The following is a 72,089-nucleotide window of genomic DNA, read 5'->3' as shown; positions in this document are numbered from 1 at the left end:
CGAAGTTAAAGCAACAAATTGTACGCGAAAAAAAACCTACGTATTATACAAAAACATTTAGAAAACCTCTACAACAAAATCAAAATTGGTACGCGAGGAAATCTAAACAATTTACAAAATACTGAGAAATTTTAGATATAAAAACATGGTCAATCTTCTCTGTTGGTTCTCTGTCAACTTCAAACAGAACTTATCAAGGAAAAAGTGCCTGAAGCCCTCAACCAAGTTGATGACCCCCAAAAACAAAACAGGCACGTTTCGTCGAACAAACCCATTGAGACTGAAAACTTCTTTCCTAGTTATTAATTTTTTTCATTTATTACTAACGATGCCTCAATAGATTTGTCCGTTGTACCGATGTACGCGTACAATTTATTGCTCGAGTCGCGTTTTTTCGTGTACAATTCATTGCTTAGATTTTGTTGTTTAAACTTTGTTTTACATGTAATATCAGGAATTAGGTAGTTCAAATGTTCTTTACGGCTTTAGCTATTTTTTACCTCTAATTTTCTTATCAATCTATTTTAAAATTTACAGCTCAACGCGCAATTTTTGACCAACTAGGTCTCACATTTTTATGATTTACTACTTACTACTTTTATATATATATATATATATATATATATACACTCAAGAGCCAAAATATTATGACCAGCCCTACATTTTGTGATGAACGCGACTGGATGACGTGGGAGGCACGTGATCAGGTGGAAGTGGTATGTAACTGCTGCTGGAGAGTCTGAAGAATCATTCTTTCACTTACTTCTGTGTGTGATGGGAAAGGCTGCGGATCTAAGCGACTTTGATAGAGGGCAGATTGTAATGGCTCGAAGGCTCAGAGTAAGTATTTCCGAAACTGCGCGACTCGTGGGTTGTTAGCGATCTACAGTTGTTAGTTCGTATGAAAAGTGGATGAATGACGGTGAAACCAGCAGTAGACAACATGGTGTTGGACGTCCACACGCTATCAAAGAAAAAGGTCGTCGGAGACTCTCTCACATGGTGAAGCAAAACCGGAGTCAGACAGTGGCTCAGCTGACAGCCGAATGCAATGCAGGGCCAAGTAAAAAAGTATTGTAGCACACTGTTCAGCGGACACTGTTAGATATGGGGCTACGCAGCAAACGTACCACTCCTGTGTCTTTGCTGACCAAGCGTCATCGCCAACTGCGCCTGTTCTGGGCCCGGAAACATCGCGACTAGTCCATGGATCAGTGAGAGAGATTTGCCTGGTCAGATGAACCACGGTTTGTCATTCATCACGCCGATGGCCATGTAAGACAGACAGACAGACAGACAGACAAAGTAGACAGATGTCTTGTACGCCGTCTTCCAGGCGAACAGTTGCGGTTACAGCCGAAAACAGCGCGGCAAAAACATAGCGGACGATAACGTCGCGGAGAAAACAACGCAAGGCGAAAACGTCGTGCTACAAAACATCGTGGGAGAAATCATCGCAAAGAGAAAACATCGTGGTACAAAACATCGTCGTCGAAAATAAAGCGGTTCAGAAACTTCGCAATTTAAAAACATCGTCGTCGAAAATATCGTGGTAAAAAATAAAGTATCTACAAATCATCGCTTGACGATAACATCGCAGATATGCTTTTTTTCATACATGCTTTTCGCAAACATGCGTTAATAACTGTAAATGGATATTCCCATAATGATTTGTGAGCGCAAAATGGAAAGAAGGATAATTTTTACTTTCACATTTTTTTATTAACTAATAAATTTTTTCTGAAAAAGTAAGAAGGAAACTTAAGCATAGCAAATTAATGCAACTTATAGCAATTAATAGAATTTTAAACCGACATAGTTAACTAACAAAGGCCATTAATAAATAATTTTTTATAAAGTTTTTACTGGTAATTTTTCGTGAAAAGTATAATCTATAAGTTGCATTTAATTTTCTATGCTTAAGTTTCCTTCTTACTTTTTCAGAAAAAAATTATTAGTTAATAAAAAATGTGAAAGTAAAAATTATCCTTCTTTACATTTTGCGCTCACAAATCTTTATGGGAATATTCATTTACAGTTATTAAAGCATGTCTGCGATGTTATCGTCATGCGATGATTTGTAGATACTTTATTTTTTACTACGATATTTTCGACGACGATGTTTTTAAACTGCGAAGTTTTTGAACCGCTTTATTTTCGACGACGATGTTTTGTACCACGATGTTTTAGGACTGCGATGTTTTCTCTTTGCGATGATTTCTCCCAAGATGTTTTGTAGCACGAAGTTTTTGCCTTGCGTTGTTTTCTCCGTGACGTTTTCGTCCGCGATGTTTTTGCCGCGATGTTATCGGCGGACACCAACAGTTGCTCCCTCAATGCACAGTAGGTCGTACACAGGCCTTTGGTGGCGGTATTATGCTCTGGGGGACGTTCTCTTTGGCGTCTCTGGGACCCGTGCTTGTGGTAGAGCAGACCATGAATGCTACAGGGTATCTGAACATCATTGCGGACCAGTTACACCCTTACATGGCCTCTGTTTTTCCAGCTGGAAATGGAATGTTCCAACAGGACAACGTCCCGTGTCACAAGGCTGCAATTGTGTTGCAGTGGTTCCAGGAACATGATGGTAATTTCCAGTTAATGTCCTGACCGCCTAACTCATCGGATCTCAATCACATTTGGGATGTCATGGGACTGCAGCTCAGAGGTCAAAGAAAACCAATTCGCAATATCTCGGATTTGCGTGACCGTTGCTACAACATCTGATGCAATCTGTCTCCGGCCATCTATCAAGGACTTGTAGCATCCATGCCAAGGCGGGTTGAAGCTGTGTTGCGCGCCAAAGGTGGCCCAACTCGTTATTGACAGGTGGTCATAATGTTTTAGCTATTGAGTGTATAAGTGAATGAAGAAGAAGAGTGTCCGTTTGCTTATTTGTTTTTTATTCATGCAAGAAATTTTGCACACTTGACCTTGAAAACTAGAGAAAGGTCACTGTTCAATAAAATTTCGAAAAGCTACCCCATGGGGTTCAAACATTTTCAAATTAAATCAATAAACTCAAGGATTTAAAAGAAGTGTATTACCATTTCCGGAATTAAAATAGTTTTATCTTCCACGCGACAATGTTTTGTCATTTAGCAAAGCGTTAATAGAACATTTAATTTTTACTTCAAATTTACTCTGTTTTAATTTACAAATTAAGTGACGTAAAAGCGATAAACGCAGGTTCATGTCAATTATTATTAATTGCTTGATGGACCGGTGAAATTATGCTACATAGATTCCTTAAAATCTTCTATATATATAGACAGAGAAGAGTGTCTGCATGTTTATGTGAGTGCAATTTATACAAATCTATAGTTTATTTCGATATCAATGAAACTTTGCACTTGTGACATTGAAACCAAGAGGAAGGTCACTGTTTACATAAGATTTTGAAAACCTACTCCATGGAATCCAATAATATAGCGTTTGCATTATAATGTTGCACTCGTGATATCCATCTTAGGTTCAAGTCGCCATTGTTGAACTCCTACTACGAGCTTTACAAAAACCGTTAGAGAGCACCGTGTTCATTTGATCTGTTGCAGAACTTCCAGGAACAATGTAGGAATTTTAAAGAAGAATTTAAGCTCCGTCAGTTTTTCGCGAATATTTCGTAAAAGATGACGAAATCTGTTAAAGGGGATGATGATTTTCCAGAAGCTTGAAAGAAAGAAACGAGAAAAAGCAAGTATGAGTTCTTACTAAATCCATTACATGGAACCGCCGTATTTCTATATTCCTCTACGGTTTTATATGAGCTTGGTAAAATTTTGCATCATTCATCATGAACAAAAAATAAGAGGAAAATTTCTGTCTATCTGAGAATTTCAAAAAAACTGCACACATCCTCTTACCTGAAGCTTCTTCGTTTCTCATGCAATCAACTAGCATTGTAAGTCAGCTAGTTTAAAGCTATTTCTTCAATTCACGGTCTTCTTAAGTTAAAAATTGCGAAAGTTTGTGCCGTGGACACCGTGTTAATTGTTTTCATTTGAAGAAATTTCTGCGGCTCTGAAATTTAATAAAATCTGCGTTTGTTTTGATGCATAGTACTTCATTCCAAACATTACGAAATTTATCCAATAAATGTTTATTTTTTCTATTATCAAAAAAAAAAAAAAAAAAAAAAAAAAAAAAAAAAAAAATTCGAGTTTGTTAACATATCATCTCTAATAATAAATTTCTATTCTCCTTCTGAATAATTTAATATTTTTAATAAAAAAGAACTCTTATTTATATATTCAAGTTCGTGAAATGTTATGAAAGATTTAATGAATTAGATTAAGACTTTTATTTTTAGAACCTTTCTTGATCCAGGCAAATTGATTTAAGCCTGTGGAGAACAAGCCATTACTCTACTTCTCGGTCTAACCAATTTGGATCATCTTTATGCTTAGCAGAGGTAATAGGACAGCATATATTTACTTGTAAGTGGCGCAATAGAATCCTGCTTTCAAAATGAAAGAGGAGAACATCTCTAGTTCTAACTGACTCTAAATTAGGTTCCTAGACAGAGATTGTCAATTCAGTATGTAGCAAGATCCTGTTTAATTGAACATCCATTACCCAAAATAATAAGTAATTAATGTTGGATCAATGAATTTGAAAACAATTTGAAGACACAGTAAAGTTAAACATTTATTTTATAATAAAACTAAATGAGTCCAAACAATAAATTTTAAGCGTTGCACGAAATTTTATATATTGAAACTAAACAGATCAAAGGTTCTAAATAACTACGGAACATATGAACAAAATTCTATAAACAAAAGCTTCTATAGCAGGAAAAATATCTATATCTTAATAAGTTACATCCATCGTTTGCAGTGAGCTTTCTTTCACCAACGACAGTACAGCTCCTGAGTATTACGGGCCAAGTTATTTTTCGCCATCGTATGTAAAACTAACGTCACATAGCTTTGAATGCCTGAAATGTCCGAAAATCATTCTTCTTTTAAGACTCGTTTTAGGTTTGGGAACTGAAAGAAGTTTGCTGAAGAAAGATTGGGTAAGTAGAGATGATGATCCAGAGATGCAGCATTTCAGCAGCCCATAAAGTGTTTCATGACGAAGGTTGGATGTGGCGAGGCATTATCTAGAAAGAGCCAAGAGCCAGCAGCTGCATTTTCTAGACATGCGAGTGAGATACTTTGCACTAAATCCGTGAGATCATCCTTGTATATGTTAAAATTCATTTTTGCTTTTACTGGTTAGCATCATCTTCACTCTTTCAACGTTTTCGTCATTACGAAAAGCGTAGCTCTATCACTACCAGCAGCGTCTTCAGTGGAATCCCATCCCTTCTGAAAATGTTTAAACGTTTATTTTGAAGTTAAACAGAAAAGGAACTTTATTTTCACATAGATATTGAAATCAGTTTGTAGAGTAATCTGATGTAGGTCTCTATATTTCAAAAGGGAGGAAAATGTAAGCAGTCGAAAGAAAGAGCCAATTTTATATGAAAAGAAATGAGCGGAGCCAAACTAAAATAAATATAACGATCTGCGGAAGAAAATAACAATGAGACGTGAAAAAACTAAGATATTAGAATTTTGAAAATCTTGAAAAATTTATGTCATTAACTAAAGAAAATATTTGGTAAATACGGAACAGTTTAAAAAAAAATCAGTTTATTATCTGAAAAGCTCTACGGACGATTTATGTAGATTAAAAAGTCAAAATTCTGATTAAGAGTCCAATCGGGATTAGCTATCACAAATTTCAGCGTTTGGCCAGTAAATGTCAAACTGCATTGGCATGATAGACTAAAATTTAAAATGAAAGATGGCATCTTTAAAATCTGAACAAAGAATTTTACACATAAGTGAGAAAATTACTTCTTAATAGTTTAACTTATGGAAAGTCCTAGCAATTTCGTAATTAACAGAAAAATTAAATAGTACTATTTATGGCAGTACGATTGCGATTATGTTTAGTTGCAAAATGTGTTTTATGATGACAAGAAGTACTTCTTATTGCCAATTACGTAATTGTTTGTGCTACACATTTTTTGTTTGTTTTTTCATTGCTATTTGTGATGCATTTTGTAACATAAATATCTATTGAAACGTTTTACAAATTCTGATTTTTCTTATTGTAGGCTAAAGACTTATAACTATATATGCAGTTTAAGAATTAATATAAATATAATATTTATCAAAATTAAGCGTTTGGAACAAATAAATCCAAAATTAAATAAACACTTTTTTATTAAAATGAAACCCGATTTTAAGATAAATACTTTAATTAAGTTTGTCAAATTTATTACTGAAAAACTGAGAAAAAGTTATTAAATTTATATAACCTGTATTTTTTTACAGTAAATATATTTTCGGTTCATTATAAGGTTGGTAGTTGCAGAATGGAGTTATTTATTTTTTTAACAAATTGGTCTGTTTTAGCAGTAAAACGCAGTGGATATAGCTGCGAAGATCATACATCATTTGAAATTCTTCAGTTTTAAACATACTATATCACAGGATCTTCTAATGGAATTCATCAAGGGTAGCGCTGGACTCATATGCCATTTAAAACTTTCATAATTTAAAAACCTATTTACAAAACACCATAGGAATATTACATTTCTTCGTCATATAGGCATGATTTGATCTCACAAACACGGTAGCCATATGTCAGACAGTTTCATTTTCAGGTATGAAATTTGTTAATTCGACTTTTCTTATATTTATCACAATTCTTTGTCTAGAACCACAATTGCTTAACGTAAATCTTTTCAATTTCTTTATCTGTCTATGTAAAATCATGTCACTCTGCCAATATCCCACTCCCAAAGTTTGCTTTCGGAATACTTGTTTTGTGAGAAACGAATTAGTTTTCGAAATGAGTTTTCACTGAGGGAGGATTTTCTGCCGCGGATGAAGGCTTTCAAAAATATTTCTCTTGACTACATAAAAGACCTTCTGTTATCAAAAATAATCTTAACTACTTTACCGTGGCAGCATTTCATCTCTCTCTCTGAGTGACAAAATTTGCTCGGACTCTCCTCCAATTCAGTTTTCTTCTTCAGCTATTGACATTAATTTATCTAGATTTCAAATTTCTAATATCTTACTTTTTTTCATGTTTCATTATTATTTCTGCGGACAGATCATGCTACATCTGTTTTCGCTTTGCGCAACTCAAATCTTTTCATATCGCTCATTTCGCTCTTCCGACCGCTGAAATTTTCTTACCCGCTTCTGAAATCGAGAGACCTATGTCTGAGTATTTTCGAAATGGATTTCAGAATAGATGTCAAAATAAGGTTGCTTTTCAGCCAAAGTTTAAAATCTATAGCATCTTCAGCATTAGATAAAGACGAAAATGTGATACTTATCCATAAACCTCCTATAGTATCTCATGATTTTTTAAAATCTACACATACGCATTTTCAGCCAAACGTAGTGTCAGTTAAACGGGCTTTCGGATAAACGTCTTGTCGGCTAAACGTTCCGTCTCCTAAATGTCCATGCTGGCTAAATATTCTGTGGACTAAATATTCGTGTCAGCTAAATGTCCTAGCAGCTAAATTCCGTGTCGGGTGACTCTCGGTGTCTGCTAACTGCTTTCGGTTGTCTAGTCGGCTAACTTATAGTCAGCTAAGTGCCCGTGACCACTTTTAAATTCCGGTAAATACTTTAAAGCACTCTTGTTTACCTTTTAGAGTCCACTTTATTAACTCCCGTGTGAGAATTGTAATAGTAGTAACTGCACAGATGAAGAGTTAAAAGTACCCTTTATTAACTCTTTAAAATTTACAATGTGTCAACATGACGCTAAGAAACTACGCCTATGCTTGGGTGGTAACTGAAATCAAAGAACAAACTAAAGATCTGAAGATATATACAAGTCGTAGAACTAAAATAGGAATAATTCTTGCTTCTTAACCCCCCATCGAAAACTAGTGGCAGTGAGTAAATGCAATTAAGCCACGCGAACCAGCAATAATTCTGGAAGCAGACGCTTAAGCAACAGAGGTGACGACAATAGCCTAACTCTCTCTCTTTCTTACTGAACCTCGGTTTTTAACCTTTTTCCTCGGGGAAGAATTTGCATTCCTTCCCGCGCGCTACCAAATTTAAATATTTTGGCATTGAAAATTAGGGGAATGAAGGCTTACAGGAAAGAATAACAAATTAAATAAAATTGGTTATTTAAGATATATATCGATACCTACAACCTATTCATTCTATAAATTCAGCATACTGAACACTGGTCAGATGGTTAATGCTTCAGAATTGTATTTCTTGCAGCCTGTACTAGGTTTCTATCTTCTGAACTCACAAACGCCTCGTTAATTTCAAAATGTTAAATGCAAGTACGCATAAATTCCTTTTTGAAGATCTCTGTGAGCATAATCTTTCAACTAGAGAAATAGTCTTTAAGCCAATACTTGAAGAATATTAGCTTAACTTGGCACAAGATAACTTTATAAGTTTTCTCAGATTTCCATCCCTCCAAAAAATTTACAGATAAGTTCTTAAGTAATTTACCAGACAGCTGTTGATTTAATATTTTATACCCAACATTTAACATTTATCATTATCTGCATTTCATAAATCCAAACGCTTTGCAAAAAGTATTTATTTCCGTCTTTCTAAGAAAAGCTCGACTAAGCAAATAACTTTGCAAAATCAGTTACTACGCAAATTTCTTTTCGCATTATGCGAGCCTCATAAGCAACAAAATGCTTTTTCGACACTTACCGAAGATGCAAGCATTCTTGGCTTTTAAAGGATTTTCACCATGCAGTTAATGTAGATTCTCTGGCATCGATCTGTTGAATTCAATATTAAATCTTAACTCAACGCATAAGCAATAACCGTAGCTACAGGACGCTTTCCCTTTAAATTAACGGAGACTCACAAAAGGTTGTGATGCATAGTGAATCATCTTTGGTGCAGCTGTTTCTGGTGCACATGCTGTGAAGCTTAAAGTTAACTGCGTAACGATTTCATTATGTGCCAAGAATTAGAATTCGCAGAAAGATCAGTAAGAGATGAGCTGATGCAGTATATATATATTGAATGTAAAGGGAAAGGACGGAGATCACGTGAAAATTACAGTGCCCTAAATTGTTTGACTGCATAAATTAGTTCAAATTCTAAATCTCTTATGTTTGTATAATTTTCTTTCTGTAGAGGTTTAAATCGATTTCAGTTTGGCTTCGTCATTTCGCATTCTATCTGATATGTATAGGATATCCTTTTATAATGTTAGCTTCGTAAATTTTAATATCACATGAAATATATTAAATAAGGATCTTTTAATGAGAAAATTCATTAAGTCTGGTTTCAAAAATATTTAACAAAGTTGTCAAACTGAAGATAAAAGCTCTAAAATGCAATAATACCAAAATTTAACGACTAAAATTTCTGATAGTTTTGTTATAATTTAGAATGCAATCCGGAATTACATTCCAACAAAATAATTATTGAGCTGCAGGGGGGATTTACAGTGAATTAAATATTTTCATGTAAACTTGATCTTAATTGTAAGGTTTCCGACACCAAAAATATTCAGATTTGAATTTCAGAAAACCTGTTATTTAAGAGCTAATATTGTAACAACCTGAAGACTAAGACAGAACTATTTTACATTATTAATAATGTTGATAAATATTAATTAATGAAAATTTGCTTGAAAAATTTAGTTAATACATAATTATAATTAAATTTTTTAAAAATTAATATCAAATTTAAAATGTTCTCATAAAGATGTTTATAAGGATTATTAGCATGTACCACAGAATAAAGATTTCTAACCTTTAGAGTAGTGTCTTTTTTACAACTGCTTATTCTGCGTAGTAATCAATACGTGTGGACAGTTGGCTAAAGTTCACACAAGCGATATGTTATCAAATTAGGAAATAAAAGAGCATCATTGAAATTAAACCAATGTTTGTGTTTGTAAACAAAATCAATTTTTGGCACATTTTATAAAAATAAATGCTACTCACATTTGAGGTTTCGATAGAAATTTAACACTTGCAAACTGTAAAATCTGACCATCATTTTCGTAACATAGATATTAACAGCTATGCCATGAAAAGAAAGGTTATATTTTTCATGATTTAGTACTGTTTATGTCATGCAAATATCGCGAAAATCTGGCCTTTCGTTTAATGATATGTGTAAGAAATAATGCCTGTATCATGAAAATGAAGGTCCATTGATTAACACAAACATTGTAATATTTCTGAAATTTCCACATAATCTTATACTAGTTAATCGTTGTTCGTTAAATACATTAAATTGTTCAGTATAATTGACAATGAAGGTTGCCCTAATATCGAAGCTCAATTCAAGTCAGCATGAACATTTTGGAGCGAGTAGAAGTATTTCAGATTCGCTGTTTTTAGAAGTCTCCAGAAGAGATCGGTGGGACGCAAGAGGTATAAATGACCTCAAGATTCCATCCTTCAGAATATTTTTGATCAACATTGAGTGATGTTGGAAAAGTCATATTGTTTCCATTAGAATTCCGAGGTTTTGTGTAGATCTGAAGTTATTACTGGATAGAGTCATCAATAAAAGATGTCTGTCATCGGTTAAGGTGGAATAAGGCGCGTTCATAGGTTTTGTTGTTTCAAGAAATGTGAACAAGTAAAACGACAATAACATATTCATCAAGTATTGTCCCCATTTCTGCTGTGTTATCAGTAAACCTCAACGCTCATGTATAACACTAGGCCTTATTCTTACTCGTTTATTTTTTATAACAGAAATATATCTGTAAAAATAAAATCATCTAATGCCCCGTAGAAATCTGGGAAGAAATAATAATGGAAATAAACAACGGAATTTTGAATCTTCCTCATAGAAAATGTTAATGGTCCTGAAGAAAGCAAAATAACAAAATAAATAAATATATTCTCTTATATAAATGGGATTCCTTTTCTATTCAGTTGCTTTTATGTACGTTTAAAATTTAATGTAATTCTGTGCAACATAATATTCTTTTTAGACAGAGAGAAAATACGATTATGGCGTTATTTCCTATAAAGATTAGAATTTCTTAAGCATTCAACCTTTAATGCCATCATTCAGAACAAAACTATTAGAAGAATGTAGGAAAACAGTTCAAGAAGTTAATGAATGATGTTTTCAGAAAGTACATTTACTAAATAATTGATAAATAATACATTATAACTACATTTGCTAAACAATTTAAAAATAAATGCTTGTCTTTTCACCGATGCAGGAAATTTTAATATTTATTTTACTTTCTTATGAGCAATGTTTTTATTCTTGCACATTTCATTTATTTAAGAACTTCGTTTGTCAATTACCATTTACTATTTTGCACACTGCATAATTAAAAAAAACGAAAATTTATAGTGCTATAATTCACTAAATATTCCTATACTAAGTAGTGGTATTACTAATTAATATTGTTTCTAAATATGAATATTTTTCATTCATTGCAATTAAATGTTCTTAGTATTAAACAACATCAAAAATTTTATTTTTTCTTTGCAACGCAGCTGAAATGTTAGTTTTTATGTTTTAAGTGCTTTATTTGATAACGAAGTTTTCAGTTACACCTAAATATCATTAAGTATGCATTGTAAAGGCCAAGCAAGATCCTATCCGACAAGGCATCATACAATGAATGTTATTGTACATTACATTTTGTTTTTATGGCAAAATATTCTTCAGTCGAGATGATTTGATAAACGTGTGAACAACTAAGCTGGCAACAAATGATACCCAAAAATGCAGTTAGTACAGTTTTCAAAAGAAGAGGTCAGAAGGAAGGATGTTCGTATTTATCTGATCCTCAAAATTTGTGCAAAATGGCATAGACTCCTGGAACATTATCAGCCTGATAACTCTGTAGTAGCATAAATATTTGCCATGACAATAACATGCTTTGCTTTAGAAGCATTTTAAAATATTGACAGAAACAAATCATATTGAACAAATTTCTAACGAGAAAAAACTTCAGCGATTCTGAAGCAGAAGAGAGTTGTGTTAAGAGGGAAAAAAACTAGAAAGACAGCAACATGGAATAGAGTTTTCAAACAACCAGTTTTCTACTTAAGCTATCAATTTTTTTTTGTATAAATAGGTAGAATTTAAATCAAATTTTCAAATCTTTTATGTGTTTAGTATTGTGTTAAATCTTGTATATATGCTAATATTGTGCATGCGATAGATTTAAAGTTTTGCTTTACGAACTTACATTAAAATAATTCTATACTACTTATTCATCTGGAATCTGGGAAGAGATTAATTTTAAACTAATTCCTATCGGAAATGTGTTTCCATTTACGAATATTTTGGATCACGAGCTCTCTACAGGAACGAATTAAGTTCGTGAACGAAGTGTGTTACAGTTATATCTCTTTTTAGACTATAATTTCATTTGATCCATGTGGTTCATAAGGTTCATACGAACAAAAAACTCTATTTTGTCCACATGTCTATTTTGTTCACCAAAGTTTTATGTACCACTGAGATACCTAAAACCATTACTTCATTCAACTACACATAGAATTTGCTTCCTTTGGAATACATGATGCTGAATCTGAACGTATCTGAATGAACAACGTACACGTCAATACAAGTGGCCTGTGAGGCTAATCTATGTTCCATACATTTGTATACAAATGGCACTTAATGTGTTAAACGTGTACCTAAAAGAAGTAAATGCACAATGTAATAAGTCTAATAAAAGAATCATTTTAAATATGATAGCTATTTTGAATGCACACCACTAGAAATAACCAACGTAATTTTTTTTTCTCTTTCGTATTTAGATAATTAAAGTTTACAAATGTAGGACCACATCTTTCTCGAAAGCTTTCACTGGCTTGTAACAAGACAATATTGTTGATAGATAACTATCTAGACGTCAAAAAATGAAGAAGATATTCCGAAATTCCTGTTTGAGTTCAAAGTCATTCTATGTGAAAGTTACTGACGTTGAAAATGTCTTTACTGAAGTTTTTCCAAGTTTTGGATCCATATGTTACATCCAATGTATTATGCCTATCAGATCTTTAACATCCATTATTTTGGCATTGCTACTGCAAAGCTATTTCATTATCAGCTTTTTGAGACCGAGAAGCCTTAGATCACATCAATGACCCTTACGGTTAGTACTAACTATGGATTTCATCGTCATCTATGTCCTTTGGTAGTGTCCTTAAGACAGCAGTGTCGTTAAGTTCCATATTATTTTAATTATTTAACTAATTTTCAAGATCGGGCTTGTAAGTTGACTGCCAGAAACCAAAAGCCACGGGTGATCAATACACGGATCATCAGTAACTGACCTAAAGACCTTAATAGACCTGAAGACTTAGTGACCATGAGGCCTGAAGCACAACAGTGGTTTTGAGTTTAATTTTATCTTCAAAATTTCTTCATATTTATTACTCTTTCTACGCTGGTAATCTGCGGGTTGATTTCCGATTACCATCAAACCGTAGAACACGGGTTACTAAGAGCTTTTACGAGTGCTGGTGAGTTTCATTTTTATTTCAATTTGAAAATCTATCTAAATTTTCTGATTGATAATTCACTGATTACTAATTTAGAGCCATGACGATTAACATCTAGGTCACGCCTCTGTTTAATCTATAAATTTACTACACTATCTTGCTGTGGTTACCTCTGACTTCAAGCTGATTTCAAATGACCTTCGTCACTAGCGACCATCTCGAATTTTACTGCAGAACAAAACGTACCGATGTGTTCCGACTTAATTTAGCTTTTATACGTAAATAATGTTATTGCACCCCTTATTGGTGGCTATAGTGACCTGTTTGTGATTCAAAATGCTCTAGATCCTGAAAATGCCTGATTTCATTGACGGCACTAAAAGACATTGGTGATCAGTAGCCTTGACACTGACCCACGTAAATATGGTGTGCTTAGATTCAATTTTAAATATATATCAAATGTTAGTGCATCGCACCTCATCTGCGGCAATTTCTTGATTCCAAGTGACAATATCCTACAAATCAGTGATCTTGACAGGAACTGACAGGCACAGAAGCCTAAATTTGACAGGAAACAGTGCGTTTCGCATTAACTTTAATTTAAATATCGATCTAAATTAAATGCATTGCTTTATACTGGGGGGCACATATTTTGATCTCAAGTATCTCTCACCATACTAATCACTGATAACCAACAACATTGAAAGCGAACGGTATACTCCTATTTAATTTAACTTTTGAATGTATCTAAATTTACTATATTACTTTACTTTTGGTAGTTCGTTGGTTGATTTCAACAGCTCTTCAATCTGGGATGTTGATAGGTGATCTTTTTTAACCTTAATGGGCTTCGATTTGCTTTGCTTTAATTTAAATCTAAATATCTACCTAACTTTACGGTACTCACTCTCAGTAATGACCGAAGTGATCCTCAATTTATGGGTCATCATTGACCAAAACTCTTTTGAATTAAACACCGTTTTGATTTACACCAAAACGCTGTAGTATAATTTAAATTTAAACAATTACTATTCAAATTTACTGGATCAAGCTAAGTTGGGGACTTACAGGTTGATCATAAGTGATCCTGAACATATAGATCAGCGCTGATCCTGATGGGCAGTGATGGCCAATAGAACTGGGCTGCATCGGCATGCTTTGATTTAATTTAAATTTAAATACATATCTAAATTTACTGCAATGGCCAACAGAAGCTCTCAGCTCTCAGTAAGCTCTCAGTAACCCCAAACCATCGTCGGTTGCCAACAGACTTGCGTTGCACCAGTGACAAACACAGGTAACCTTCAGTTTAATTTAAAAAATCTATCTGAATTTACAATTCTACGTCGTATTGGTGGCGCGGCTGTCTTTAAGTGTCTCTCAGCTTGTAGACAAGTGTAATCAATAGCTTGGAAAGAAGCATAGAAACAGTACAAAATAGATGTAGTCCAGTTTAATTTTAATACTTATATAAAATTATGAAATTGCCTTACATCGGAGCCTTAAGTGTTCACGTCCAATAAGCTTTAATAAAGTTTAAGTAAAAGTATGTATTACAAATGAATCAGAGCACAGTGTTACCATCTAAGGCTACCGTGACCTGAAACCTTGGTAGGTACACTGCGAAAAAAATGGCCATTTCTATATCTCCCGTTCTAGTGGGGCGATTGACTAATTCAACTTCTGGTTTTCATGTCTCGAAAGCGCAACTTAGGATATGTATTAGGTTTACATATAGCATTGCTCTAATATAGGTATTTTGACACAAAATCGAACTTTTTCTGAATTACAATGCCAATGTTTTTCCATATCTCTGTTCTACGACTCAAATTACACCAAACTGCCAAGTTTTGTAAAAATCGTACGAGTAGTTTTTAAAAATTAGCTCTCAAAATGTTAGCTCCTCAATGTTAATTGAGTTCGATATATATTTATTAATATCTGTTTTTTATTAAACGTATTCCAATCTTCCTTCCATATTTCGAAATTTAGGCTCATTCCAAATAAAATTCGCTTATTTGTTATGATTTATTTTTAAAATTTGTATTTTTAAATGATTTTTATAAATTTTTCGAAAAACATTTTGAATTAAAACCTATAAAAGTTTTGCCATCATCTTAAAGTAGTCGTATTTCCAAGTATACCTGCAAAAAATTAGAGTTTTTTTATTCAAAACTTCCTAAGATAAACGTGAATTTACATTTCGGTGCGTTTTGAAATTTGGCGTATTTATTATAAGCGGTAATAACGAAAATATGTTTACCCACTTTGTTAAAATTATTTGAAAGTACGAACGCTGAAGTTTAAAAATATGTATTTTTTTCCACTCGTGGGCAATGAAAAAAAATGAAAGTAAAATAGGTTGCTATAAATTAAGAAGTTGACTGAATGAATTATTCTTGGCGCAAACTGAAAAAATTTGTGCAGATAAATTTTTAAATTTCTCCATAAATTTCTCACAAAAAATTGCAAACTTTAATGTCCAGGCATAATTTGAGTCGTAGAATTGAAATATGGAAAAACAATTGGTATGTTATTTCAGGAAAACTCCTGTGTCAAAATACCTATGTTGGAACAAATTTATACATAAATCTAATATTTATCCTAAGTCGCGCTTTCGAGCCATGAAAAACGCAATTTAAATTTCGTCAATCCGCGCAGTAGAACGGGACATATAGAACTGTCCCCCCCTTTTTTTTTTTTTGCATAGTGTATGTGTGAGCTTCTATTTACCGGGAATGTTAATTTATGAATTTAGATTTACTGCATATCAGATACTGTTGGCATACACTAACCCCCCCCCCCAGCTTGCAGACAACAGCTTTCAACCACTACTCTGCTTTAATTAAAAATTTTAATTTTAAAATCTATTTATTCTAAAGTTCTGTATCATTAAATGGGTGATCTCAGTGAGCCTCAACCTGGACAACCTCCCTAACAGGCAAAAATACACTTAATGTTTTATTTTGAAGTGTTCTTCCAACATGAGTTTGTTGATTCTTCCAATGAGGTCCAACATGTTGATTACAAGTGATTGTTAACCCATGTACCCCAGTACGGGTAAACCTTGATGGTCATTCTCAGAATAATTTCGTTTTAATAATAAAATTTATCGGTATAATTTTAAATACATGTAATATATAATATATCCAAGTGGTTAAATAATAACTGTTTTAAAGTTAACTATTTAACTATATATAATATATCCCCCAAATAGTATTATTAACATCAGCAATATTATTTTTATTAGAGGATGTTTCTGGAGCCAAAAATTCTGTATCTGGTACAGATTTGTTTGAGTTTATAATATTGATCTTTCATATAACTGAACTTAGTTTAGTAACTTCAAAAGCAACCCCTTTTGAACTAAATATTTAAAGTGTTTTCCTTTATTTGTAGAACTAGCAGGATTTGGTACTAATTTCATACTTAAAAAGTCTGTGATGCCTTAGATACAAAATAATAAACGTAGACTTTGATAGTTTAGCTAAAGAACGCAATTTACACAAATGTCAGCGTCGACTCAACTTTGCGGATGAGGTAATCAGGAGTTGCAATTTTTTTAAAAATATTTCCCATGCAGTGATCAGCCCTTTCTATTATTCAAGAGCTTAAAAGATTAAACTAGCTATTGAAATATTACACAAGCTAATTAAACCACGTCGCAATTTTCATCCTATTAAAAGCAAAAAATAGGCAAGGATAAGGAATTTCCCTTTGATATTAATTCTATTCTCCTGGTTGAATGTGAATTAAAAAAACCTTTTATAGATATTTTGTTTATATCATCAACCGGCATTCATTGAACAATTAAAAGAAAATTATATTTAATAGCAATTACAATCTTTAATATATTTTTGATAAATAAATTCTGTAGCAAATCAAATTTATTCTTATCACAAGAAATAAAACAAAATGCTGAAATATTTCGTCACAGATATTCGTACAATATCACACAGTTATATTTTTAACTACTAAAACGATAAATAGAACACAATTCAAGCGCAGAGAAAGCTAATCCAATCTCACCGTGAATTCGCTACAATCAACTACAAGAACTAAGTAAACAAATGAACTGAGATGTTTTTCTCCAGCTTTTATAATCTCCAGCTTTTTAATCTTGCACGAGAACATTCTGCTATTTTCTCGAAGTTTTTGTAAAGCAAAAGAGTACAATTACGAGATACCTATTTATTAAATGTTAAAAGCGCGTGTTCCTGTATTTTTTACTTTTTCGGCGTAGCTTTCTCTTAAAACTCGTCACACGCTGCATTGCAGGGGGAAGTGAAACAACTTTAATTACAGCTCTACTAAAACTAGCAACTAAATACAAAAAGCGTAACAATACATTTAAATGCTCCTAATGTTGCTTTGCATGAATGAAGCAAGCGAATATTTAGTAATATTAGAAGAAGAAATATATTAAATTTATGAATTTTTTCAAACTTTGTAATAGTAAAATGTTAACAGTAGTTTTTACTTACCTTTATATTTAATAATTTAGCATAAATAAATTTTATTTTTGTTTAATACAAGAGATTTCACTATTAGGCTATAAATTAGTATTAGCCTATAGTTATTAGCCTAATAATTAATAGGCTATAAATTAATAACTTATTTACCAGATCAACGTAGCATTAAAATGTCTTTTAGTTTATTAAATAAATTCAGCAGACCTGCTCCTATACTGAATTGATACGAAATTATGAAGTAGTTAGCTCTCAATAACAGATACCTTTAAAATAGCTAAATGAACTCACCCTTTGAAAATCCATTTTCTCCAAAGGTCATGTTCTGAGGTTTCGTGTATGTAGCATTTTTTTCCTTTTTCAAGATTTATGCCTTTTACTTTTACCCAACAAATAAACGATTAATCGGTTGCAAAGTCGCAAGTTATTACCAAAGAACCCGAAAAATTCTTGGCACGCTCCAATCTTTCTCTTTTGACCTTCTTGTAACATCTGTCCAGAATGTTCAGAAAAGTAAAAATAAGAGAGACTAAATTGCCAAAAGCTGCTAGTTATTCTTTCATCAGCTACTATTTCGTTTTCATTTTGGGTTTTATATATTTTGCTTTTATTCCCAAAAATTGTAGGTCTTTGTAACAGTGTTCTGGTTTTAATTATACAATACTTTTATAATTTAATAATCGCCCTAAATTAATTGGGCTCTCGGTTATTAAACAGAAAGCTTTTATACAAAAATCTATTGCTTTACATTTTTAGGGTATGTAAATTTTCCATATTCATGAAATGTGTATGAAAGTCATGTTTATGAAAAATTTGTTTTGGTTTAAAGTATACTGAACGATATGCATTTTAGAATATTCAAATTAAAAAAAATATAATGCTAAAAGGCGATTTAAAGATTTTGGATAACATTAAAGAACAATTTAACATAAAAAATAAAAGATGTCAACATTATAAGCATTTAAAAATAAAAATGGAGGATTCTATAGCGGTTATGCAACATATGGAACTGGAAAGATCATTTAGTAATAGTTACATCAAAGTTTCAAATTCTCACAGAATTTCAGTTGGTATATTATAAATTCAATGTAGAACAAATTTTCAATTCTGTGTCATGTTAAAGGCTTGAATGATGCCATTATCGGACTATATATTATAACAACGAAAATTATAGTATATTGTTGCTTGCTATGTTTCCGAACTACTGAATGTACAGAGAAACAAGCAAAAAGTGGATATAAGAATACTATAGATTTAAGCAGAAAACATTAATAGTGAAAAAAGGAAAATAAAATCTGAAAGAGTTCTTAAAGTTTAATATAGTTTATCAGTAGAAATTATCAATAAGGATATCCGAGCGGAATAGCGAAACATTTTGTATGATGTCAAACGAAATGTACATTTAAACCGAGGTATGGAATGTTATATATCTCCTGTATATTTCAAAAGGTAAAAAATCTGTAATGTAATTCTAAAAAAAAATTCAATATTTTTAATTAAATATATCATGAATTAAATATATTTTTATTTAAATCAATCAAATTGAAATTTAAGAAAAGTAGTATTCTTAAAAACTGCATCTGTTGCTTTTAAATAATTTAGTTTTTTAATTAATAAAGAAAAAATTAAATGTGAAAGAATAACATTTTATGTTTAAGGAATGGCAACAGACTCAGATGAAAAATGAAACAACGTATTAAGGTGTACACATCTATCACAATATGTTTTCACGGCTGAAAATAATGTCGTTAATCATAGTTTGGGGAATTAAGTTAAACTTCTCGAGCAATACGGTATCAGTACATTTATATCTATTTGAGTAGGATGTCGCAGGGCAACTACGTTTCCAAGATAGTCTCAGTTCCTATCATGCTAGGATTAGGAGATTTCGCTGGCCACGGTATTTGCTCAGTGTCTGAAAAAATTCGTAAACGAGCTTTGCTCAGTGTGGACGAGAATTATTGTCTATAAACAAAAAGTCAGATCCACATGCACGTCTGGAAGGACTTACGTAAGATTCTAACATCTCATGCCGATACATCTGGCCGGTTACGATTCCGCTGTTGAAAATGTGAAATAGCGTATGTCTAACGATCATTATTCTCCAACATTTACAGTCGAAAACATCGCGGCAAAAACATCGCAGACGAAAACGTCGCGGAGAAAACAACGCAAGGCGAAAACGTCGTGCTACAAAACACCGTGGGAGAAAACATCGCAGTTCTAAAACATCGTGGTACAAAACATCGTCGTCGAAAATAAAGCGGTTCAAAAACTTCTCAGTTTAAAAACATCGTCGCCGAAAATATCGTGTTAAAAATAAAGTATTTACAAATCATCGCATGACGATAACATCGCAGACATGCTTTTTTCAGACATGCTTTAATAACTGTAAATGATATTCCCATAATGATTTGTGAGCGCAAAGATGGAAAGAAGGATAATTTTTAGTTTCATATTTTTTATTAATTAATAAATTTTTGCTGAGAATATAAAAAGGAAACTTAAGCATAGAAAATTAATGCACCTTAGCACTTAATAGAATTTTAAGTGCACATAGTTAGCTAACAAAGGCCATTAATAAATAATTTTTTATAAAGTTTTTACTGGTAATTTTTCATGAAAAGTATAATCTATAAGTTGCATTTAATTTCCTATGCTTAAGTTTCCTTCTTACTTTTTCAGCAAAAATTTATTAGTTAATAAAAAAATGTGACGGTAAAAATTATCATTCTTTACACCTTGCACTCACAGATCATTATGGGAATATCCATTTACAATTATTAAAACCTGAAAAAAAAAGCATGTCTGCGATGTTATCGTCATGCGATGATTTGTAGATACTTTATTATTTACCAGGATATTTTCGACGACGATGTTTTTAAACTGCGAAGTTTCTGAACCGCTTTATTTTCGACGACGATGTTTTGTACAACGATGTTTTAAAACTGCGATTTTTTCTCTTTGCGATGTTTTCTCCCACGATGTTTTGTAGCACGAGGTTTTCGCCTAGCGTTGTTTTCTCCGCGACATTTTCGTCCGCGATGTTTTTCCCGCGATGTTATCGGCAGACACCTTCTCCAACATGCCATCACACCTACGTTACCAAAACGGTCACAGTCCATAGAGTTCGAAGGAAAATTTCACGTTCCTCCAGCTGTAAACACGATTAGATGGTGTTGGTGTTGGTGTATTTAATTATGGCAAAGCACACGAGGGCTATCTGCCTAAAGGGAGGGATGCCTTTCGTGGAAGACTTTCTAAGGGAAACTGGCTCGTATACACGTTACACATGGGGAAAACCACGAAAACGCCCATGCAGCCAGCCCGTTCGCGGGATTCGAACCTCAGACCGAACTACCAGTGTTCAGCGTCTTTACCGCTCGGCCGCTGGTGGGCAAACACGATTAGAATCAGATGGTACTGAATGCTTTGAACTTAAGTACTGAGCAGTAGACTTCTTGTTACGATGAGCAGTTACTGCCAGATATCTATCTTGAGAAGCAGTTGTTATTTGTTTATGATCTTGTCCAAGCCCATCTTTCAACAGGTCCAGAGTTCTGAAGCTATTTCCGTAGCATAGAGACTGTCTTGAAATATTCATACATCACACTGCTTCAATAATTGTCTCCCCTGCTTCTAGTGGCTGATTATAATTCGATTCTTCCCAGATTTTTCAAATGCTACGTCGGAGCTATAACACGCTATTTTGCGTCCTTACATACTGAAATTAAACATTGTTTTACAGAAGTTCACTCGGCTACTCACTTTGCGTAAAGCGCTTGATTTACCGTCAAATAATGCAGCGCCTAGATTTGCACATCGGAATCCGTTTGATCACTTTTGATAGGACTGGACTTGTCTTTTACACATTCTGTGCCAAAATAAATTATGTGGATTGGATATTTCATAGAGTAACATAATGTTTGGTTGTGTAAAGATAAATTTGAGAGTAATTGCTTTTTCACTGCTGACTTAGCCAATGCAATTCTTAATGACAAAAATGATTATAAACGTATTGATATTTAGTCCAATGACAGGAAAAGAGTATTATTTTTATATTGTGAAATCAGCAAGCAGATATGATGATGTAATTCATGACCAAGGTGTGAGGAAAGCGAAAGCACAAGTTTGCTGTCTTCCAGAATTATTCTGAGGATATTAACCTTTGAAATAATATTGTTTCAGTCAATTTAACTATCTGACTGTACTTTTGCATTGACAGGGCACCTATCCATGTTGAAAGACTTCCTGAAACACTTGCAGTTCTTAACAGAGAAGCGTTGATTTAAAATTAGTGTGCATTACGCAGAAGTAATTTTTAATTGTTTAAAGTATTTTTCAAAATATTGTTACGAATTTGGTATTTAAAAAGCTAATGTTAGTTCAATTATAAATTAAATGGTTTTATTTCTCGCGCAGTGCAGCGCGTGACGAATATTAAAAGAAAGCTAAGCCGGAAAAATTAAAAATACAAGAGCGCGTGCGTTAAATAAATAAATATCTCTTTTTGATTTCGAGAAAGTGCTGGAAAATTCTAGCGCGTGATTTTAAAATCTTATAAAAGGAGGAAAACATCTCAGTTTGTAGTAGTTGCTTAGTTTGTTGTTGTTTAGAAAACTGCCGTTGTTGATTGTAGCGAATTCGCGGATTAGCGTTCTTTAGCTGTTTTGAATGACGTTCTATTGGACATTTGAGTAGTTAAAAGATAACTACTGTGAGATATTGTAATACTGCATGATAATTTGAGAAAATTTAAGCATTTTTGTTGTGATAATAATAAATTTTTGTTCATTTTTCATCGGACTTGTGCATTCATTTCATAACGAACCCGTACGCACGCAACAATATATTTCAAACTAAAATTTTTAAAAATCCCTTCAGCGTACAAAACTGCACGACAGTTGCGTAGTCAAGTGTAAAGAGTCTCTTTGAATTTTCAAGGAAAGCTAATTGTATGTGTAAAGCTTAATTTTAAATAACCAATTACTTTTACGTAAATGGTTTTATATCTTTTCACTTTCTTGAAAATTTCACTAACATATACATTAGCTATAACCGATCTAGTCAATCGTAATTGGTTGCAATTTAATATTTAGTTTATATTAATTGTAGTGATACTTTGATACTTTCTGGGGATCCTAAGAATAATTAATTTTCAAATTACTTTTGGTTTTTTCCACTACAAACAGCGGTCTTTCCGACGATCGAAACCACTTGGGTTCTGGATTTATAGTTAGTTTGTGTTTTTCTGTAAGTTTTTCTGTAAGACAAAGCCTGCTAGTTTAAGATTTTCATTTGAGTTATTTACAAATTAGATAGCTAACGGTAATAATATCACGAAACTAAATAAAATTTGCGAAAGCTTTGTATATATATGGTTTTTATGCATTGGCAAATTTATATTAAATAATCAAATATATAGGATGTGCGGGAAGGAAGTGATAATAAAGAATGACACATATGTTCGAAATCAATGTGCTTATTGTATTATGATTTGCATAACTGAAAAGAATTACTCAAATATTTTGGTACATTTATATATATCTGGCATTCGTAGTTCGAGTTACGGCTAGACGATATTCTATTTCATTCCACACTTTCGAATATATCACTATCTGAGCTGACCTGTCATCTTATCGCGTCCGTAATTCGAGCACTCAAATCTGTAATATGGGATACGGGTGTTCCATACCCGTAGCCAATATTTAGATTATCTTTTCTTCATAAACCCTCTACAGAAATAAATGTAAAAGGATTATTTCGGCCAAGGCCAGTGAAAGAAATCTAAAGGAATCAAGTTCACTCCGCGCCAGTTTTTCAGGAAAAAAAACCGTTTCGGTTCTATTTTAGCTATCTAAACCATAATACAAGTAACTCGTTGATTTCAGATATATGTGTCGTTTATTTTCATTATTTTTTTCCTATAGAAATTTATTTATTTATTTATATGAAAATATTATTTAAATGCCATTTTCTCCAAGTATTAGAAATAACTTGTTACCTTCGAAAAGTTTGACCTTCGCTTGGTAATTTTTCTTTATGCATTCGCCCAATTCACAAAAGTTAGAATTGTATTCAAACATGAAATTCTTTTTGGAGCATTTATAGAGCAAAAAACGATAGTGAAAAGGGCAATCGTTAAAAAAAAAGAAAGCTTCTGATAAAACTGAATGAAAATTTTTATTTCGTGTTAATACTAAAGCTTAAGTGCTTTGAAAAGAAATAAGCTATAATAGTGGGATAAAGTAAAAAGAAAAAAAATGAAATTACTTTCGTAAAAGTCTCGAAAAAGTTTGTAACAAAACAACCAAAATGAAGGAAAACTTTGTGGAATAAAATTCTCGAGTCAGTTCCTGTTGAAAGAAATCCATAATGTTGATATGGCGTGAAAGTATTCATTCTGAAATGCAGCGAAATTTTATTAAGTAAAAATACAAAGCTGAACTCCTCCGCATTTTGTGCGTTGACTGAGATAAGGCCTTTTTTATGTGCCACAAATGCACACCAGTTTATACTTTATGAATAGAATAATGACAGTAAAGAAAAGATTTCTATAATTTTTCATATATACTCAACCATCGAACTGTGGTTATCCTAGCTGTGTTTTGTACGATTCTTAGAGGTTCCTTACCAGAATTTACTCATATTAAAGTATTTTAGTAGTTCTTGTTATAGGTTAAAGAAAACTTTCAAGATTAAGTCTGGTTTCTTGCGAGTACGCAACGTACTTGCAGACGCTCAGGATTGAAAGTGTTTAACAAATCTTAGTGAGACTGCGAAACGATAAGTATTTGCGGTAATTACTGATTCAATTTAGTTTTCTTTCTTTAAAATACAGATTGCTTTTGGGAAATTCATTTTATTTTCTATATAGTAGATTAGCTTTTATTATGGATTCAGAAATCTAACAAAAATCAGTAATGTTTTCACGCATTACAATTATCATCAAAGCGTTTGTTGCAAAGAAAAGTGTAATTACTTTCAATTATTCTCTTACTCATTAGTTCCGGTATTTAAAAAGTATTATTTCTGAAGTCAAATCTCACTTTAGATGTCGCCATTTTGAAGCAACTGAAAAATTCCTGAAAGTGTAATGGAGGAATTGAAGAATATTTCGGTGGTGGATTTTCACAGAAGCATTTAGAAATCAAGGATCTCAGGTAAAGACGGTAGACCATTGCTTCTGTATAGCAAGTATGGAAAATGACGAGAGACCAAAGTCAAGTCTCCGCGTCTAAAACAAAATATCACCACTTTTAAACAAAATAAAAGAGGCAAAGTGAATATAAAATGCACAAGTAAAGCAAAGTAAATAAGCTATACAGTTAGTTGAAGTTCGGAAATAAGTCAGCAATTCAAGCTAGCTTATAAAATTGTCATCTCTAAGCACGTGGGAAGCAAATGATCTAATCACAAATTATCTTTTGGAATGATTTGGTACCTAAGGACTTCTGAAAAATTTGCAGCATATCGAGTGTTGAAGTTGTTCCTTTAGAAATATAGTTCACCATAAAGTCAGTTTTCAAATCATCGTAGATCAGTTTATTTCTAATCAGGTAATAAGCATTTATAATTAAACATAATCTTATTCTGTCTACCTGAAGTTTATGAAAGTCAGCATCTAACCTTGAAGTTCAGGCCTGAGATACGTATCATGTAATTGATCTTATAATGGTAAATCCTTCTGTTCTTTTTGAGAGATAGTCTAAAGTAGTTTCCAAGGAGTATAGGAAATTGGATGGCGGCATAACAGGTTCTTCCTATGATGTACTTATTACAAATAAAACATGCATTTTTATTGCTTATAAGAGCACAAAATTACATAATTTTCACTTTACCTTGAAAAATATGTCCTTTTTCAATTTTTCTTTCACCCTTTATTAAAGACATTTACAATTTGACCTCTTAATTAAAATCACTATTATAACTTTATTTACAACTTTAATCCAACAAGATGAATTTTTGTATGAAAGCACAATTCTATATAATAGATTCTCATATATTATAATATAGATCTAAAAAGAAGTATAAATAAACTGGTTTTGTAAGCCATATGTTAGTTTGCCTCCATCTATATAACAAAATGAACTACGCAGCTTTGCATACAGTTGCCCATTTAATGATTGATTCAAAGAAAGCCTCTGTCAGAAGTACGAACTCGGTTAAAAAAAGTATGAAAGCACCAGAGTATTGAAGCGCCATCAGCCGTCGGCTGGCAAGCTAAATTTGTTAATTGTACCGATTTAAGTTCTTCCGCCTTACCCCATTCACGTGGTTTGGCATACAAGCATACATCGTATGCATTATGTGCTATAGAGGGAAAAACACAAAGCCCCAACCTATTCATTTGCTTGTTTCCTTTAATAGCAGTCGCGCGTATAAGCTCAGTCCATATATCTATATCTATGTATCCAATTATATAAGAACCGTATTAACAACAAATATATAAATAAAAAAATTAATTCGCACTCGACCAGTTTAAAAGAGGCAGCTACTTAACCTGAACTCTATGATCTGGACATATCGAATACGCGCCGAGTGTGTTACCGTTACACCACGAATGCATGCTGGAAGGAGGAAGAAAACACCATATAAGTTTACTTATGACCTTAAAAACAAAGGGTATGAATTTGACATCCTGTATCTGGTACCGTTCTAAAAAGTGATTATTAACCCTTTAGGACTCCTATGTCGAGTGCGGCTCAATATCATATTTCTTACACCAACTTCTTTGTCAAGCTACACTCTACATTATACATTGTAATTTCTAATATAATTTTAAATGTTTAAATCCATTTTTTTCTTTCAAATATTTTATAAAATGTAAAATGACTAAATTTATTATGTTTGACCAAGTTAGATAATTATAAATTCTTTCTAGTATAATTTTAACATATGTCGAGTGTGGCTCGACATCATATTTCTAACACCAACTCCTTTGTCGAGCTAGACTCGAAATTATACATGGTCTTCCTAAAATAATTGAAAATGTATAAAACTTTTTTTTTCTTTTCAAATTTTTTGTACTATGTGAATAACGACTAAATTTATTACATTTGACCAATTTTATATTATTTTAAATTCTTTTTAGTATTATTTTTACATTAGGATCAAAAGAGTCATTTGTAGTGTGGTGTAGTGGTCGAACACGCTACCCAAAGCCTCTGTTGTACAGAGGCTGTTCGCACATTTTTTAGACGATTTTGGTAAGCGGTAATAAAACCTCATTTGCTGCAAAAGAAGTAACTGCATTGTACTATGTTTTTAAAAGTCAAAATTATCGTCTGTGGCTTAAAAACTTTGTTTTTATTCAAAATGGCGAATTTAACAAAGCAGTGGTTCGAAGGCTACATTTACGCTCTTTCCGAAGAAAAATATGCATACTCTGTTATCCAAACACGATGTGAGAGTCATGGTTTTGTGATATCTAAAGCGTCGATAGGTAATATCATCAACAAGAAAGGAAAAAAAAACCCGTCAAATTGGAGCCTCAAGTGGGACAAAAATTCCAAACAAGTATCCAAGGAAAAAACGGACATGTTCGACTATTGCAAAGGTACGTTGTTTAATGTTAAAAGAAAATCCCCCCTAGTCAAAGAACAGTTGGAAAATCATTAAAATGCTCGGTGTCCACTGTAAACAAAATGATAAACGTTGATTTAAATATTAAGAAAGCGAAAAAACGCAATGTGCATCGTCTTCTTCCAAAGCATATCGCTCAAGGCAGGACACGCTGCAGAATTCTATATGAGAAACACTTATCCAAGGAAAAATGGAAAACAGTTGTCACAATAGATGAAGCATGGGTGTATTTAAATGATAGTAACAAAAAAGAGCCATTTATTATCATAAAAGGGGAGAAACAAATTTAAGTACATGGTTCAAAGAATCGAAAGAAAGTTCTTCTAAGGGATTCATGATTGTTGCTGGTTTTTCTTATAATGGCAAGTTAAAAATAAAGAGAGTGCAAAAAAATGTCAAGATTAACTCCAAATACTATCAGGAACATATTTTATAGCCAAATTTTCTGAATGAAATATCATCGCTTTATCCACAGTGCCATCAATCTGTGAGACTCCATCAGGACAAAGCTAGCAGTCACACATCAAAATGTAAATTTCATAAAAGAAATGGAACAAAATCTGGTATCAAGGTCATACCCTTCACTGATATACCTACTAAATCTCCCAATGTGTCCCCTATGGATTTTTGTGTTTTCGGACTTTTAAAAACTGCATTATCCAAAAGTTGTCCCAAAACCCTAACAGGACTCTGGAAAGCTGTTCGGGAGGAATGGGATAGAATACCTCTTCTGCCACTTCAAAAGGCATTATTATCCTGGAAATTGCGGTGACGAAAGATAATTCAGAATAACGGACGTCAAATAGAACATTTAAAACACAAGAATGTTATGTAATTTAGTTTTGTGAATACAATATACATAGTCTAAAAAATGCGTGATCAGCCTCTGTATTTCAGGGTTGAAATGACTCCAAACTCAAGTAATAAAACAATAAACTAAAACAATAACGAGATTTTAATAAAAATATAAATATAAGAAGTTAAGATTACATCAATCTGGAACATGGATAACATTTAATCCAGAGTACTTCTAAACGGTTACAAATGTAGTGCGCTAAAACAACAGCACATTCGGAAAGATTAGTCCGTGCTAAATCTCCTACACAACAAAATACTCCAAGTAGAACAATGCTACCTTCAGTATTCCCGGTGGACATACGGTCTTCTAGCTTGGAAAAGCCGACTCGTTGAAGGTGCAGAAGATAATTTCGAACGCCCGTGCACATTCACTGAGGTATTCGTCTACGCTCTCTTGAAACAACCTCGCTCCACGATGTCCACACCTCGACTGTCTCGTCGCTTGTCATACGCTGAATCGTAGCGAGAATATCCGTACAGTTACAATCTCCAAACCGCATTCCAAGCTCCGTGCAAGAGTCTCTTTGTCTGGGAACTGTTTCCTTGGAGGGCGAGATAAGGATCATCTGCGTGACCTCGTCTCAGTAGTCCTGTCTTCAGGAAAACAAATTCCCTACAAAGTACCGCTTTAGAGAAACATCGTATTTTTTGTCCTCTTTCATATTTTGTTTGCATAAAAATGTATGTTTTAATTAAAGTAATAATAATTGGACTATTATATTTATTTATTTTGTGTACTAATAAGAATAAAAATGTAGATGCCTCTAATCAAAAGAAAACAACCATTCACAAATAAATATGAAAGTAGTGACGACGAATGTATGACTCAATAGATAATGAACTCGAATTATTGGAAGGTGACATAAATTTTACAAAAGCGTCTGAGCTATTGTTTTCGGTTCCGTTTCAAACCGAGACCAGTTCTGACGAAGAAATTATTGTAAGAAAAAAATTAAAAGACCAACACTCAAAAACGGAAACAAGGATAGAAAGAGTGAGCAACTTTCTGGATTACCTAAACCGAAAATTAATGAAAAATTATATACTTTGTGAAAATTTGGCAGTTGACGAATCTACAATCTCGTTCAAGGGGAAAATACTTTCTTATGTCTAACCCTAAAACGTCAACAAAATGGGGACTTCAAGTTTATGTTTTAGCAGATTCTAAGACAAGTTATTTATATACATTTGTTCCATATTATGATAAAATTGCAACAGATGGCTTAATTAGACCAGATCTTAATTTCACTACCAAAATTGTGATGCAATTCTATCGAAATTTACAAAATTCGATTCCTGAAGGTAAAGGGTATCATATTTTTACTGACAGATTTTATACGAGCCCCAGTTTAGGTGCAGAACTTCTAAAACCCAATTGCGCTCTTACTGGAACAATTGTGACCAATCGAAAAGGATTTCCAGAACTAAAAAACCAAAATTAGCTGTTGGACATAAGATCGCTTATAGAAAAGGAGAGACGTTAGTAACATGGCGTCACAATGTTTAGTACAAACCAATTTTCTATTTCCCAACCTGCCAGAAAAAGATCAAAGACGACTGAAAATACTAGTGGAAAAAAATAAACAAACCGACTATCATATTAGATTATAATAAAAATATGTGTGCAGTAGACACCGATCAGCAACTACTGTTGCTTTATTATGAAGACTTTGAAATTGTGGCGAAAGTTATTTTTCTGGGGATTAGAAACTTCCATTGTAAACTTATACATTTTATTCAATGAATATGCTACGAAGGAAAATATCAAAAAGCTGTCACAAATTTAGAGAAAATTTATTGATGAGTCTAATCAAAGACTTTGGTGTTCCTACACATAAAACTGGACCGATTGTCCACAGATGATACTATCCAATGTTTAGATGGGAAGACTCATTTTATTTTTCTCATAAAAACACAAGGACTGTATGGTATGTTCCAACCAGAAGGCCAAAGGAGGGAGAAAAGGAATATTCTATTGTGATACTTGTCATAGGAAACCCGGTCTTTATCCAGGAGAATGTTTTAAAAAATATCATGCTTTGAAAAATTATGAATGATTAAGGTAAAAAGATTGGTCAAAATATATAAATTTTTGCACCTATGTACCAAATTTCGTAGCCGTGGTTCTATTGGCTTACGCGCAGCGCGAACGAAAGACACACAGACAAACAGACTCTTTCTTTTATTATATGTAGAGACTAGCCGCTATGCGGCCAACCTTCGTCCGGCTTTTAAACGTACCAGAAAAATGTCTAAAAGGCACACCTGGGACCGATGGCCGCGTAAGTTCTTCCAGAATTTTTCTCTTTGTTATGATTCCAAATCTCCCTTGCATACGACCCTGATGTATCTCCAGAAAATCATATACATACTGAATTTTTAGCAAACTGATTGCATGAGATTCGGATGTTTCATTTGCCCGGGATAATTCTCCACGTTCTCTATCACTTACTCGTCTTGTGCGCAAACATTGCTTTTTTCTTGGTGGCTGAGGCATACTTTCAAGAATCTTCTAGAAAATATTCGGAAAACGCAAATAATAATTAGTGCAATTTTATCACTTTTCTCTTGACAAACGTCCAGTACCCAAGAAAAATATTAAATTTAAAAATTGCGCAGAATTTCACTCTGCAGAACAACTTTATTAAAAAAACAATAAAAATGCATTACATATATAAAAAAATTACAATGAACTACAATATCCTTTAATACAAATATTAATTATCCTAATAAATAAATTAACCAACTTCCCTTTGCAAAATCTTAAGAACTCAAATGGTGTGAAGGAGGTTAAGAACTTTGTTTCCTAAAAAAAATCACTCAAAACTTTTCAGTATTATAAAACAGTGAAATGAGCAATAAATAACATAAAAGAATACAAAAAAAATTCTAAAAGGCAAAGTATAATTAATGATATTTTATTTTATATTTTCAAGAGAAAAAAATTACAGTGAAATTATCTATATCCCTTAATACAAATATTAATTATCCGAATAAAAAATTAACCAACTTTCCGTTGAAGAAAAAAAATCATGCACAACTTTTCAATATCTTACAAACAGTGAAATAAACAAAAAATAACATGAAAGAAATTCAAAAAAAAAAAAAAAATCATGCACAACTTTTCAATATCTTACAAACAGTGAAATAAACAAAAAAATAACATGAAAGAAATTTAAAAAAAAAAAAAAAAAAAAATCCGCGCAGAATTTTACTTTGCAGAACAACTTTATATATATATAAAATGTATTATATATATAAAAAAATCTGATGTGTACACCACATGACTTCCTTGTACGGAATATTAAATTATACGCATTTTTTTTTGCATTTAATTTAAACTTATTAGATTGAATTAAGCCTACTTCGCCGACAGCGCATAAACCACAATAGAATAAATGCATTGTTTAAAATTCACTTTGTTTACCATTCCGACACTCTGGCGCTAGGTTCATTTAACAGTATTATATTTCGTTCATATTATAACTCAGAATGCACAAAATTTATATCATTTAAAGAATAGAATTATCTAATCGTTGCCACATGTTCTATTCAAATACTATAATAAAGCTAGAACTATGTATAAAAGAAATTAAGAAAACAAAACAAAAAAGAAACAGTTTTTCACAGACGATTGAGTATTTCTCATTCAATTAATTCAGTTTTCACTTCGCAATAAGACAAAAATACATAAAAACTCAAAATATCTGTATTAAAAATTACGAAGTAAATCTTAAACGCTTATTTCCTCGAAAAAATTCCAGAAAGGATTAAGCATGATTTAAATAATAAATGAAGACGTTATCATTGTTGTTGCGAAGCTAAGTTTCTCTAGATTGGAAACAAATCCGCTATCCTGCTGTTTCAACTGTAAGAAAGAGAAATGCCCGCCATCAAAAAAATTATTAGGCTTAGCGGCACTTAAACAACTTTAAGATTGCTGATAATTCTAAAAATATTGCATACAGATTTACTAAAGGCATAAAAACCTCAACCGGAAGATAAGCACAACATAATTCAATCATTTTTAAGGTAAAAAAATGTACAATTTACAAACATATAAGAGTAAAGAAACTGAGATCACTGAGCCGGGTAACAGCGTGGATATATAAATATATTTATATATGTGTGGTGCGGCGGATTGCAACCAAAATACGAGGTGCACATTTACTTGCTATAGCAGTCCTATATACAAAATTTCAACGTTCTGAGGCTACTCGTTTTTGAGTTATGCGAGATACGTACTTACGCACGTACTTACGTACATACGTACGTACATACGTTCGTACAGACGCCACGAAAAATTCTCTTCAGAATTCATTTTAAAGCAGTTTTATAATTTTTTTGGAGGAAAAGAGAGTGTTTTATTCTGTCCTTACATATAGGTATCACGGAAATACATCGTTAAATTGCATTTGAAAGAGGTTAAAATGGGATATTTTCGTTGAAATATGCTGCCTGAAACTTTTCGCGATTACAATACTTCCTTTTTACTTCGTACAAGGAAGTACAAAGACAATGTAGTATGCCAATCTCTTAAAAACAGTGACATAAAAAATACGATGAAAAATTTTTGCCAAACCCATATTTCTAAAAGAATGAAGTTATTCAAAATGATGCGATTTCATCAAAAATCTATCAACAACAATAAGAAAGGAAAATTGTTGCCAAAATCACATTTTTAAAGATGTGAGATGTGAGAAGTGTACTCGGAAGCTTCATTTAAAATTTTTTTAAAAATACAAAATATTATCATTTTTCTAAAATTCGTTTTGTAAAACGAATGAAAGTTTAACGTGTCCAAAAATCAAAGAAAAATAAACTGTACATTTTTAAAAATAAACTTTTTTAGAAAAAATCCCGTTGAAAAGGTATTAAATAAATTCATATTTAATCGATTTATTGAAAAACGAAATTTATTTTAAGTTCGTAAAATAGCTAAGTGCCTACGTTTCATGACGATGTGAAAATGGAGTGTGTAGAGTAAAATCTCGCTTTCCTGTAGCCCATTATGTCTCAAAATGACGCGATTTCGTCACAAAACGTAAAATAAAAAAAATTCTAATTCGAATTGCGAAAAAATCGCTTCGAGGTGCACTGGCTTGTCTAGATATTTATTTACTATACTTAATGTAATCAAAAAATATTTGTTACACACTTACACTTATATCTATTGGATCCTTGACGCTGTTGTAACATAACCTTTTATTGAGACCCTCTTTTTTTTATCTAGTTGGTAAATGAATTAAAGAGTTGTTGGTTAGTAAAAAAAAACATCATTAAGGAGTAGAAAGGGTTAAGGTAATGAAAACGGTGTGTTTTGAAAAAGCAGAATTAAAAAGTTTCTGATCTTAATAATTCTTAGAATTTAGCAATGTAATTAATTTGGAAAGTGGTTGCTTAAGTACGGTTTATTTCCCAATTTTTTTTGTGGGAGGTAAAATTGCTTTCTGTGCAAATAGTAATTGTCTTACAAAATTTATTTGAAATTAAAATTTAACGAGTTACGTTTAGAGCAAATCTCGCTTAATTTAATTATCAAGAAATCAACTGCATGTCTTTTAAGTTATAGTTACACGTGAACTCCAAAAAATTCTTGCTGCTCTCTTTCTAAACAGCTAATTAAGCAATCAAAATACCGAAAATATGAATGAGGAAAAAATTAAAACTTGCGTTTCTATCTACAAATCTAAGTTCATTATTAGTGTTTAAGTTCATTTAATATTCAGTCGATATGAAATGCTTAGTCCACGTTCTGTGAGAAGTCAAACAACAAAGGTCTTAATTATATGTTAGTCAAACAACAAATGTCTTAATTGTGTCTTAATTATATGTTAAAGTATTTGAAACTTTAAAAAATATATTTACACTGTCTCTTAAGATAGCTTTTATTTCCCACCTTCTATTGGATCCCTGAAATGTTTTATCATGAGCGCCTTAATGTTTATACATAACCTAGTAAAGACTGAATATATAATGTTCCCGACATTTTAAGCACTATGTCTTTAAAGTAGCATCCTTATTTCTTAAATTAAAGGTCAGACGCCTTTGACAAGCGAGGTAAAGTTTAAAGCTAGACGAGTATATATCGATTAAAGCCAGGACTGAAGATGATGGATCGTGTTTGCTTCAAAATGGCTCCAGAATTTACGGTTACGTTTTTTTATAAAATTCTTTAGCTTCACAGTATTAGCTCCTTCTTTCGTGGTTCATTAGGTTTTGTTCAGAGGTACAGTCATTTGCTGCATCTTTAATCTGGATGCGTAGGAAATAAATGCTCGATAATTTTAACGGCTGGTTTAACTGCATATACCGCTTTACTAGGCAAAAGCAAATGACCTCAACGATTTCACGCTTTTAGAGGGCATACGGAAATTCATCTCGATTTAAGAATTTTCGCTTGAACAGTAATGGCAGTATCAGACTTATTTTAATTTGCTAATGTTCACAAAATATTAATCAAACGTATTTTATCTCTCAAAAAATTTGCAATTATTCTCATTTTTGTGCTTTAGGGGGATTCGTAAACATTTTCAATAATTTTACTTAACTACATTTTCTTGGTACTTAAGTGTTATTGCAACCACCTTAGTCGCCACATTTTCAGAATCTATTAAAATCTGGCAATTATTCGCATAAATTCTTCAGTCAGTTATTCTTATAACAATCCTTCAGTCAAGCAACGACGTCATTTACGTATGCGTTCTTTTTGTTGTATTCGAAATTTCAACGATTTTTATATATAAAAAAACCATACTTAGTTTTAAAATATGCGCTTGTGGAATTTAATAGCAATAAAAGGAATTTTGCTGCAAAATCTCTACAGGGAACAACAAAGACACCTGTTTGATAGACAGCTGATATTGCCCAGGTTTGCGATCTGCAATTCTCTGATTTTTTTAAGCGAAAATAGATCGCTGTGTACTTGAGGAAAAGAATATAAAAAAATTGCAGAAACATTTGAAGAAGAATGTGTTTTATATTTTTAATTTATTATGAAATCCTTATTTCCTGACAAAATTTTGCATTTAAAATTGCTAAAATATGTTGACTTTCATACGGTGATAACGTCTGTCAACTTGAGATAAAAAAAAATACCATACTTTGGGAATCGGTTTAAGAAATGTGTAGAAAATCATCACCTTGTATCCGATAAGTAATGTTTGCATTTCCTTCAGTAAATACATCTCAAACTGCGCCAAGGTTGTTGCGTTAATAAATAAGTATCGTTTCCTTTTATCTTTTTTTGTATGTTATTAATTTTGTTCCTATAGTCAGGGAAATTACTTTCATAGTAACTAATTAGCAACGGCAATAGTGGTAGGTTTAAGCCCACGGTGAATAGTGTCTTCTAATATTTACAAATTATTACGTATTTCTTCCTCATTTACGATTATGAGACTTTTTAGATAAATCTTCATAAAATATTCTACCTAATTTTATGAAATTTTGCATTTGGGCATACATATCTAGAATCAATATTTAAGAAAATACCTGTAGTCAATGCTTCAGTCACCTTTTATAGTACCTTTATTTTTTAAAAACCGATTTTTGATAATACGCAGTAAGTTTCTACATCTTCTTAGTTAACATGGAGGTTCTTTTTTTGAAATTACGACTCAGGCAAGTTAGTCTTTTAAAACAAGTTTTATATTTTGCTTCTCGCTGTTTCACTCCGTGAATAAATGATTATAAATATCTATGTGTACGTAGCATTCAAGGGTTTCCAAATTATTCAAAGCCTTTTATTGCATTTATAACCACAAGATCGTTTCAGAAGTTTTTCCAAATACCAATACTAAAAGTATTGATACATAATTACAGAAGAAATTGAAAAACTGATATTTTCATCGATTATTACCAGTCAAAAAACACCGTATTCATTTTTCCTTCCTCCTTTCATATGGTGTTAGTGGTTAGTTCGTCCAGATAAGTAGTTAGAGGATCAATTGTTTCGAATCCCTGTTAAGGAAAATTTTTGGCATTCCTTGTTCCAAGAAAATGGTCTGTATAAGGGTGCTCCAACGTCACCCTGTAGATTTGATGACTGAGTCTCCTGTATCTCTCTAGTCGGTTTTTAATTGGGATAAAATGTAAGGAATTACCATATTTTGTGTAAGAATTTTCAATCGATTTATTTACATCTGTTATGATCCTCTTATGCAGTTGCATATAAATGACGCATTTGTTTATTTTATTGTTTTCATACTGTTGTTCACAACATTTGAAAGTACTGTTAAGACGCAAGATTTCTTAAAAGAAGAGCAAATGAACAAAACTTATATAAAATGTTTATTTGTTTCTTATTTCAAATTTTATGTTTCATTTTTTGCAGAAAAATAATCTCCCCGAAAATTTACAAGCTGTTGTAAAGTAAATGAAACAGCTTGTATATTTTGCACGCATGGTTTGCGCATTTTAGCATTTGCAAGAAAATTTTGGAATATGGTATTTGAGAAATACATGTGAAAATCCTATGAGATAAACACTTCACTTCATATTTTCGTTTCGAAAGAATTTTTTTTCTCACATGCTTTCTTGATAGAAAGATGAGAATTATTCATGACTGTTATATTCTGAAAGTGAAATATCAGTGTCAGATTCCTCGAAGTCCTTCAATACTCTTATCTTTATGTGCGACGGAGAATACTAAACAGGACTGAAATAACACTCAAAAGCTTTTATATTATTTTGGTTCAAGAGGTATTTCATATAAAAAGGATGGTTTTTCGAATAAAAATGATAAACGGAATTTAAAAAAATGCTTCAAAGTAAATACAGATTCATGAAGAGTGAATCAAATTTCCCTGAAAAAATTTGTACAGATTACAATTTATAAAGATACAGTTTGCCTTTATAAAAATACTCTTTCACAAAGGCTTTTCTTCATTTAGGCAGTTGACACTGGCGTGTTTGTGTCTTAATTGATCAACTAGCCTACAATGAGAAAAAGTGATAAAGTTTTAATAGGCGAAGACAAAATTTCTGACAAATATGGCACTTCTGGGATAACTTTAGTTTTGATGGTTTCGCTGCTTCACCGCAAACGCTTGTTGAATACTTTTCCAAATTCGAATCTATATGGGTGTTCAAAATTAAAATTATACATTGTTTTCAATAATTAAAATTGCTACTACTTTAAAAAATGATGCAATATATAATATAAATAACAGTAAATCGGATGTAAGTGATTGTTAAATGTTTAGAAATATACGTTAACTAATTAAGACACAATAACACTGAACAAACAAATGAACAAACAAATGTGTTTGTGAACAAACACATTTTGTTTTCCAAAATAAATATTACAAGCAAACTGAGGGATTAGCCATGGGAAGCCAGCTCAGTCCCATCCTAGCTGATAGCTACATGCATTTTTATGAATCAAAAGTGTTTGAAACTTTAAACTTTCCGGCATGGTTCCGCTACGTAGACGATACTTTTAGCCTGTTCGAAGGTAATAAAGATGATTTAATAAAGTTCTTTCAACAATGAATTCTATTGATCCTGCTATTCAGTTCACTTTTGAACTTGAGACTTGCAATTCTCTTCCATTTCTCGACATTCTGGTCACACGTAATACATCCAACTTCATTACTACGGTTTACCGTAAACCTTCATCGGTTTGCCTTCCACCACACTTCATGTCATCCGACTAAACAAAAGTTAGCTTCATTTTATTCCTATGTTTTCCGTGCTCTTCAAGTTTGCTCCTCCAAACTAGCCCTTGATGAAGAACTAAATTATTTAAAAGCAATAGCTATTGACAGGGGCTTTTCACCCAACATTATTAATCAAGCAGTTAAAAAATTCTCATCTCAACACACTAAAAAGCACACTCTTGTTTTAGGAGATAATAAAAATCCTGTTGTCATTCCCTTCTTTCCATCAATTAGCTGTAAATTATTAGCACATATTTTGCAGAAATTTAACTTTCGGGTTGTTTATTCTCCCATCAATAAAATTCCAGGTTCCATACTCAAGGACCCCATTCCGGATATGAATTCCTGGGGTATTTAGAGGATTCCTTGCCAGTGTGGTTTAATTTACATTGGCCAAACTAAGAGAGCCTTAAAATTTCGCGTCAAGGAACATGAGGCATATGTTAGAAAAAAGGAAACACAGAAGCCTTCTGTTGCTCAACATTGTTGGTCAGAAAATCACACTTTCGATCAATTTTTCTGCTGCCAAAATTATTCAAAAAACATCTTCCATTGGAGAACCGGATTTTCTAGAGGCATTTCACATTCATAAAAATCTTTCTGTTCTAGTTAACGATCCTAATTCCAATCCAACTTTGCCTTCGGCCTTTAAAGAAATTATGTTTTAGTTCTGGTTTCACCAACAGATGGCGCCACTTGCTTATTATTGTCCAGGCTTTCTTATCTTATCTAATCATTATTTCCTATCTTGTTCATTTGCGGTTTTGCAGCTGAGGATGGTGGTTCGGTAAAACCATCGAAACTAGTCGTGTGAAAATTTTGTAAATATAACGCTGATTTTTGTTGTTTGACTTCTGAATTAATACGTTAACTAAAAATTGAAAACGGGCGATTACCGTGTAAGTGAAATTTATCTATAAAATACTTACAACAAAAATGAAAAAAAATTATTTCAGTAAAAGTGAATTTTGGCAATCGCTTAGACGATAAACGGCTATGAGTGATAAGTACGGTCACCGCGAAGCTCAGTCAAGGCCATCAAGCCCTGCGACATTTGCGGAGGACCGATACATGGCGTTCAGTGCACGATATAATTGAAGGATGAGGGCTAGAAGACTTTATTAAGACCTCATTATTGCATCTGGGACAACAACCTTCAATCAAACCATAGGAGAGAGGGTCCTTTACAATTGGCAATCAGCGGTATGCGTTCTTCTCGACAGTTATCTAACCAAAGCCCACGTTTTTGTGGAGCTAGACACACCATTCTTGGACACAGCAAAATTGGGACACTGACTCTTTAGTGATGAATCATAATTCAGTACCTACAGTAGTTCTCAACAGATCTTCATCTGGTAAAAGCTTGTGGCCTGATATCGTTACTGAAACGTATGTAAGCTAAGGTCTTTCTCATTCCGCGAGACTGAACCGCACTATGAGTTCCTTCGCCCCTAGAACCAGGCACCAGAGGTTCAAACTCCGCCCTCGAACCTTGGAAAGAACAACCATAGATAATATGCTCCTTTTGGAGACATCCATTCCAAAAGCTTTTGTTTGAAGAAATCATCATGTCTCTATATTTTTTGACATTGAAAAAGCTTATGATAAGGCATGGAGAAACGGTATACTTCGGTATCTTCATGACAGTGGCTTTTGAGGCAACCTACCAATTTTCATTCAGAATTTTTTGAATGCTAGAGTGTTTCAAGTAAGGATTGGCTCTGTTTTGTCGGATGTTTTTGAACAGGAAGAGGGTGTGCCTCAAGGCTGTATGCTTAATGTAACCCTGTTCAGCCTAAAAATACACTCTATTAAGAACTTCCTCCCATCATTTCAAGATCTTTATATCCTGATGACGTACAAATTAGCTGTCAAGGAGCAGATATGAGACATGTCGAGAGGCAGCTTCAGATTGTTTTGAATAGGATCCAGAATAAGGATTTACTGTGTAGCAGAAGACTGTGTGCGTGTACTTTTGTAGAAAGCGAGGTTTTCATCCTGAGCCTGAATTATATCTCAATGGGTCAATGATTCCAGTTGCACCTGAAGCAAAATTTTTAGGAGTGAATGTTCGACCGAAAATTGACTTTTCTTTCTCATGTCTTGAATCTGAGAAAGAAGTGTTTAAAAATATATAAAATATTTTACAAGTATTGGCGATCACCTCCTGGGGTGCGGAGTGTTGCTCTACGCTTCGCATTTACAGAGGGCGTGTCTGGTATAGGCTCAGCTGTTTATGGATTCGCTCGGTCTTCAGTGTTGCCAAAACTAGATCCTGTTCATCATCAGGCTCTGCGGATTTGTTCTGGAGCCTTCAGGACGTCTCCTATCCAGAGCTTTTATGTTGACTCTAACGATTCATCACTTAATCTGAGGCGTGAGTAGTTGTCCCTTTTGCAGTATTTTAATATTTTGTCGCAATGTAAACATCCTAATAAGCTGTGCTTACTTGATAATATGTGTAACACTTTATTTGAAGCACGTCCACTCTGTGTGCCTTCCTTTCCTTTAAGAGTTCGACCTGCCATTCAGGATTTCTCCCTCTCTGATATGTGTCCCCCAAGGAAAGCAGAAGTTTGAAATCCCACCTTCGGAAAGTGTACAAATCCAACTTCTTGATGTTTTCAACCATCACGTGAAGGGAAGCACTGACGAGATCATTTTCAGACAACTCTTCGCTGAGCACAGGCACAAATACAGCCGTTATCATCCAATGTATACAGATGGATCCAAGACAAATGATCATGCTTGGTATGGCATTTGTAATTGAAGATCACATAGAGGGCAGATGCTTGCACCATGATTTCTCAGTCTTAACATCTGAACTAATTGCAATATATTATAATCTTTTGTATATCTCAAAGCTCTGCCACAAAAAGTTCATAGTTTATACAGACCTATATAGTACTCTTAAATCGTTGGAAGCTTTTCCCAACACTCAGAATACTGTAGTAGTGGATATTCTCAAGATTCATATAAACGAGTCGAGGATATCAAATCCTATACTGCTGGGTTCCCGGGCATGCGGAAAAAAAGGGAAATGAGCTGGCAGATATCGCAGAAAAATCTTCTGTTGAACTGTCCACTCGCCTCATCCCTTTTATAGACATCTGTTGTGTCATCAAAGAGAAGATCCGAAAAAATGGCAGCAACTTTGAGACGTTCAGCTTCACAACATGTTGAGAAATGTTAAGCCTAGAATTCAACATCGGGATTTTACTTTAAATCGTAAGGAGGAAGTCCTTTTGACTCGCCTCAGAATTGGTCACACTAGTGTGACACATAACTACCTCTTGAAAGCTGAGAATGAGCCTGTTTATTTGAATATTAATGCTTGTCTATCAGTACGTCACATTTTAATTGTCCATGTTTTAATAGTCTTCGTCAGAAATATTTTAATGCTGTGACCTACCTCTCGAGCATTTAATCGGAAGAGAGGTCAACAGTAATTTATTTTATTATCTAAAAGGGACTGGTTTTTATTACCTAATGTAATTTGTTTTGAAAGATTGTGTATTGTATTTTAATGCGTACTTTTAGCTTGTTATTTACATTTGTCTTCTTTTTTATTTACTAATAAATTATTTTGATTTCATCAATTTAGATCATCCTACCTCTTGTTTGGCGCATAATAATTATCTTTGGTTCTGCGCCAATAATCACACTCACTCATATATTTAGAATTCCGCATACAGAGTCTCGCACGCTGGAGATAAAAATGTCTTTTTTCCTCGAACAGTGTTGTCATTGCTCGCCTTGAAATCGTTGAGTTTGTTAATCAAAAATTCGTTGAAGTTTTACAAAATATAAAATCGATAATAAAACAAATTTCAAATTGAAATTAGGGCTTCCATATGCCCATATTCTATTGAACTTTACGCTATTCAAATTTTGATGACTCTAGGTACCGTAGTTTTATCACAGTGCGAGAAAAATACATACATTCATGCGGATTGTTCATTATTTAATTTCTTTAAATATAATACAGGGCAATAATATTTGGTGCCAACAACCTGAAAAGTGAAACAACGTTTATCGTGAATCGACGCAAAATGACGAAACGAAATTAACAGTCCTTCTGGGCAAATTGTTCCTTTGGACTAATATGATTAAAAATATTAGTTCAAAGCAGTAATTTGTTAATACGATTAAAAATAGAATTCTAACATGAAAAGGAGGGGAAGTTTCCAATTCCTATGCGAATAGTTTGAGGTCTATTTGCAAATAAAAATTTCTTTGATTTGGTGCAGGTGAAGTCATCTGCATGGAGAGCACAACTATTGTATACCTTTATTTATTAAATGTAAGGAAAATGCAAGGATTCATTGAAAAGGTACATACAAAGGTTACTTAACATTTCTTAAAAAAACATTAAAAAGGTAATGTTTTGGTGCATTCAAAAGGAAGTATGTCTCCTGTTTCTTCCCATGTGTTTGTGAATGCACGTCATTTCCTACTTAAAAATTCTTCCATGAAAGCATCCTCTCCTGAGGTCAATAGCCATCATATGTTTCACCGTAACTGACTAAATAATCAAACAGTACAAGAAAATAACATTGATAAATAGATACAAACTTGCCTTCTTTTCAAACAAAATTGACAGCTACAAAAGTTTTGAAACTTGATGATAGGATATACCAAGTGATTTACGAACAGGTCAAACACCATAATACGCAAACAGATACACATGTGGATAGCAATGTCTGAATATTCTTATAACACTTAATAGACAGATAGAGAATTATTCTTCAGCGTATTATCCGATTACGCTAAAGGACAGAGATGTGTAGGTATTTCTGTTATACTCAACAAAGAGAGAGAATTATTCTCCCGCGTATTATCAAATATTCCAAATTTATCCGTCATACTATCAGGCATAATTTCGCATCCACATTTTTGGATATTTCCAAAGAATCGCGCGCAGTCGTGAAGACAACAAATCAGTGCCCATAATTTTATTGATTAAGTGTATATTTCTGAAATTGTGTGAAATTACATTTCTATTCCATCATTCACATTCATTAGATTAAATAAAAAACACTTTATTTTCTTTCCGTCTTTTTAATTTCCTGTCGGAAGTTAAAAGAATGTACCGAATTTAATGGCATTTAAAAATAGTTTCAGTGTGACAAATTATTGTCTTGTTTCAGACTTTCTAACATAAACATCCTATCAAATTTTGAATATTCTATTATTAATGTTTTAACAACCCAAATTAGTACCTCTTTGTTTATTTTCTATTTATCTCGACGAGTTATCACACGAGTAACAATGATTTCTTATTACCAGAGACCTTTAACAAAAGAATGCAAATTTTCTCGTTCATCTGTTACCTTAATAAAGAAAAGTTAATTATGCGACATAATTTGTATGTTTCTTTGCTTAGCAATTAACATTGCTCAAGCAAAAAGAAGGTGAAGCTGTTAATTAGTTTGTAAACTTTCGGAAAGCATAACTCGTTAATGGAAAAGGGAAGAATGTTTGAGCTGAACAAACACATCACGTGCTAGATTTCTCCCGTCGGTTTCTTTCAAAAGCATCTCTGATTGAATCTGAGATTGAGTTTAGACTTAATGAAGCTTATCATCAGTACTGTTGAAAATTCTTTATTTCTTAATTTAAATATGATTTCTTAATGTTTTGGAAAAAGTCGTCCTGGTCGTTTCAAATATGCGTCTAGTCGTAGCTAGTAGAGACTATAACTTAAATAAGGAATTTAAATTTGTCCATTTCATAAAATGTCAGCTAATCAGTAAAGAAATATGCATATTTTGCATTAAAAATTAACAAAGAAAGGATTAATTTAAAGCTTTTAGTTTAAATAGCTCTCTGTTTTCCCGCTTCAGATTAAAAGGACATAAACATCATGCAGCAGGTTTGGATTCAGTTTATTGCCAAAAAAGCGGAAATTGTTTTTCTGTAACCCCCAAAGTGACTTCGTGCCGAAAAGAAAATTTCATTACAATAAAATTTGTGTACAGTTTGCAAAAACTGCATACTTCTACCACCAATGGTTCAACATTGTTAGGTCCAACTGGAAAACTGGGCAACATTGTTTCAAAGTTCTCGTCTGACATTGATGAAAACAAAATTCGTTTACTTTCTGCATTGTTTTAAAGGAGGATTCCTTAGTAATATCAAAATCCCATTACATTAATTTTTTCTTGCTATAACTACAACGATTATTGAGTTTTTAGGATAATAAACTTTTCATAGTTGCATTTCCTTAGCATTGCATGTGTTGTATATAATCAGTCGCCACTATTTAACTTTCAACACTCGAATATGCATGTTGCGTTTAATAATATGAATAACAATAAAAAAATAGGAAGTTAAAATCATGAAAAAAAATAAGATTGATGAATAGAAAACAAAAGTAAAAATTTCGTAATAATATTAAAATATATTTGTTGTATTTTATTTTATGTTTTCAAAAGGTCTAAATTAACATTGTTCTTTGTATTATCTATTTCCATTACGCAAGACATAACTACTGCATAATGTCATGTAATCTGAGATCTTGTGGCATTAAGAAATAATTCAGTTATTCAAGGTAATATCAGAACTTCTGAAACTATAAATTATGGCGTAAATAAAAAATTAAATATTTGAAATTAAAAATTAACCTATAAATGTATAATTTAAAGAGCCTCAGAAGAAGGCCTTAATCAAGGGTTCCTAATTCTAGAGCCCTAGGCTTAAGGTTCTAAATTTTTTTAATGGGATCTTGAACTAATGAGATATTAGTAACACTCTAGGTTTTACGTTTTAAAGTAAGGTTGATATAAGCTGAACATTTGCTTTCAAGAAAATACCCAAATCTACTATTAAAATACATAATAACGAAAACAATATTTTTGCACACTTAGAATTTGGAGAGATCGCTTTAAAAATTAAGCCACACATAAGGAGAAAAAAACTGATTATGTAGTGAGGAAAATTGTACTTCAGACCACCAGATAAATAGCTGTAAATACTCGAAAGAGAACATTTGAAAACTATTGCAGGTCAATGAAGTCACTCGCGAAGAAAAATCTCATGTAATTGCATGACTCAGCTGAACTATAAAGTTAACTGAACTAACTGACTGCTTCAATGTAACCGATATATATAAACTGCCCAAGCACCTCTGGAAGTTTGAGAAAAATCTCTCCTCTGGTTTCGAAAACGCGTTTTTCAAAAACTCTGAAAATATCATCAGTTTGGTGATAAGTACCCAGACGTCTTTCCTTCTCAACAACTACAAAAAAAAAAAAAAAAAAAAAAAAAAAAAAAAAGTCTCTAAGGAGAGTTTGTGTCCATATCTAAAGTCCTAAATGAGCTATCGTTACAATTGAATAACATTTGACCATATATAGATTTAAACTTAGAAGTGTTATAATATACACGAAATATAAACTTACAAATTATGTGGCTTCATATTCGATTAAAGGAAGACACACAATAAAAATATTACATAAAGTGCAAAACATAAACAAACAAATGAATAAAAAAGGTATGCATATAATTCAGAAGTACAGTGAAATGAAAACAAAAATGTATATAAATTTTCAGCAGTATGTATCTTTGTTTAACGTCATTCAAACTGATTTACCAATTACTTCCCCGCATAAGTGTTCACAGGCTTTTAGTGTATATAGCAAAATCACGCAATCATCACGAAAATTCTTCGAATAATTAGAGAACCAATATTAGTTGTTTTGACTTCAGAATTTGTGAATAAAAATAATAGAACAAGAAAAAAAAAGAATACTTTAAGAAGTAAAAGGATACTTTAGACAGTACTTAAAGGTAAATTTCTTTTTCGTTACAAAGATAACAAGAAGGATATAATTTTTATAAGTGTCAGAAATGACTTCTGTTACACAACTAAAATAAAATTAAAGTACCATTCCCATCATTAAAGTCCAATTGGAATTTAATTTTAGACACAAATATATATGAAGAAGGTACTTTATCGAGCCCCTTCACGTTCGTCTTTATAATATGCAGCATGTTACATAAACATAATACAAATATTTTATACTCAACTTACAGATAACAAAAAATAAAATGAGAGAAAAGTCAATAGTGTTGGCTTTGTAATTTTTTTTTTTTATTTTGGGATATTTCTCTTGTATGAATTTTAAACTCTAAAACTTCATGTCTTTTGAATAAGATTTATGCTGTACATTCTCGTCAATGCAATCAACTCTTCTTGCATCACAATATCAAGATCGGAGATATCGGTTCTATGTGCGAGCCATATTAGTATATTCAAAGTCTTGCTAGAGAGTTTTAATATCTTCTTTTAAATTTTTCAAGTGACTTGTACATAACAATATATCTTCTGAGGAAATACGATAATTTTCATTAAGTTATTAAAATATTGGGTTGTTCGGAAAGTAATTTCGTTTTTTTGGGGGAACATGAAAGACAATTTTCGTATAATGAATAAATATTTTATTAAATTATATATTGGCCATTCTGGTCCAACACCTTTTGCCATCTTTCTGGCAGTAACATGATTCCCGCTCATAAAAGGTTTGGTCCTTGCTGGCAAAAAACTGATTCAGGTGGTTTTTGACATCTTCATTTGAGGTAAAGGTTTTCCCATCCAAAAACTTTTGCAGGGACCGGAACAAATAATAATCGGAAGGCGCCAGATCTGGAGAATATGGTGGGTGCTGCAGTATGTCCCATTCAAGCTGTAAAAGCTTTTGGCGAGTGACCAAACTTGTATGAGGTCTCGCATTATCCTGGTGGAACACTACACCCTTCCTGTTGGTTAATTCTGGCCTCTTCTGTTTAAGTGCATCATTCAATTTGTCCAGCTGATGACAACAGACTTCCGAATTAATAGTTGTATTGTCCGGTAAAAGCTAAAAAAAAAAAAAAAAAAAGATTCCTTTGAAATCCCACCAAACGGACAGCATCACCTTTTTTTGGTGAATGTTGGCTTTTGAAACGCTTTGAGCCGGTTCATCTTTTCTGCTCCATGACCTCTTGCGTTTCACATTGTTGTATACGACCCATTTTTCGTCCCCAGTAATAATCCGCTTCAAAAATGGATCATTTTCCTGACGTTTGAGGAGCGAATCACACACGTCAACGCGACGACACAAATTTCGCTCCGTAAGAACATGGGGCACCCACACATCGAGCTTCGAGGTTAAGCCAAGGCCTTTCAAGTGGCCATAAACAGTCGAATTCGACAAATTTAACCTCTCACCGATCTCTCGTGTGGTTATTCGCCGATTTGCATCAACTAATGCCTTTATCGCATCTTTGTCAGCTTCGACCGGCCTTCCAGACCGTGGTGCATCTTCGACATCAAAATTGCCGGATCGAAACTTTGCAAACCAGTTCTGGTACTGGGGTACTGTTAACACGCCTTCTCCATACACATCAGTCAATTTTTTTTTCTCGCTTGGACAGCATTTTTACCTTTTCTGAAGTAAAAAATGACGAAAATGCTGCTTATTGCTCTCCATATTTAAAAGGGCACCAACCAAAAACTACTGCGTAGAATTAATAGAACTTTTTCACACACAAGCCTTGTAATATCAGCTCTCAAGACATATAATGGTTATGCGGCTTAAGTGTGAAGTTGGTTTCGAAAAAAAGTAATTAAGTCCTCTGACGGGAAAAAACGAAATTAGTTTCCGAACAACTTAATAGTAGAACTCGTTTCGAGTTAATGTCAATATAAAAAAGTCAATTTTAGAACAGGAGAGTCATTACGTTATTTTGAAACAGGAGACATGAAAAATGAGCAATGTTCTCGCCGGAACTCGAACCTAGACCTCTCGAATAAGTGCCGAGTGTGCTACGTTACCCAACAAAGGCATGTTGAAAGGAGGGAGAAAATAACCTTATGTAATCCCCCTTTTAAAAGGCGACTGGGAACCCAATCGCCAAATCCTGGTGGTGACGAATTATTGTACACCACCTTTTCAGTTTGGGGGAGCACTGTAGAGTCATCAGGTTATTTTGAAGCAGGAGAGACAAGAAATGAGCAATGCTATACCCGAGATTCGAACCTGGATCTCTCGAATACGCCGCCGTTATATCAGGAAGGCATGTTGGAAGGAGGAAGAAAATACCATATAGAACGAAACCGATAATCATGGCATAGCTTTTATCAATAAATAACTAATTATCAGTTTGATCGATATTTTTATAATCAATGGGATCTTGACTATGCCTATCAGTTGGAGGTGCATATTCGGCTATGGACCCCGAATAGACTCCTTGATTAACATTGACCCCATTTAAAATTTCATCCGACCACGTTGAGAACCCCTGATCTGATAAAAGCGAACTGGTCAAAATTGAATAGCACCCAGCCGTTATTAGAACTATCTGATTATACTTTAAAAGCCTTCTAGCTGAAATCTGAAATTTAGGTCAAGTGTACTAAGAAGAGTAATCAAAATCGTAAAAACAACCTTGTATTTAGCGTAGGTATAATGAAACACTCAATCGATTTCGAGGGCAGCTTAAGGTCCCTCCTCATCAGAAGAAAGAAATACCTAGAAAGAAGAAAATAAAGGAGAAGGACTCACAGAAACACGTGGTTCTTATCAGCATTGCACGTGGTTATAACTAGATTTTTAATCAGAGTTGCACTGGCCGCCTACTTTTACTGAGCCAGGCTATCTGATCGAGCATGAAAAAATTGGCGAAGTTAAAATAGGGAGCGAGGGGCAAATGCACCTTACGCTCAAAATCTGAACTTCAAATAATGGAAAGCAACCACTGAACGGATTTTTATACCCTCTGGTAGTACCAACCGCGAGGAGGTAACGCCATCTATCGGCAAAAATAACTGAATTAAGATAGTAGAATTTTAAAGGCATTAGGAAGGACTGGATTGGACTTCAAATCATTAACTAAACCTGCTAAATCTTTGTGAATGTGAAAAGCCTCAAGAAAATCCAATTCACCTATGGAAGAAGCCTTTTGGATAATTTTTGCAGACCCAAAATCAAAATTATGGTTAAAAGTCCAGCTATGATACGCTATTGAAGACTTGTTAATTTCGCCTTTTCTGACATAAGATTCATGTTCCTTGATACGAAACTTCAACGCTCTTTTTGTTTGGCCAATATATCTTAAACCACATTGACACGATATACTATAAATTCCCCAAGAATTCAAGACAGAAACGCAATCTTTTAGAATCGAAGGGTGAATTTTATTAATAGGGGAGAAACCGACTTGAAAATTGAATTTCTGGAGAATCCGTGCAATTTTATAGCTAACAGAAGGATAAAATGGAAGCACGACAAGGTCATTAATATTATTTCTAACAGTGGAATGTCTTCTTTGATGGGAATCTGAAAATTTTTTAACGGCTTTATCAATAATCACGGCAGAAAATCCACGGTCAATCGCAACTGCTCTCAAATAATTAAGTTCATTGGTAAGCAAAGATTCAGAGGAACAAACTTTAAGCGCACGGAATACATAATAGTAAAAAGAAGCCATTTTTTGCTTAACAGAGTGGCATGACTTGGCATGGGGTGGTAAACAAACTGCAAAGGGTTTACGTTACACAGTGGTACACAGTGGTGACCTTTAGCTGCCCTCGAAATCGATTGAGTGTTTCATTACACCTACGCTAAATACAAGGTTGTTTTTACGATTTTGATTGTCACATTAGCGTGTTTCTCTTCCAATCTACTAAGAAGAGTGTTTAACAAATTGACCACGTAGTATGTCTCAAAAAATAATTAAAACTTTTTAAATATGAAGCACTTTGCATGTGAAAACAAATTATTGGATTTTTGTTCTGAGAATACTTGTGAATTTTAATAATTTTAATATGTTTAAAACGCTTTTACAACACGTGATGATCCCACACTTAAAAAAAAAGATGCATAAGAAACCTGACTTATCGAATAGCTTGCAAATAATTAGAGATATTTCATATTAATTTCCTAAATCAATATCTACTATTTTTTCCTCATTAGTATAATGTCCTTTAAGCAACGTAATTTCTCAATAATTTAATTAAAAATTATAAATAAAATTTGCTAAAACAAAATGTTAAAAATTGTTGAATGTAATGTACTTCAGTGTAGAATTATAAATATGAGTTAGTTTCCCTCAGAAAGCCTTCCATGAAGACATCCACCCTTTATCCCTTGAGTGATTTGACATATACAGCTAAGCACACAAGCAAATACGAAACGAATACAAAAGAAACATTTTAATTTTAACCTTATACACGGTAGGTAGCTTTTCCAATTTTACTGCAAAACTTCTTGCAATCAGTAACAGATATTGTTGCTAAAAATAATAAGTACAAATTTTAAATTTTAAGTTGAATAACGCTTGCTGAAAATAATATGTTTCAAAGATAATTGCAATATTCATATTCTGCAAGCTATAGCAATACACATACTATATCAACAACACTTTTTTCATATTCATAAAATCTTAACTATAACATTAAAATTAACTGAGTTATCCTTTGAGTAATTTTATGCGATAATATTTAAAATTTTCATTTGTATGGCTAAGATAAACCAACTCCTGGTAATCACATTAGGAAGAAATAAAGGCAATTATAATAAATAAAAGAAATGTGAAAGTAAGGCCAAAAGGTTCAGTGGAAATGTTTTAGCTAACGGCTCATCGAGAAGGATGGATTGGTCCATTTATAAGATGACATTTTGAACATTATCCTAATGTGCTTTCTTGAAATTGTTAGCGTTCATTGTTGAGAAGCAAAGAATTGTTTAAAGAACACTATAATGTGAAAGATCTTACTTTTTTTAAAAGATTGCCGTCAAGAAATATACTATAATAAATCTTCACCATTCTGCTAAGAATGAAGAAAATAAACGGCTATTAGTGTGCAAAGGTCTGATAATTTTTTTATGTTTCTTTACTTAAATAAGATTGTTTTGCAATCTCAAGAAAAGAAATACAAATATTAACTAATACTAAGACATATTTCCGAATGAACTAAATGAAAGCTTCTTCTTTTTAAAATGCTAATTTAAATATTTACAGCTATAAATCCAGATGAAGTTATTGAGAAGATTTATTTTAACAAAAGGCGCTGTAGCTTTTAAGGATACTTGATGCTATGATGACAAATTTTCATTCGAAAGCACTATATGATATGTATCAGCATAGTATGTATTGCGTTTGATTTAGATAATATGAAGGTCGTCATAGAAATACAATACTTTTTCCACTTGGATTTGCTTGTTAAATGTGAGGTATTAAAGGCGCTATTACTATAAAATCTGTCCAAAGTAGAACAATGTGTGACTGTGACTACTTAACATTTTTTTGATCGGTACTCTGATGTGCCATACTATTTAACTATGTTACACTTTAGCAGTTTGATGTGCCATTGAGGTGAAACGACACAATAACTTTTGCAAAATTTTTTTCTGAACAAAATTTGATTTTCTATTGTTATTAAAGAGAACAGCCTAGAACTTTTGCATTAGAGCCATCTTCTTCTTCGAAAAAGATCATAAAAGGATTGATAGAATAAAATTGGATTATTTGATTAAGGCAGAGAACATCCAACTAAGGGAGGTTGTCTTCGTTATGTGCCTCACAGGATGCTTTCGGAGGATATTCTAAGGGATACTTTTGTTGCAATTTGCACCCAAGCTGAACTAACTGTCGTCGGCGGTTTCATCCACTCGACTAATGATAAAATTAAAAATGACGATTCCAGCAGTACAAGACACAATAGACACAAAACAGCAGTGTTTTACCGCCTTTTTACGGTTCCCGAATCCCTCTTGACTATTTTTTTCTACTACGTCTGTACATGCGGAAAGAACAAAGAACTCTTTAATGGACTGCAAATTGGGTTCAAAATAGGCCTTTCTGTGACGTCTGTCTGTACCTATGTAAGTTCGTAAGTTCGTATGTGTCTAGCATAATTAAGGAAACGGTTAGCCATAGAACTTTTGCATTTTGTATATGAGACTACTATAACATCTAGTTGTGCACCTCCCTTTTTTATCGCAAATCAACAGCACCAAAATTATATATATATTGTTAAGCGAGCAAGTGGATATATATACAGGTATAAATATATATCCTTCCTATTCGGCTTAAAAGTCCTATTCCGCTTTTTTTCTTCAACCGTTGGGCGTAGTTATACAATTTCAACTATAGAAGTGTTTCATATGACGAAAATATTCATATTTTGGTAATTTCCAATTCAAAATAAAATTAATTTTGGGAAAATAATGATATCGAACTTCTAATGCCATCTCACGGTTCCTGCACTTATAGTGCGGAAAGTTTTATACTCTTTACAAGAAGTTTGACTACTGTACAATAAAAATTGACATGGCTATTTCATTTTAAAATTTGCAATTTTTGATATTTCAACTTATTTGGAGAAATCAGTTAATTAAGTTGGAAAAATTCCATGAAATAAGCTTAAATGACATGCAGAGAAAAAAATGTGTATAATTTAATACTCCGTACTAGGAAATCATGAGATGTTCACATTAACATTTTCAGATCAGGAGACAAGTTTTCCATGAGAAGGTGTCCTTAACCTGACTCGCCTATGAAAAAAAAATTCTTTAAGGTCAATCACAGCTTCTTCAAAATAGAATATAAACTCTGTTGGAAAATGCGTTCACTTTATATAGAATAGTAAATTAGCGATAAAATTAATTACATGATCAAATATGAATTACAACTAGAATTAACTAACATGTTGTAAAGCAGCACACGTGATTTATTTTTCCTTTCGAGAACAAAAAATTATCTATAAATGCTTGGGATGAAAGCAAGAATGTATTTAGTGAATAATTATTAAGTTTGTTTATTCTCAGACAGGACTCAAACTAAGTGGGAGACAAGCTCCAATACTTCTGCGTTTTTGAGAAAGGTCATAATTTCAGCCGGAGTACATCGAGTACTTCATTACACAAAATCGGCTACATTTGTATAACTGAGTTACAATATTACGAAAAGATTCTATTATTATTTTAGCATTTTATTCAAAAGACAAAACTGATATGGATAATAGATACTTAATAAATGTCTTACTTTCTCAGGTAACAGAAAAAAATGAGGGACAACTTGACTTGCTGAGGAAGAAAGTCCATACATCAAAATGCAATTATTTCCAGAAAAGGAATTTTTACGAGATGTGTTGAAGTGGTCAAGAAAACTTCGATTACATCCCTCTGATCAAGAAGGCTGTAAATTGAGATCAGAAGCTAAAATAAAATAATAACAAAAAATAGTTTTATCTCAGCACGAAAAATACTATCTAAAAATGGTTATCTTTCTTTTAACCTCGGCGCCAAATCCATTACTATTAGTTTAATTACCTTACATTTGCTTTATTATTTCACTTAATTTTTATGACAAATCCTTCAGTTTATTTACAAGTTATTCAAATTTCATTTGTTTTATTACTTTATTTCTCTTTTATGATATGTAATTTAATTTTTACCTATTTATCTATAATTTATTGATATTTGTTTACTTATATGGTTACATTTCGTTTAATTTTAATTATATTTATAGTCCAAAGGGGCAATTTGCCCAGAAGAACTATTAATTTCGTTTTGGCATTTTGCGTTCATTCACTACAAGCTTTGTTTCACTTTTCAAGCTGTTGCCACCAAATACTATCGCCCTGTATTATATTTAAAGAAATTAAATAATGAAGAATCTGCATAAATGTATGTATGTTTCTCGCATTGTGATAAAACAACGATACCTAGAGCCGTCAAGGTTTGAATAACGTAATCCTACTGCGAATATGGGTATCTGAAAGCCCAAATTTGAAATCTAGAATTTGGTTTATTATCGATTTCCTATTTTGTAACACTTTAACGAATTTTTGTTTAACAAACTCAAAGATTTCAAAGCGAGCAATGGCAACGTTGTGCAGAAAAACATTTTTATCTCCAGCGCACAAGACTGTGTATCGGAAATTCTAAAGATATGCTCATTTAAAAATTATTTTGCTATATTGCTCTTGAACTGAATTTTATGGTAAGTGCGAAGAACGTGTATTTAATAAATAAAGGTAACACACAAAATGTTAAAAAAACGCCCTTTAGGACATAATTTAAAATCTGAAACCTTTCAAATTTTTTTATATAATTATTTATTTATTCATTTTTTATTGTCTTTGCTAATATCAGAATTTAAGCATGAAATGAAAGAAAAGTCTGTAAAATTCTATACCTTGGATCACAAGTAGTCAAATGAATAAGACTCTCTCAACACTGTTAGTTCGACCCAGCTTCAGCTCCTGACGTAATTGTATAGGTTTTGTAGTCTTTTCTACGTTTAATGCAGATGTTAGTCACTCTCGTTTAGAAAGATTTTCACGAAGGCGTCCTTTCTCTTAAGCGGATAGTCCTGGAATGCTGTATTTTTATCGATTAATCGACCGAATTAAAAATGATATGAGCTGAATATTTTAGTAGTAGATATATTTTTATAGAAACATAATAGAAGTAGTACAAATATCACAGAAATAACGATTTCTGTTAAATATTAAGCGAAGTTTTAAACAGAGAGAGAAAAATTTAATAAGGGAATTGACAGAATATGAAAGATTAATAAGAAATATTTTAACTACTAAAAGGGAGAAAAAGTTTTGATACAAAATGGCACGTGTTTGAAATTTCGTTAAGGTTTATATTTTAAATCACCCTACTTACATTTAGTTTTGGCATTCTTCTAAAAATCAGCTCTGTGTAAGTAGAACAATTAACTCTGTTTTAGAATTAATTACGTTCCTTTGAAATCTAAAGTACAGGAAGAAAGTGCTTTCATCTGTGTAAACCTTCATTAGGTGAGGAAGTAAACGTTTGAGTGGAGTTGAAAGACAAAAGTTTAAGCTCTTCTATGCATATCTGAGCAAGAATAATTCTTAAAACTCCGACAATTAAGAAGTGAAGAAAAGTAGTTTCTTTCACTGAAGCTGTCATAAAGAAGTCTGAAGGTTTAGCAACAAAAGTGCTAAGTATACTATTCAATTAATTCTACTGGTGTTAATCTGCTGCTGAATGGAGAAATTCTAAGTGCTGAGTCTGGTATGATTAGCTATGAAGGTGTTTAAGGTTGTGTTTGAGAAAGACTACTCCGATTTTAGGCATTATGAGCACTTTAAGAAGACGCTTGGTTGGACAAGTAAGTATCACAACACATATGCCTTATACAAATTATTGCCAGCGAATATGAGATTCTACTTCTACTACTTTCGCATTCCACTCCTAGGCTTTAATGCAAAACGGCTATGTGCAACTTTACCGAAGTAATTATGCGTTACATATTTGAACGCTGCTTGTTACTTTTAAATATTTAGAATATAATAAGTAGCTTATTACCGGAGTGGAATATATATAAATTTATTATACGCATAAATTTTTACTAAGTCTTATCTTTAGCCGAACATGCTTGATCTAAGTAAACACTAGGTACTACCAATAGCAGGATAAGATTCCTGATTTGGACTCGAACCCTGTCGAATGGACCTTTTATGTAGTTTTTTCTATGTATAACATGAAAACGAACCAGTTTCCCTTACAAAGTCCTCCCAGAAAATATTCCTATCCTTAGATAAAAAAGCTCTCCCATGTTTCAACGTAAATGGTTAAAGAAACAAATATTATTTTAAAAATATTTTCCAGGAAAAGAAATTTTTAAGGTTTTATTTGATTATTTGGTGACAAAATAGGAAATTTGAAAAAAAAAAATCTATGAGGATGAAACTCTGCTTGAGGATGAAATATTAAAAATCACAAATTTATAATTTGTGATATGAGAGCAATAATATACATAAACAGCAAAATGAAAATTAAATTGTTACAAATAATGTCTAATAAATATGAATTATATCTAAAGAAAGTATTATATTTTTCTGTGTATGAAGAAAATGTACGCCTGCAGAGAGGATAGTTCTAAAAATACGATTTAAAAAAAAAACAATTTATGGTTCCTCTTTCGAATTTTTTCAACGAAGTATCACAGCATAAACAGCAAATAATTTTAATGTTTAATTATTGATATGTTATTAATTTCTACTATATTTAAAAAGTCAGCTTTCTCCTGCACTTTAGTAACCAGATGTTTATTCGATATTCGGTGTTCATCTCTGATTGTCTAAAATGAATAGACGAGATACCAGATGGCAAAAATGCATTGAAATCTTAATCAAAATTACATTCTCCGATATTCATCTCTATACAAGTGGCATATTTATTTAATATTAAATACCTTATATTATTCATTTGGACTTTATAGTGTAAGGATCTTAAGTTTTACTAACGTTTATTTTATTTTAAATCTTTACTATCACTTCTTATTTTCTACTTCCGGCCAGAATTATAAGCGTGAAGGTTTTTATGCAAAGTTTGTCTGGCGAACGCCAAGTATTTAAGTGTGGCCTTTTTGCCGAGCGAGAGAGAGGAAGCAGTGAGTTCGAAGCAGGCCGCTTACCTTAGAAGTTACGCAGTTGCTATTTGCCTTCCAGGCCAGAGGTTTTAATCCTCTTCATAAATTAAACGTATTGTAGTGTTCACAGTCTCTGTGCTACATACGCTTCCTGTTATTATAAGGCCAATCTTCCACGTGTGTTATTCTAAAGTTAAATTAGAGTTTATTTTTATTTTTTATACCTTTTACGTTAGACCCCGAGTGGAGGGTCATTGTATTCCGAAGTACGGAAGTCATTGTATATAAAGAAAAATAAAGGGTTTTGTATACCCTTCGTCTGTATCCTGTCTACTTACTACAATTAGTGAACATAGCTTTAGTAAGCTCTCTGTTCCTAGTCAGGTCATTGTATGTTTCCGAAGAAGGTTAGAAGAAACATTGAACCTGATAGTGGCGCCCGACGAAGAATAACCATGGCCGAATTTCAAGAAGAACCTGTGCTGCCTGCAGAAACGGCTCAGAATCCAGAAATGCCAGCTGCCGCCCTGGAAGGATTTGGGTACATCGTCCAGACCATGCGCGCTTCGATGAAACCAGAAGCAACGTTTAATGGAAACTCACCGGTAACCAGTTTTTTGGAAAAATTGGATGACCACTTCATGCTCTACCCCGTGCACGAGTTTCAAAAAGTTACCTTAGCTACCAGCGCTTTGAGGGGCCAAGCGCTTAACTGGTTCAAATGTATCGGCAGAAGTCTCTTGGGTCAAGCAGGAAGTCCCACCTATACTTATGAAAATTTCAAGACTGCCCTACTAAAAGCCTTCCCTGTTGTAAGGGATCGTGCGAAATTAGAAACGGAACTTTTTAGCATATATCAACAAAGAATCGAAAACCTGTCGAGCTTTATTTTAAGAAAAATTCACGTTTTCAAGCTCTTGTATGGAAACCGTCCGGATCCTGAAATAATTCAAGTGATTTTGCCGAGGTTACTACCCCAAGTGCAAGACTTTATTGAATTAAGAAATCCCACTACACTGGAAAAGTTATTTGAGCTAGCAATCCAGTTTGAAAGTAGAAGAACGGCGGACGTCGATAGAAGACGCCAATATCAACAGCGAAACCAATTTGGTACGCCTAGACTACAACAAACTCAAGCATACGGCTACGGAGAAAAAGCGAATCAGTGGGCAAGGAAACCCGAGCATTCAAAAACAGCCGGCGAACGTCGACAGTTCAATAGCAACCCAGGAAAAAAGTCTCAAGGCCAGGGGAAAAAGAAGGAAAGCACGGAAAGGAAAAATAATTTAAACTAAAACGGATTTCTGCTGACGAGAGGGTGCGGAAATCCGAAGGCCACGAAAACCCCTCTTCCTTCAAGTTAAATACAGTAATGGTGAAAAATTTGACTCTTCCGAAGATTGAAGTGTTGGTAAATAATATCCCGGCCACCGCACTCCTGGATACCGGCGCGCAGTGTTCCTGTGTGGCAGAAGTCTTTTTTAGAAAGTATTTTCGCAAATACCGCATATATAATGCGGATAATACGACAGTATTAGCGGCGCAAGGAAAAGAATGTAAGTGCGTAGGTAAAGTACCTTTATATATCCGTATCAAGGACGAACAAGTAAAGGTGATGTTTTTTATAGTAAAGAATTTGCAAGCACATTTAATCCTAGGAATAGACTTTCTTTCAGACGCACAAGCTACACTGGATTTTAATGAAGCGTCCCTTAGGCTGACAATGAAACCAGTGCGTGTAGAAAAGGTTGAACCGCCAAGGTTAAATCTTGACCACCTGCCTAATGACGAGCAAGATAGAATCCGACAAGTGGTAAGTGAATTTGCTTCCTTATTTAGTGATATTCCAGGATTTACTCAGGTTACTAACCATAGTATTGACACCGGAGATGCATTGCCGGTTCGTCAAAAACCATACCGGTATGATAAGAATAAGGAAAAAATTATAGAATGGCATATTACCGATATGCTACGTAAAAAGATCATAACGCCCATCTCAAGTAGTTATGCTAGCCCGGTGGTTTTATGTAAGAAAAATAATGATTATCCTTTGGAGCATCCAAAAAGGTGGAGATTCGCTATTGATTACCGTAAATTAAATTCCATAACGAAATATCCGGTATATCCGTTACCAATCATAGAAGAAATTTTAAGGAACATAAAATCAACCAAATTTATGACGACTTTAGACTTAACGAATGGTTATTTTCAAATAGGGGTCAGGCCTGAGGACGTGCCTAAGACTGCTTTTATAACCAAGTCTGGCACTTATGCATTTTTGCGTATGCCGTTTGGCCTTTCTGGGGCCCCAGCAACATTTCAGCGATGCATGGACATTGTGTTAAGACCTGTTCTTGGAAAGTCCACATTTATCTATTTAGACGATATCATTATTACTAGTGATAATCTCGACCAACATATACAGGATTTAAGACAGGTGTTTTCTTTATTAAATGAGGCCGGTCTAAAAGTTAATGTCGAAAAGTGCAAATTTGCAGCCCCTGAATTAAAATATTTAGGTTACAAAATATCGCAAAAAGGGATCGAGACAGATGAATCAAAAATAATCGCTGTACAAAAGTATCCGACTCCAAACACGGCAAAGAAGCTCTCTTCTTTTCTAGGACTTTGTTCATATTATAGGTCCTTTATAAAAGATTTTGCGGCTATCGCTGAGCCATTGTTAAAATTAAAAAGGAAAAAGGCAAGATTCTCGTGGACGGCCGAAGCCAATAGTGCTTTCGAAAAATTAAAACAAGCATTAACGCAAGCTCCTGTGTTGAAATTTCCTGAAAAGAATGAAAATTTAGAAATTTCAGCGGATGCTTCGGATTATGCGGTAGGAGCGGTACTTTCGCAAAATCAGCAGCCCGTGGCATTTTTTAGCCGAACTTTAAATCAAACACAAAGAAACTATTCCGCGACCGAGAGAGAGGCACTTGCAGTTCTGTTAGCAGTGCAAAAGTTCCGAGTCTATTTTGGAAAGGCGCCGATAACAGTATATTCTGATCATGCGGCGGTAACTAGATTGTACTCAGGGAAAAATTTATCCCCAAGGTTAATAAGATGGGCACTCAAGCTGCAAGAATATAATCTGGTAATCAAGCATACCCCCGGAAAGGAAAATATCGTAGCAGATGCCCTATCACGAATTAAATTAGACGAACAGGGTAATACCGTAAAAGTTGCAATGCTTACAGCGTGTACAATAAATTCCCGAGAAACTGTAATAACCGAACTGGGTAAGGATCCTGAGTTTGGAAGTATTTATGAGTATTTGAAGGATCCTGAAAATTTTAGCCACCAAGATATTGTGGCAATAAGAAATAAGGCGGCCCATTACGAACTAATAGATGGTCTATTATTCTACACAAAAACTACGAATTCCAACAACGAATTTCGACCTGTTATCCCAGCTAGTCTTAGATTAAATATCCTGCATGAGCTCCATGACAGCCCTTTAGCTTCTCATGCTGGTATTCGAAAAACTATCCAACGCGTACGCGAGGCAGTCTACTTTCCTGAACTGCAAAAGTTAACAAGGGCGTATGTCCAGTCCTGCCCAACATGTCAAGCCGTTAATTATATTAATTTCCGCCCGGCCGGGTTTCTAAATAGTATTAAATCCGAATTTCCAAATGAAATAATTGGCATCGATTTATTGGGCCCTTTCCCAAAAAGTCAGTTAAATAAAAGTCGCTATCTCCTTGTTATGGTTGATCATTTTAGTAAATGGACCGAAATTGTTCCCTTAAAACGAGCCTCCGCGAAATTAGTTACTGATTCTATTTTAAATAAATATATTTTAAAATACGGGGCGCCCCTAAAAGTTATATCGGATAATGGTCCTCAATTTGTAAGTAATATATTTGAAGACGTGTGCCAAAAACTGGGCATACGTCATTTAAAAATGGTCCCGTATCGGCCGCAATCAAATATAGCGGAACGGGTCAACAGAAATATAGTGAAAATTTTCCGTAGCTATGTTAAAAATTTTCATAAAAGCTGGGATAACTATGTCAATGAATTTGCTTTCGCCCTTAGGACCGCAAAACATGATACAACGGGAAAAACTCCTGCTGAGTTATTTCTAGGCAGAAAGATTATAACACCGTTAGATAAACTATTTTATGTGCAACAAAGAGCCCCAGAATTTAAAATGGGTGATATAGAAAAACTAATAAAAGAAGCAAAAAAGAATACGGAAGTAGCACAAAGAAAACAGAAATTATATTATGACTTGAAACGACGGGGAGTAACTTATAAAGTAGGGGATGAAGTTTTAAAAATTAAGCATTCACTTTCTTCAGTACCAGAAGATAAAACTGCCAAATTTTTTCCACGATTTGAAGGACCATATGTTATAGAAAAAATAACTCACGCTGTTGTAGTGTTAAAGGCCAGAAATGGTGAAACCTGTTCCGCAAATATTGATCAAATTAAGCCCTACTTCGATCGTAATAAAATGCAAATCTTTTCAAATCTTTTGCAGGATCCGGCACGGCAGACACCGCAGGTACAAGTTCCAGAGGTGGGAAAACGACAAGTACAAGGGCAAGCCAATGAGAAACAGAAGCAAGTGAAAAGAAAATTGCCCCGCGGAAAAATTGAAGGTAAAAAGAAAAAGAAGCCGTTCCACCGTCCAGAAAACAGAGTTCACGAACACCCCCAGAATGAAGAAGGGAGAAGGACGACGTATGTGAAGAGAACTAGGAGAAAGGACGGCAACTATAACCCGGCTTTAAAACGGAGGATCGACTCATCCGACAGAACTCTCCGCAGCAAAAGTCGCCGAACTGCGGAAGGGCCATCAGCGGCGGAGGAAAAAGTACAAGAAAAATTTGAACGGCCAACAACGAGGTCCAAGCAGGATCACGACAGAAGTTTCCCGGTTCCGCCAAGACCAGCTGCCTTCAAACGGCCAAGACCACAAGCAGAGGGGAAAAGGAAGGTGTTCAAGGGTGGCCGTACTGGTGAAAAACGGAAGTTTCCAGAGGAAAGCACTGAAGGGCGAGCCCGGACAAGAAGGAGGATAAACCAGGCTACGGTCTGCAGTACCTTTAAAGACTGGGCCCAGAAAAGGATGTCCGAATATTACAAAGATAAGTAAAATTTTATGTTACGTTGCAAACTTAAGTTAATCTTTCATTCTTACTGCAAGTGGCAGATTTCAAGAAGTTTTACCTCATGCGAGGTCTACCTTTATCTCCAAAAGAGCGAGAAATGAGTTGTGACCGATTTTCTTATTATGTTTTTCAATTACTCGCGCGTAAAACTAAAGTTGATGTATAATAGCGTTGTGTAAAGACTTAAATATTGTAAAAAGTTATTGTATAAATTTTGTTTAAAACATTCTAGCAAGAAAGAAGTTTTAGTCTGAAAGACTTTTTGAAATGTAGTATTATTTCAATGTAGAAAGAATTGGCACTTGCTTTGAAAAGAATAGAAGTTAACAATGTACTACTAATGTATGTTTTCAAATGTGTAAAATTAATGGCATGTTGATATGTTCTTATATACATGTGTTCTGTTATTTTAAATGTTAAGAAATACCGTGATATGGTAAAAGTGAAAGTAATGTTAAAAATTTGTTATTCGTGTGATTGTAAAGACTAAATCATGGCGAATATATGTTAAAGGTTGAATGATGTAGTTAGGCTCTCTGACGCTACACTTTAGAGTTAGCCACTTTTAGAATAGTATCTCAGGGTTTAGAGTTGAAAGTAGGGTGTGTTAAGAGGTCTCGTTATGTTGAATTTTAACACGTTAGTGTTTTGATTGTAGGAGGAAGCAGTGAGTTCGAAGCAGGCCGCTTACCTTAAAAGTTACGCAGTTGCTATTTGCCTTCCAGGCCAGAGGTTTTAATCCTCTTAATAAATTAAACGTATTGTAGTGTTCACAGTCTCTGTGCTACATACGCTTCCTGTTATTATAAGGCCAATCTTCCACGTGTGTTATTCTAAAGTTAAATTAGAGTTTAGTTTTATTTTTTATACCTTTTACGTTAGACCCCGAGTGGAGGGTCATTGTATTCCGAAGTACGGAAGTCATTGTATATAAAGAAAAATAAAGGGTTTTGTATACCCTTCGTCTGTATCCTGTCTACTTACTACAATTAGTAAACATAGCTTTAGTAAGCTCTCTGTTCCTAGTCAGGTCATTGTATGTTTCCGAAGAAGGTTAGAAGAAACATTGAACCTGATAATAGTGTTGAAATGATTCTTAATGATTCCTGAAAACAGAAATCATCTAATAAAATAATTAGATTTATAGAACATTCTTATTTTCCTCTACATTCAATAGAAAATTCTACGGGTAAAATGCTTTAGATCAGTTTCCTTCTTCCTTCTGGACATTTTTTAGTTATGTCCTGAAATTCAAGTATGGAAAAAAAAAATGGAAATATTTCGAAGCACTGGTATAAAACTGAATTCTTATGAACACTTTGCAACAACCACTAGGCATTTTATTTTGGAGGAGACGTAAAAAATGCGCAGTGCCCTTGCTGGGACTCGAAATCTGGACCTTCCGACGGCTAGCCGGACGTGTTTTCCAGTTACACCACGAATACACTCAGTAAGGTTCTCATCTTACTTTACAACTTGCTTATAATAATCTTGCTAGAGATCCAAGTATTTTAGATTTGAACTCTCTAGAAAATTAGATTTTAATTCCTACAAAATTATGCATATTTTCGACCTAATTTATTAATTTAAATTTCAGGAAAATTGCAATAATTTTATATATATAAGAAATTTCTATTCCGATTTTCGTTTTCGTTTCTTTTCTTCAGGAGTAAAACATTTTTCAAAACGTTTTTACTTCTTATGAAGAAAGTTTTATGAAGAAAGTCTTATGAAGAAAGAAAAAGGGAGACCTAAGTTTGATCGTTCTTGAAATTGATAGAAGTGTGTTTGAAATAACTCTGCTTTCACTTTATTTTATTTTATTATTTATAATTCTGCTTTCATTTTATTTGAAATTTCCACCAATGTAAAGTCGCTTCTTTGTTCAATTTTATAATTTACGCTAGTGTGTTTCTTTTACGATTAGATCAAAATCATTTTATCTTAGGAACTTCTAACACAAAAGCATCTATATGCATTGTATGATTGCCATTAATCTTTAAATAAGTTATTATTCATTGTACTGCTACTTGTGCATTACCGACTGCCGAGAACATTGGCCAGCCGCCATGGCAATTTTAACGGTAATTTGGATACTGGAGATTTTCGGTGGAGACCTTTCTCTTTTTTATTTTAACAAAGAAAACTTCTGCGAATTAACTGTTTCTGTCTATGACAGTTTTATAAGTCACATTCAATTCTCTTTGGCAAAGTGTGAGTGAAATCAGTTCCTTATTCTAATATTCATACATCATTCAACTGTTGCAAATATTATCCTGCTTCCTTAAAATCAGTTTTCTGCTATTCCTAAGTGTTATGCTCTGTAGATATCAATGGTGCATTTCATCAGCATGTATTTCTTAATAGCTTCCAATTTAATCATACCGAAAGTACTACATTTTCGACGATTCAGCAGTATTTTGTGTTTCTGAGTAAAAGTACATAGCTTTAAATTCGTTACTTTGCAAGTCTATCAGATAGTAGTCACAAAAATATAACAAATATAGAACATATCAAAGTTAACAGAGTTAACTGCATTCTCGATAGCGGATAACATACAAGTATATATTTTTTATATTTCTAAAATGTCATGGAAACTGGCTTTGGAAATGCTGTAGTTTAAATAAACTTTGATTGCTTCCGTAGTTTTCTCAAATTTATCAGATATACAAGAAAATGTTTCATTGAAAAAATCTACATGAAAACGAATTCCGAACAAATCTTATGGTAGATTAGGACATATCCTTAATCAAAAAAGCTGTAATTAATTAAAAAACCTGTAGATTAAAATTTGGTTTACTGTGCATTACGTAACCAATGCCCATATGTATTTCGTTTAACATTTTTATGTTGTTTCTTATAAACAGCACAAAGTGTTTCGTTTAAATTCTTTTTGCATTCACTATATTATTAAATTTAACGTAATTATACTTCCTATTGCTTTAAAATACGCAGCCATTTCTTTTGAAATCTCTCAGTTTACATTGCTTTTTATTAATCACTTTAGTAATTAATTCTTCTATTTTAGCTATATTACGCGAGAAATTGGCTTCGATAGTAACACTTCGTTGCAAGTTAAACTATTTTTTTCTTTTTTTCCCCAATTCTGTCTTATCCTTCGATTCCGTAACCTACCAGAATACGAATCAAGACAAAAGTCTTCCCAATCCACAATGGGTTTAGGACTAATGCTGCTTCATTTATGATGCCAGGAACGTTAGACATAATCTCTCTACACTTAGTTTTCTTTGTAGTTATTTCTTTTTACAGACGTTCATAGTTTCCAGTTACAAAACTAAGAAATTGTTTATTTCAGCTTCCAGAGAGAATACGATTCAGAATAAACACATAAGGAACTTTTTGATATCATATATATATATATATATATATATGTACTTTTTAATTTTGTTTTTTCCTTCCGAAATCCGAACGCGTATGAAATATATAAGACAAAATGCTTCCCGTAAAATATCTTAAGTAATCCAAATCATGATATATGAATTATCTGAGCAGAAAAACTTCTTTTTTCTCTTTACATACCACATCATCTCATAAAAGTGTTGCTGTTAGAAAGGTAAGTTTATTGACTCCGAATGATTAATAAAAAGTGTACGTAAAATGTCTTATACTTGAAAATTAAGAACTGAAAATTAACTGTGGGAAGAGATAGGAAACAATCAGTAATTTTGGTGATCAAATTTAACAATGACAAAGTTCTTTGCACATGGAAGAAAGAAAAGAACAAGAAACTTGAGAGAATGACGATTGGGGTTCTATCCTTTCACCAGTTACTTCGCCTCTTCGTCTTCGTTCTTCGAATTTTACTTACATTATTTTAAATACGTTATTTGGTTGATAGTAATGCTGTAATCAGTCTTATTATGTTTTCTATGAAGACATGGGCTTACTAACAGTTTTGCAATTATCACGTGCTTTATTTATCTAGCAAAAACAAATATTTTTCCTTATTTACACTACAAAGTTACAAGACGAGTACAGGTGAATGTCAACGTACATTCTTTGCTACCAAATGCATTTTCTCCCAAGTTTTGGTTTCAAGGCGATATCATAGCGCCTTGAAAGCCGCATTTTATTGAACTGAGGTACCGTCTTGAAAGACAATTCAAACAGTGTTCTATTATTTCAAATAATTCATCATGTTTCGAATGAAAATACAGTTAATGCATGCATAGAAATACGTAAAATATTCCTACATATGCGAAAATCACATTACTTATTATGTACTCTTAATCCATAGAATTTTGGTGTGTTATTGATTGATAATTAAACTAAAGGTGTGAAAATTTTATTTTGCTTTCTTTGCGTTTTTGCATTTAATAAAAAAATATATTACTTAAGCAGATCTTAAAACGTTTTTACTAAACAATATCATTTGCGAGATGATATATAATGAATGTCATACTATGCCTAAACTAATACTAAAAAGACAGACACGTAATAGTAAAAAACACAGGAACATCATAGTAAAAAACACAGGAACATCATAGTAAAAAAGACAGGAACATAATAGTAAAAAAAACAGAAAGGAGTAATAAATATCTATCATATACAGGATGTCCTGAAAAGATCGCTCTGGGCTTGGTTTTCATATGCATCATCCAAGACGCAAATTTCAAATCATAGATTTTGTTCAACTAATTCCAAGAACTTCGAAAGGTAAGCTTAACACTCTATGCAGGAAAAACTAACTTTGGATGGTAGTCTAATACGCCACAGAAAAGTTTACTTTTAAAAATTTAAAACATTAAATAAGAATTAAAAATAATGAATGAAAAAAATAAGAATCATGAGCATTAAAAATTACATTTTGATCGTCTTATCCCGATTCCATTTTAACATTTATTTAGATTAAATGATTTAAGCTAAATAATTGGACTAAATCAAATAGTTTATGAATTAATCCCCAGAAATTTAAGAGGCAGAATGTAAAGTTATATAATTAAAACAAGGTTCCCAAAAAATGATACCAAGCATAGATGAAATTTTGCAATTATCTGTCCACTATAAATTAACTCCATTGTGATATAGTATTTTAACTTTGTAAATAAATAAAGATTTATTTAATTATGCCTAGCTGTGCAGGTTTTCGCTGTTTCGTTTACAGGAAATATTTACCCTAATGAAAAAAATAATAATTTATATTAAACTAGGATGCGAAATTCGTGAAATGAGAATAACAACGCCATTTCCGAGACGTTAAAAAATCTAATATTTATTTAATCTAATTAGAATGAAAATTGTGATTAACAATATGCAAAGAAATTCATTACATTTGAATAATAAGTAAGCTGTATTAATTAATTAAAAGCACGAACATGTTTTATATGTAAAATTCACAAATATAGCAATGTAAATAAAAATTTTAGCCAGAACTAATAAAACAACCTACAAATTCGTTAACAAATGTAGTTTAGATAGACAAGATTGAAACATCCATACGAACAAATTTTTGTTTTATAATTGTTTTTTAAGTATTTTCTCAAAACTCGAGAATCTAATCAGGAATACTTAAAAGTGTTTTAAAATTTATTCTCTAATATTTCCTCGAATTTTGTACATAAAATAATACATTTGTAAATTAATATAGGCGTAACGTATAATTTACTAATCGGAGATTTTATCTAAAAGAATAATTTAGAAACTCTTTTTTTTTTAATTTTCCGGTCATCAAGCTGGAATTGTTTTTCATAAAATTTTATATTTTATTTAAAATTGTTCTCATTATAATATGTGAGAATAATAAAACATTTAAATAACTAATTGTCTTCCAACAAACGCCAATGCCTTTTTAAAATTCGCAACCACGATAGTTGTTAAGAATTCGAAATATATAACAGTCAACTATGTTTATACTTTTTTTTTGTCTCTCTATGTGAGTTCGTGTGTGATGGTAGAAACAAACAAATGTACAAACAGATGTCGAATCCAGATAACATTGTGATTAAAAATTCTGCGTTTAAGTCAGTGCCACACCTACTTCAAATCCGAATAATGATTTATTTTCAATTAAATTAACGGATTTTTCAAACAATTCATACATACTTTTTTTTATTTTCTCTTAAGTTCTAACTGATTTTCATGAAAATAATTTATAATGAAAAGAAGGGCTATATTTTAGCTTTACGTTAAATGGTTATTAAGTATTATTACATTTGTAAGGATTTATTTAGTTTTACGAACCAGTTATTTCATGTTAATTACCTTTACTGTCTTGCTCGATTTCCGTTTTCTTGCCAGAATGGTAATTTCTAGTTACTGCGTATCCCGATTAGAAAAGAGACAGCATTTAAAGGAAGGTTTTAGATGGTAGAATCAGAGCATGTTTCTCCTGCTGAAGGCGACCTTTTTTACTTGATTCATGTAACAGCAGTTTATCTGTGGCATTTTCTTGTTCTCGCCATTAGGCTTGTCACACAGGCATTAGCTTTTTGAGCTAACTCGCGTGTACTTTGTTATACTTTTTGCGCTAGAGCCTTCTTGGCTGACTTAACTTTGTTGAGTATTAACTTTGTTTTAATTTCAGTTCTCTTTTTGATTTATGCCATAAATGCTGGTTGGTTCTATAAGCACAAGACGTGCCGTCCATTAAACTTCATCTGAGTTAAATAAAAGGGTCCTTTACACGCTTTACAGTCTCTGTGGCAATTTCCAAGACTCAGCGATAAGTCGCTTAAGTCTTAAGAAGAGTTCTCGTAGTTTATGTTACTCAGTTACTCAAAAGGAAGAGGCTCTATACACTAGAGACAATTTTATCCCACAATAATGTCTCCACAAGTAACTTTAAAACATTGACTTTATAATTATAGCATAGAACAATCACAAAAAGATATATTAGAGCTCGCGATGAATTATATGTCTTTATACCGAGGCAGCTTCAAAATGTCTGCGCGGTTATTTGTCTTTTTTTAGTATTTTTCATCAACGGTGGCAATATTCAAGTTCAAAACTTTGGGTGAAAAGAGAAAAGTCCCTTCCAGCAGACCAACATCAAAATGAGGTGAAAAAGCTACAGAGAATTTCGGATTTGCTACAGTGTCCAGTTTCAACTTATTGATTAATGACTTTCTATTTTTGACCTGGGACTTTGCCATTATTGGCTTTACAATGAAATAGCTGAGGGTATATAAGTTGGTTCATTTCTTAAATTTTATGTTCTCAAATGTAGAAGGAAATCTTATGAAGCAAAATATGATGAATTTAAAAAAAACACGGTTACATTATTAACAATCTATAGTTATATATTAACTCAGTCGTAGTTCAACAAATTATGCGCATTATCAATCAACGTACAATTATACAATCAACGTACTGTCGGAGCAGCACAATAACAAAAACTGTTTTTTTACACTTATTCTTATAATAGTTTTCATTTGATGCAAAAAATTATGTTTATATAAATTAGGAAGAAAGCACTTTAGCTTTACTGTATAGCTGTAGTACACCAGGAACAGTACACTAGAAATAAGGGGCTTCCAAGCCTAGGATTAGAAAATTACAATGCCCCAAGCCCTAGAGAAGTTTCAAGGTGGCATAACCCCCTCGGCCAACGCAGAGGGACAATTCTGATGATTCACTTTCTGGGAATAAGAACAGAAGTCAAAGGTAGAGGGTAAGCATCGACAAACAAAGAGAACACAGATACCATGTAGACTGTTGACCGAGGGGAGGCAAATCTCCAAGCACCTTTACCTAACCATGTAAAATTCCACAACCAAGGGGCAGATAAGACAGTACGAGTACGGTCCCTGCCGAGCCAGTAGCACCTACATATATGGTATGTAGACGGTATTGGCCGAATCTGAACCTACCACCATGGAGGTAAGAAGTAAGAAGGAGTCGCCCTAAACAAGTTTCTCCGTACCCTGCTCTGAAGCACCGGCGATCCCTACGTGGTGACCAAAACATTGGGTCATTTACCATTGAGTTCTATGGGATTTGACGCGTTCGGGTGTAAATATTTTGTAATTACGTCGCAAATATACATATAAATGTATATATTTTCTTTTCTACAACACTTCAGAGTCCTAAGTATGTGAAAACAACATATTTTTAAACAACATTTCATTCTGAACGGAATTAAATGCTATACTTTTCACAGGACAGTTTTCTCAGAATGGTTTAATTTGAATGAAATATTTTCACAAGTTTTCGTTAATTACATTAGAAAAAAAAATTAAGGTAATTCGATTTTATTCGGTTAAGGTACAAAAATTAAGATCAAAGTTTATTGTATTATTAATATTAAAATTATGCATTATTTCTTTTCTATTTATAGAGCTTCTTCCCAAAATACTTTCTTAAATATGACATGATTTTTTGGCTTCTTTTAAATCGAAAAATGTAAGTCAATTTATAATTAATGCTCTACTCGGTTCATTTTAAATTAGAGAATTATTAGGAATTAGCGAAATACTTATTTAAAGTATTTCGCTAATTCCTAATAATTAAATATGTATTAAATAGTATTTGACTTTCTCTGAACATTTCTGAAAGGAAATAAAATAAGTTTTTTTTTTTTTTTTTTTTTTTTTTTTTTTTTTTTTTAAGTATTATTTAAAACTTGTAACTGAGTTATTATAAAATGTAAAGGGAATAATTCTTTTAATTATACTTATCAGATTTTTTTTTACCCTTCATTTCAACAATACATATTCCAAAACTCTTTATTACGTTCTTAAGTGCGCATCTTATAGCATTTGCTTTACAATACCTTTTAACAGATTGCTTTCCAATACGAACAATTCTTGCTTAAATAGTTTTATAACGTATTTGTCAACAGGATTTCAATTTATGTTTACAATTCAATATTAAGGTTATTATATATTTAGATAATATTTATAATCATTATAAATTAGATACATTTAATCATTAGATTTCTTCACAGTACTTTCACAGTTTTTTATAAGTGAATAAATTCTTCATTTCAAATACATTTATAAATAATTTAATGAATATTTAAGTATTTTGTCAAAGGCAGATGCATGCTTTTTGCAAGCACATGCATAAATACCCATACATATTTCCTATTTATCATTTCCGGCATGTGCAAATCTTTAATTTCTGTGCATTCACTATATTTTCGTGTAAAGTAATTTACACTAATTTAGCATACACCCGAAAGTTTTACATAAAAAATATATATGAATATAATTTGAATGAAAATTATAAGTATTATTTTTAATACCCACTCAAAGGTCAGTTTTTCTTCAAAATTCCTCCACGATGGCATCTCTCTCTTTAGGCAGATAGCCCTTGCATGCGTTACTCTATTTAATAAAAACTTAATCTGACCTATGTGCCTAATTACAAATATTTTAACATACATAATTTTATATTTACATTTAGCCATCAAGTTTCAAACTTTTCAAATCTTCTAGAAAATAAATTTTGGCCGATCTCTTTTAGCAATTTTCTTAAAATCTATATTTTTGTAGTGCAACAGCTTAGAATTTTATAAAACAAATTCGTAATCAAAATCTCTGTTGTTAGTTATCGAAAAATAACCAAGATGTGATTTTTGCGTAAATGTCAGTAAACTATACAAATTGCTATTATCCATCCCACTATGAATGTTTCTTTCATGCGAGAGTGTCCCTTTTTCGATTTCTATGGAACTGTCGTGTGTCAAAATACTATCAGAATCTTGTCAAGCGAGCTTCTGAATGTAAACAAATAACACCCCGTCTGGTGACCCAAGCTTCAAAGCAGTGCTTCACTTCTAGCGCGGAATGGCCCCTCCTCCCTTTCCTACCTCCATGCCTACCACCGAATAAACGATGGTTCTAGTCACTGCGAAGATCTGCCTAGAATGCCGGGAGCTCCCTCTAGTCAATCCTGAGGAGAAGCTCTATAGTAGGCCATTCAAATATAAGAGAAAAAGAGCCTCGAGGAACACGTTGTGAAACTTGGAATAAATACAGCTAAAGAAAAGCACAGCTCTCTTGGGTTTTTCGCCAATTAAGCCATTAAAATAACACACATATACATTATTTCGAAATGTTCATTGGTAATTAATTATAAAATTGGTAATTAAATTATTATAAATACTTGTCTAATGCTGTTTCAATAATAATGCTTCAATTAATTAAATTACTTTTGATGTAAATGAGAAATTTTAAAATAGAATTTCCAGTTTTTTGCTTCCAGTTTTAATTTTAATTTGTTGTGAAAAGTCACAAATATTAAGAGACAAAATGACTTTCTTTTGCTTATTAATAATGAAGAAATGATCAAATAAAAGTTGCAAAGTCATTACCTTTGTTTAGAAATGTGTTTGTGATGTTATTAACTACGAAAGAGCGATGTTTGATATGTAATTATGGAAGAGCGATGTTCAATATAACGAACTTCATGTAGTTTATTAAAGAATAATTTCATCACTCTTTTGTGGCAGGTCTTTATTCCCAATTTATGATAGTAACAACTTCGATTCTGTTTGTTTTTAAAAAATTCGAAACATTATACTAATGTACTAATTAAATATTACGCACTAATTATCCTAATGTGC

The sequence above is a fragment of the Stegodyphus dumicola genome, chromosome 4 (assembly GCF_044657685.1).
Source record: "Stegodyphus dumicola isolate Sdum_Otavi_A_Nest chromosome 4, ASM4465768v1".
Lineage (NCBI taxonomy): Eukaryota > Metazoa > Arthropoda > Arachnida > Araneae > Eresidae > Stegodyphus > Stegodyphus dumicola.
This window is presented reverse-complemented; position numbering follows the sequence as displayed.